Source organism: Ascaphus truei, chromosome 2 (genome assembly GCF_040206685.1).
Source record: "Ascaphus truei isolate aAscTru1 chromosome 2, aAscTru1.hap1, whole genome shotgun sequence".
NCBI classification, from domain to species: domain Eukaryota; kingdom Metazoa; phylum Chordata; class Amphibia; order Anura; family Ascaphidae; genus Ascaphus; species Ascaphus truei.
The window spans coordinates 248814668-248886756 of NC_134484.1; positions in this window are offsets into that span (position 1 = coordinate 248814668).

Consider the following 72089-nt stretch of genomic DNA (forward strand, 5'->3'; position numbering starts at 1 on the left):
ATATATATCAACTGTAAATATTCCTGTATGTTCATTTGCATGTCTTAGACAGGTCTGCAACCCTGTCTTTCACCATTATCACCCAGCACACAGCACTTCCACTGCAGCAAGGGATTCTTGGAAATGACATGCAAATGAGCATAAAGCTTTGCATCTTACCCCAGCCTTTGCTTAAAAGCTGTGTTTAAAGCAGCATACATTGGCTTAAGGGTTGCTCTGTAATAGGAACTTGAGATAAAAGGTGGCACTGTGTGCTCATTTGCATGTCATTTCCCAGTATCCCTTGCTGCAGTGGAAGTGCTGTGTGCTGGGTGATAATGGTGAAAGACAGGGTTGCAGACCTGTCTAAGACATGCAAATGAACATACTGGAATATTTACAGTTGCTATATGCTTTACTGTGGAGGGTTTTTGTCACTTTTTTTTACCCACCATAACCTTAATAAGTGGTGTGTGTGTGTGTCTGTCACACACACACACACACACACACACACACACACACACACACACACACACACACACACACACACACACACACACACACACACACACACACACACACACACACACACACACACACACACACACACACACACACACACACACACACACACTATTTTTGTTATGGGTATGACATTATATATATTGTTCATAACATTTTGTACTCCAATGCTATTCAACTTTGGAGCTGTACCAGTACTGCACAATGGGCTTCCTTATTTCGCTGGGGAAGTTATTTGAGGGTATGTAGAGAAGCAGTACCGAACCAACTTGTTAACCATGAGTAGCTGATTATACCACAATTAATAGACCTTTCTGTTATAATACATTAATTGTCTGAACATTATTTAAAGAAAGGGACAAAAGAAAACTTGTGGGTTATAACAAGTGCTGAAAGCACCCTTTGTTTCTCTTTAGCCCTTTGTGGTACACCGCAGAAAGAATTCTTAGAATTTTTGATACCAATTTTGCAACATTGTGAACTAGCATAAAAACACCTAGTAAAATTAATCTTTGTTCCTGCTGGCTATTTTGAAGAAACTTTAATGAAATAGGGTGTGTTTCGGTGTGGGAGGTGAACAATGGTCAGACAGATGCATGCCGGAAGATAAATATATAAACTGCCACAGTTAATAACTTCTTGTTTATAGTACCCTTTAACCAGTTTTGAGTTTCTACAGTCAATCGGTTTCTGAATATGCATTGTAACTTATGTACTCTGTGCATATATTTCAGTCACATACAGTATATTGATTATTTTCCTCAATGAAGTGTATCTTTTTGTGAAATGGAAAGAGCCTGTTTTACAGGAATGGAGGCATCCTATTAGGCAGGGGTGCTCAACTCAAGCCCCCCAACAGGTCAGGTTTGCAGATATCTGTGCTTCAACACACGTGGCTCAATCAGTCCTTGCATCAGTCTTCGACTGAGCCTCTGATTTAGTCACCTGTGCTAAAGCTGTATCCTGAAAACCTGACCTGTTGTGATGACTGGAGTTGAGCAGCCCTGCTATAAGGAATATAGAAAATTAAGGCCTACTCTTTTTGATAGAAATAATTAGTGGCACGTGGTTTTCATTTTCCCTGCTTACGATTCCATGAAGCACTGTTAGCAACCTTATGAAATTGACCTATATTTAGTAGAATTATATTGAATATTTTTTTTAGGGTCATATATTGTATTGAACTGAATCAGAATTTAGTGCTGCCAGGAGTAATTACGTTTGCATGGACCTCTTTTTTAGATGTAATATTGATGATTAATTATTGAATATGCATTCAATATAAAATAACCTATCACAAAAATATGTGAAAGATTTATTCGTGGCACCCAAGATTTCAAAATAGAATGATTTTGGGAGCAATTACCTCCCTGAAAAAAATGCTAGTAGCTGTTTCATTTTAACTTTGAACTTTTTATGCCCACATAGTTTCACTGAGGTGGTTTGATATCTTGGACCCCAATACCTGGGAATCTGTATTCAATGTCATGTTGTACAGTATTTAATTACGTGTTGATGCTAAGAGTGAAATTCTAAACATTGGTCTCTACCAATATAGTTTGTGCCCATTCTCCTTTGTTGTGTAAGTGAGCTACCGTATTTGAGGAGTGTTTATTTTGGGGGGTGTAACTGCATGATACAAAATCCTGTTCTGTGTCTAAGGCTATTTAATCCATGTGGTCTGTGTCACATAAATCCACCACTTCTAAGGTGACATAAATATAGTTGCATATAATACATTTGCATCAAATGTATTCAACTGTACTGACAAGTTTTTGTTTTATTTTTAATATAGGTGCAAGCAGGCAATTAAGAAAGATTTTCATTTTTTAAGTAAGTATAGCCCTGCCTGGTTCTGGCTAACAGTCTGCCCTACCTGACATGCAAGTTCTGGTAAGTGCAGGCTTTGTCAGGCCCAATCTTGGGGTTTCCCCATATGAGCAGTGTCCTTGAGTGACAGGGGTAGAGGTGGGACAAGGCTTGTGTTCTGCCCAATTATGGGCTCAGACCTTGGACCTTCCCCCTTTGTATTAGGGAACCTGCAACCCTAAATTGAGTTAGTTGTCTCACCCTCTGGGGTGAGACTATATTCTCAGTCCCATCACAGGGTTGTGGAAAAGCAAAGGGCTGATGGAAAGGCCTCAAGCCTCAGAGCTGACCCAGGAACCATCCAGAGGTCTGGGACTCGAGTGAAGTCTATATCCGGTTTAGATATATATAATGTCTGCGGAGTTTCTGAATAAATAATGTTCCTCTATAAATAATGCAACTACACTCTGGCCTGAGTCTGCAGTCTAGCAGGGGGAGTATGAGACAGTTCTTCCACAGGGACTGCCTCCAGCACTCCTGTAGTCTGCGGCAGATGGAGGCACTGACATCCAGAGAAGGAACTATCTATTTACCTCAAAAGCCTATCCTGTTTCCCCAACAACATCAGCGGAACCTCAGACCTCTTGTGAGCCAGCAGGTAACTAGCACCACTAAACACCTGGCAGCAGGGAGATATCCCATAGTTTGGGGGACTGACCGCTACATTAGATAAAAATAATAACTGCAAAAAGTGCAATGACAACTAATCACTTAATATACAATGAAAAACAAAGAATAATTCCTGTGCTCCTACCAATTGTGATAAAATATATTAGTGACATTTTTACACTTAGAACGTAAGTCTGTGTAACAAAGGAGTCATTTGGTTGCATCTTTTGATCAAAATATGATTCAAGTCTGACAACCTCGTCAAGGTAGATTCCATTTAGCAGGTACCTACACTGAATATTTGCAATTTCTTATTGTCCTGTAGACTTAATTTTGTAAACTATGTGAAAGTGCCCTGAAGGGGTTAAATAAATAAAGCATATGCGTATTTGTTATTTAGTGCAATTAAAAGCTGGCCAAGCCAGTATCAGAATTCCCTTATTATAAAGATAAACGGTGGGTGCAACAATACCCTAGTGTAAAATATTAATACCTGTACTTACACATACATGTATCTCTTTTTTCTATACTTAATATACAATGCAAGGTACAATCGGCAACTCTAATGCCACTTGTGCAGTGATCAGAGTTATGAAACGTTTAAGAGTTCAGGCATATCAAATATTAAAAAAATCAGAGATTATGATTACCTGTGAAAACTAGAAATTAGTCATTTAAATGCACACTTTGCCCACAATTGATTTGATTAATAGGAGAAATCTTAGAAGTAGAACTGCAAATAAATATTTTGCAGATTATCGGAATATTGATGTTGATCCCAGGGTTCTTTGAGGTTTTGAAAACGATGAATATTTGGTTAGCGAAGATTGCGGAGACATTGTTTAGCCTGATGTGTAACAATTGTTATCTTCATGTTGTTTATGTAGCCCCTAATTTGAAACTGCCTAGTATTGTTCCATAATGGGCTCATTTTCCCCCAATGGTTTAAGTAATTTTGGTGTCACCTACTGTATGCTCCTCCCATATTTTATATAATTAAAGAGATGGGATGTATCCTGTTTATAGAAAGTATAAATAGCTCCACCCTTTCTTCCTTGCTAGTTTTTTTTGTAGTTTTTAGTTTTAGTTCTGCGGTTCTTCAGTTCTTTTTACGTTAATGTTACTGAAGATCTCATTCCATCCATCTGAGGGGTTTATTCTATAGTCACAATAGTGGACAAAAACATCCAAATTGACTGCTCCGACGGATAAAGAATTTACCCTTAACAGAGATCTTGACAAAATTAGAGAATGAAGCAAAGCTCAGTATCTTAACTTTAGGACCTTGGGAAAACAGAGGATAAAAACCTAGGGTGAGCAACAAGGTTCCTGTGTGGGTCAATTCTCTGGGACACCTTGCCCACTGTTTAATCTCTCTCACAAGCTTAGAGCCCTCTCTCTGGTAGAGTACCTGGGGAAATCACCTGATGGAGAAGTTAAATCGTATTTCTGAAAGTGATTTGTGTGTATAGGACCTCGGTCCTGACACCGTGATGCGTCCCGTGACACATTGGGTGATGCCCTTCATGCGGGTGCTGTGCGCAAGTACTGCAGTACCTCTGTCAGGACCGAACCTAGGCGCTGCCCAGCGCCATGTCCCGTGACGCACTGGAGGACGCTCCTGTCTCCACTACACACCGGCATCGCATGACTAGGAACACTCAATGGGGTTAATGCTATCAGCAATTACTCCACACCTGCGGTGCACTCCGCCCCTGCTTACCAGTGGACAGAATATGTCTATTTATTCATGACTCATAGCCTGTAGTAACCCTCCCATTGGTTATCTGTTCCTTATATGCTCAGCCAGCCCTGAGGCAAACTGGCTGAGTATAAACTTCTGTTTATGTTACGAAGTGATTCCCTCAAGCATCCTGCTGCCCTGCTGCTGCCCTTTGCATTCTGCCTTGATCTCTTTTAACTTCAGACCTCAGCTTGTACCCGGACCGCTGCCTTCTCTGACCCTTGACCATAGCTTGCTTTTGGACTCCCATCTACTCTACTCTTGGAACCCGTCTACGCACAACGATCATCCGACTTCTCCAATCCTAGACCACGGCGAGTATTATGACCATTTTGACCTCTCCTACCCTGACCCGGCTACACGACTCCTACTCCGGACGCGGGCTTGCAGTTGTAGGTTGGTGTATACCAACATCCCCATCTCAGCCTCACGGTCCCATCCTGTTTGTTGTGTGCACTCATTACAGTATGCTCAGCCCCACAAACATGGACCCCGCTGAAGTGGATCGAGTCCTGAACATGCACTCTGACATAACAAAATGGAGAAATGTATGTATGTATGTATGTATGTCTTTATTTATATAGCGCCATTAGTGTACATAGCGCTTCACAGTAGTAATACACGTGACAATCATATCAATAACAAATAATACAAATAACAGATTATGGGAATAAGTGCTTCAGTCATAAAGTAAAATTTCGGAAGAGGAGTCACTGCTCCGAGGAGCTTACAATCTAATTGGTGGGGAGAATGTACAAAGACAGTAGGAGGGCATTCAGGTAAGTGAGTCTGCAGGGGACCAAGCTTTATGTATCGTGTATAGTATATGTATTATACGTGTCGTTTATAGTATTAGCCACAGTGCTACTCATATGTTTCTTTAAGCAAGTGTATCTTAAGGTGGGTCTTAAAGGTGGCTAGAGAGGGTGCTAGTCGGTATTGAGGGGAAGGGTATTCAAGAGGTGCGGGCATTCAGTGAGAAAGGTTTAAGGTGGGAGAGGGCTTTAGATACAAAGGGGGTAGAGAGAAGACATCCTTGAGAAAAACGCAAGAGTCTGGATGGTGCATGGCAAGAAATTAGGGCTGAGATGTAAGTAGGAGCAGAAGAGTGTAAAGCTTTAAAAGTTAGGAGGAAAATTGAGTGCAAGATGCGAGATTTGATAGAAGCCAGGAGAGTGATTTCAGCAGGGGAGATGCTGAGACTGATTTAGGAAAGAGTAGAGTGATTCTGGCAGCAGCGTTTAGTATAGATTGTAGGGGAGACAGGTGAGAGGCAGGAAGGCCAGACTGCAAGAGGTTACAGTAATTGAGACGGCAGAGAATGAGGGCCTGAGTCAAAGTTTAAGCAGTCGAGTAACAGATGAAAGGGCGTATCTTTGTTATATGGTAGAGGAAAAAGAGACAGGTTTTATATATGTTTTGTATGTGAGGGGCGAATGTGAGAGAGGAGTCGAGTGTGACCCCTAGTCAGCATTGCTTCGGCTACTGGGTGAATGATGGTACTTCCAACAGTAATGTGGAAGGCGGTAGTAGGGCCAGGTTTGGGAGGAAGTATAAGGAGCTCTGTTTTTGCCATGTTAAGCTTAAGTTTGCGGATGGCCATCCAGGATGATATTCCAGAGACACATTCAGAAACTTTGGTCTGTACAGCAGCTGTAAGGTCAGGGGTTGAATGTAAATTTCTTTGCGTCAGCATAGAGGTGATATTTAAACCCAAGAGATGTGATTAGGTCACCTAGAGAAAGTGTGTACAGAAAAAAGAGAAGTAAATATCTTGACCAGAATAGTAGGCGTATGGAGCTATTCCAACAGACAGTACACGCTATTACTGACCAGGCAAAGAGTACCCCTGTTGACTCTGTTCCCTCAGCTATGCCTGCTTTTGCAACCGTTCCTATGAACGCATCATCTGAAACCCGACTTCGTACACCCAATCACCCAATCACTACAGCGGCGAACCGCTCGGTTGTCGCGGGTTTCTTAAGCAATGTTCTATACAGTTTGAATTGATGCCCTCCTGTTTTGTGTCCAGTGATCTAAGGTTGCCTATACAATCTCCCTGCTAATTGATGACGCCTTGCTTCACCCATCTGGGAACAAAGGCCGGATCTCACGTGCGACATAGCCTGCTTCACCAAAGAGTTCTGCAAAGTATTCGACACACCCAGATGCAAGGTAACAGCTGCTTCATCTCTCTTTCATATTACCCAAGGCAGTCGGCCCATGTCCTGGTACGCAGTTGAATTTCAGACCATAGCCGCTGAAACCGTCTGGAACGATGAGGCATTGGGGCGGCAGCATTCTTGCAAGGTCTGTCCGAGAACCTTAAGGACAAACTTGCTGCACAGGAATGCCCCATGGAACTGGAAGAGCTCATTGGCCTATGCATCCGAGTGGATCTAAGATTACAGGAAAGAAGGGCCGAACGAAATTGACACAAGCAAGGTATGCAGTCTCCCCGCAGCCACTACACAGAGGTTCTACACAGAACTTAACTTAAATCCCTCTTCAGGATCTGGAAGAACCCATGCAGCTCAGAGGCAACAACTGTCACCCTGTGAGAAACAACGCAGACGTAATGCCTTTATTACGGTAAGGTTGGACACCAGGTAATTGCTTCCCCCAAAAGTCAGGGAACACCAATGTGACGATAGCCTCCACAGGTGCATTAATATTACACAAAAATAACTGGGTCTGAACTGAAACGATTCTTAGATATAATAAAGTGAGTTTATTCCTTAGGATAGGTGAACACATGAATAATACAGTAACAGACAAGAAGAATACTTACTTAGGGGTTGGGGAATGAGAAGTTGGATGTAGCATTTCTCTTCAGCAATCAGGTAATCATTCAGGTGATATCAGGTAACCATACCAGCAAACGAAGACTAACCCGAAGACTAACCAAGGATATATGGGGAACAGCAGTTTATATACCTTTTGTCCCTCTATCCTTAACCTTAAGTACCCGTGATTGGTTTCCCATTATCTCCAGCCAATCTTGGATGGGGGAACATCTTTTAGGACAGGCCCCCCTGCTAGCTGGCACATGCGCAGTAGAACTCTGGGGTCTCATTTCTGTAGCCCCCCACAGGCAAATGGAATGCCAGCCAGTCTACCCATCTGGATCTCTAGCAAGATAACCTTTGTTGGAAGGTGATAACTGGGACACTTGGAGACTGCTCTGGTTTGAGCCTCCTCCTCCCTTAAATCATCAGGGAGGGTGACAAGGCCCTTTGAGCAATACTTAAATCCTAGACATTGGGGCACCTCTTGGGCCATCTGCTATCCTGGTGGACAAAGGAATTTCCTCTGAGTCTTTGTCCATACCTTGGGACACAGTATCAAACATAAAACATAAACATATTAAAATATCTGGTTCTATTGGGTCTAGCAGAACCAAACTTCCCAGTTCTCATGGCCGGAACTGGGACACCATATGATCCAAAAAGCGACTTGCTATGACCAAAGGAACCGGAGTTACACAAATGCACATTAAATCATTTTTCATTTTAATACCAAAATCTCCGCTATAAAAGAAATCTCAGCTTTTCACTAAATCCCCATTGAAAACAACGGGCTTCTCCGCCCTAGACTTTCAATGGTAAATTGCCGCCATTGAGGTCAATGGGGTTTCTCCGCCATTGAAGTCTATGGGAAAAGTCCCGAACATTCAAGGGGGTCCATACTCCGTCGGGTTGGTCCAGGAGGGTCAAGGATGGTTCTGCAGTGATGCCGGAGCAGTGACTGCAGATACCCCAAACCTTGATCCGCTGGGCCCTCCGGAACCGGAGATATGGAGTACCAAAATACAGCATTTCACACTTAGTCATTTTTCTGAGCCGTTTCTGCCGCCGCCGGCAAAGCCTATGGCGCGACCCGTTCTTCTGGGTTCGACCCTTATCGGGGGTCCAGGATTTGGGGACCTGGTTGTGGTCGAGTGGGGGGACGCCTAGGGACTAGGGGCAAAAAGAATTTTATTCCTAGGGGCCCTAGAACTGTTTATTCCCACGCCACTTGACGTTGACCTTGACTTGTAAGTGATCAAAGCTCTCCTATTGAAAATGTATCCGCTTTGCTGTTTGCGGTCTGGATGGCAGCCAACTTGTTCTTCGAAAGTTACCTCGAGGAACCTCCATTGAAGTCGATGGGCCCATTGACTTTCAATGGGAAACCGCCGCTCTCCCTCTCGGACGCCACCTGCTGGTCTTTACAGGAAACAGGACTAAAACAACAAGATTCTCCATTAGAATGCATGGAGCCCTAATGGCGGCCAATGGGGACCTGCAAAGTGGTGCCTGAAAAGGCGGGAAAACTTCACAAAGAGCTATAATCATTAAAGGACTATTAATAACCCTTGTGCTCCCGAATGGATTCCAGTGTGTATGTGATGCAGACACGGATTAAACCAGACATTACAATGGAACAGGGGAACAGGGGAATACACATGCACATGTCATTACAGGGGTTAAATTACTGTTCTGGGTCTTAGCCCAGTAAACCCTTTGACTCCCGGGTGAGGTCAGGGAATGGCCAAATGGGGTGTAACCCCTTTAATCCCGGGCCACCCCCTTTCTCCCTCTACAACCAATTCCTCAGTGAGAACTGGGAGGATCACACTGGGAACATTATCTTCTTCTGCTCCCAAGATGCCGACCAGGCTTTTGATACCTATCACCCTAACTGGTGACACCTTGAAGGCCACCACTTAGGCCTTTCTGGATTCTGGGTCAGGTGGGAATTTCATGGACCAGGGGTTCGCAGAAAAAATAAAATCCCTTTGGAACGTAAAAGTCATCTGGTAGGGCTAGAGGCTATTGAAGGTCGACCCTTACATCCCGCCTTTATTTCTCTTCATACTGTCCCTTTTCATTTGCAGACAGGAGAAGTTCATACCGAAAGGATCCGATTTGATGTCATTCATTCTCCTACCATCAATGTCATCCTGGGACTCCCATGGCTTCAATTGCATAAACCTCGGATCGACTGGACAGAAGAGCAGCCTTTCCAATGAAGTACTTACTGCTTACAGAACTGCTCTGTGCAGTCCAAAGGCCTATGTAGGGTTTCGGTACCTGAATAGGTGACTTCTCGTCTGCCAAAAATCTACTCTGAATTTCAAAACGTATTCAACCAGGCCCAGTCCAAAGAGCTGCCACCTCACCGGTCATTCGACTGTCCCATCGATCTATTACCCAGTTCAGTGCCTCTGCGAGGATGTTCTTACCCATTGTCAACTCCAGAGACCAAGGCCATGAAGGACTACATCCAAGAGAACCTGCAGAGGGGCTTCATCTGGAAGTCCTCGTCTCCTGCAGGTGCGTGGTTCTTCTTTGTGAGGAAAAAAGATGGATGTCTCAGACCATGTATTGTTTATCGGGGACTTAATAAAATAATGGGAAAGAACCGCTAACATTTACCTCTCATCACTGAACTCTTTGACACACTACAGGGTTCCACCATTGGACTTCCGAGGAGCCTACAATCTTGTATGAATCCGACAGGGGGATGAGTGGAAAACCGTGTTTAACACCCGGGACGGACATTACGAATACCTCGTCATGCCTTTCGGACTTTGTAATGCTCACGCGGTATTCCAGGACTTTGTCAACGAGGTTTTCAGGGATCTCCTGGACTAATACGTCATTGTCTATCTAGGTGATATTCTAATCTTCTCCAAAACCACACATGAATATGCGGGTCATGTCAAACAGGTACTCCAATGATTGCTGGAGAATCACTTATTCGCGAAATTGGAGAAGTGTCACTTTCATCAGACTACGATGTCCTTTCTTGGTTACATCATCTCCGATACATGCCTTACCATGGACCCAGCCAAAGTGAAAGCCACATTGGATTGGCCTCGCCCTACGACCCTGAAGGCCATATAACGGTTCTTAGGCTTTGCAAATTACTACCGAAGGTTCATACAGAACTTTTCATCCGTAGTAGCGCCCATTACGGCGTTGATGCAGAAAGGAGCTGACCTGGTGCTATGGTCTCCTGCAGCCCTTCAAGCATCCGAGGAGCTTATAACAGCCTTTGTGAGCTCTGTGCTCGTGCATCCTAATCCAGGACTACCCTTCACGCTCGAGGTGGATGCTTCAGATGTTGGGGCCGGAGCAGTATTGTCCCAAAGGAAAACTCCACAAGCCAAATGACACCACTGTTTGTCCTTTTTTTTAAAATTCTCACCTGCCAAACAGAATTAGAATTATGACGTGGGTAATCGTGAACTGTTGGCCATCAAACTGGCTTTGGAGGAATGGAGGCATTTGCTCGAGGGCACTGAAAACCCTGTTACTATACTAACGGATCAAAAAAACCTCCTATACATTGAATGCGCTCGTCGCTTGGGGTCGCGACAAGCTCGATGGTCACTTTTCTTTTCTTGCTTTAATTTCATTATCTCATATCTACAAGGTTCTTAAAACATGAAGGCAGACGCCCTCTCCTGTCAATTTCTCGTAGAAGAAAGGGCTGAGGACCGAGAGGAAACCATACTTCATGTATCATTGTGTCAGATTGAGGCTCCCAATTCATCTCTAAATTTCGGCTGGCCTTTTTGCAAACAACTAGGGATCTCTCTTCACTTTTCTTCCGGCTATCACCCTCAGACTAATGGTCAGATGGAGCGGACAAATTAATCCGTTGCTTCATTTCCGATACCCAGGACAACTGGTTAGATCTCTTGCCATGGGCCGAATTCTCTCATAACAATCTACGTAATTAGTTGACTCAGTACTCACCATTCTTTACCAACTTCGTCTTCCATCCATCAACTCTTCCTATTGCAGGACCAGGATCCGGGGTTCCAGCAGCGGATAATAGGATTCTGCATCTTCCAGTGTCATGGAGAAAGATTCAGGAGAATCTCAGAAAGGCAGCCTCTATGCAGAAGAAGCAGGCCGACCGGCATTGCCGTAAAGTACCAATCTACAATCCGGGGCAAAAGGTATGTCAGTCCACTAAAAATATCAGACTGCAGGTTCCCACAGCTAAATTGGCACCTGGATATATCGGCCCATTCCTGTCATTGAGAAAGTCAATTCGGTGGCCTACCAGCTATGGTTGCCAGCTTCCATGAAAAATCCCTTCAGTCTTCCATACTTCACTTCTTAAACCTTTCGTACAGGATTCTCAGTCTCCTGCTTTGGAGTCTCCTCCTGAACCTCCCTTGGTTGAGGGACGACAATAATTCGAAGTACAGACTGTTCTGGATTACAAGAGGGAAACAACAATACCTGGTCCATTGGAGGGGCTTCAGCCCCGAGGAGCGGTCGGGGATTCCCAGGGACAAACTACATGCTCCTAGGCCTTTCATCAAAGGTTTCCCTCCAAGCCATCCCTCGGACGCCCGAAGGTCACCCCTAAACAGGGGATTACTGTGAGGATTGGACCTTGTCCCGCCCCCATGATGTGTCCCGTGATGCATTGGGTGATGCCCCTTGACCTCGGCTTGCTTTTGGACTCCCACCTTCTCAACTCCTGGACCCCGGCTACGCACAACGACCATCCGACTTCTCCAATCTTAGACCACGGCGAGTATTATGACCATTCTGACCTCTCCTACCCTGATCCGGCTACATGACTACTACTCTGCACTCCGGACGCGATCTCACGGTTGTAGGTCGGTGTAAACCAACATCCCCACCTCAGCCTCGCGGTCCCATCCTGTTTGTGGTGAGCACTCGTTACATGATTCTTATTGTACAGACTGTTCAATAAGGTGTTTTATAAAAGTCCCTGGCACCTTGATTCCTAAACCCTTTCCCACTTGCCGCCCTGCCTCTGGAAGAAACTGAGGTTGAAGCATCCTGCCTCTGAGAGAATACCCAGTGACAATTGTTCTACACAATTCCTACAAAGTATGGACCCTGGGCCGGGAGGGGGTTACATTCATATGTAGCCCTTGTACCCCCCCAAGTGAGATTGGGGTGGGTCTGCTTCTCCAGCTACTTTCTAGGTATAGTGCTGTACCTGTTGGTAAACAGGAGGGCTGAGTGCTCCGCGATGTTGTGGGGAGAAACAGGATCACAGATTACCTTGGTTCTTGCTTGGTGCAGCGCCTCCAGTCAGTGGATCCACTGTAATGGCAGGGAATAACTCATACTGACACCTCTTCTTCTTTTGGGCAGACAGTAAACCACACTGCTTTGTATTTTCTTGGTCTTTATTTCATGCAGATCGTATTACAGAGCCATTACAACCTTCCCTTCAAGCTGTGCCCTGACTCAGGCTTTAGACCCATTTTAGGCCTATTGAACCTCTCCTCACATCTCCTTGTTTGATGGGGGCAGATGTTCCTCATTCCACAGAGGGAGGAGAGAGAATGACAAGGACCCCCTACAATTTGGGAAAGTGCCAGTATTTATATCCTTTGGGGAGTGGCTGTAATACTGACTCATAACAAGCAAGATCTGGATACTGATAGGCCCTCACATCCAGTTTGTGGTCCAATAAGTACCCACCCCTTCATGTTAGCACTCTCTGGCTGTTGCTAAGGCCCACCCTTGGATACTTATCCAAGTCTGCAAAAACACACAGGCCTTATGAAGGAATTATCCCATCCACTGCACTTAACAGGGCTTACAGTCATAGGGCCCAGGAAAAAAAATAGCGTCTGGGAGGCTAGGCTATACATACAAATTTCACATAAACACATTCTCTGGGATTTTATTAAAACTAGAAGGGAGGCTTACAGTTGTAATTTAGAAAACTGCTTTGCCATATAAAATAATCTCAAAAATGTCTAAAGAGTTTTTAAAGCAAACCAAAACATGTACACATCGCTACTTCTATAAACCTAAACATATACAGATGGTTATTAAGCTGATACAGAAGCACATTTAAATCTCACATTTAAACTTGGCTTGTGTTAAAAAAAAAAAAAAAAGTATGCTATTTGGAACCTACAGAAAAGTCATACAGGGCTAAATGTAAATATTTGCAAGCAATAGTGAGGAATGGGATATATTCAATATATAATTTCTGAGTTTAAAAAAAAACCCAGTGCAAATAGCGTTTTCTTATTTCTAGTATGTGTAAACAATATGTGCACCTTCGGTCATGGTTAACTGGCATCTATAAGGCATAAAAGATCTGACTATAGTTGCCCACCAAGTCACTCAGCTGCACACTCTGCTGCTGTTTGCTCCCAGGGTCACACCAGATGCACTTCTTAAAAAACATGATGTTTTTATTAAAAGAGAGGAGCTTGAACAAGTCACGTGGTCTAGGCTGCTCTCATTACCCATTGTCTGGGGCACACACCTCATAAAAATTCTGGAGAATTAGGAATCAAGTCTGAGGAACACAGTGATAACTATGTGGTTAATTCTAGAATTTGACATCTTTTTTTTACGGAAGGGTTCCTGTCCACAAAAGGAAACACGTGCTTCTCTTCTTGCATGGGCAAAACCTGTGGTACTATATTGTTGTCACAAAGGAGTGCTACTGAGCATGGCAATATATATTTAAAACCAGAGACAGAACATAAAATACAGACAGAGCTCAGTGCACATCCAGTGAAAATTCATACACGGTACAGTGCCTAAATATATATGTATAAATATCTATTAAATAAAATGGTCTTTTAGTTTAACATTTTTGGCCAAAATTGTTGTAAGCCCCTGAGCCACTGCACGGCAGACCACAATTTCAGGGGTCCCTAACACTAATATAAATTCTTAATAACCTGTGTAATACAGGAAGAATGATTTATGATAAATCTGTCAATATTAGTTGCAAAGTTCTAAGTCTGATTGAAGCTTTTATTAACCTGTACATTACCAGGAAAAGCACTCTGTATTAGAGTTGTCACAACCACACTGCAAGCAAGCAAGTTCCCCTGTGTGGGAGATGCTGTGCAGTGACCTTTTAACCATTTAAATGTGGGAGGGGGTAAGCTTCAATTAGGTAGGAGGTTGCCACCCTCCAATCAGCCAAGACTAGCTGAACAAGAACTGTAAAACTTACTGGACACCTAACAAGCTCCTATTGAACCCCCAAAATAACCACAACATACATATAAGCAGTGGTCGACAAATCACCAAAAAATCTACTCGCCACACAAAAAAATCTACTCGCCACCTAGTACCAAACGTGTGCTGCTTGGGCCAATAGGAGCTCACCACGATGTTAAATCCACTCGCCCGGGGCGAGCAAATGTATAGGTTTGTCGAACACTGCATATAAGCATATGAGTGTCACAAAGGAGTGCTACTGAGCATGGCAATATATATTTAAAACCAGAGACAGAACATAAAACACAGACAGAGCTCAGTGCACATCCAGTGAAAATTCATACACGGTACAGTGCCTAAATATATTGAAGCTTACCCCCTCCCACATGGAATTTTCACTGGATGTGCACTGAGCTCTGTCTGTGTTTTATGTTGTGTCTCTGGTTTTAAATAGGTACTATATTGTTGCCATGATAAGTTACTATAAGTCCATGAGTTCTGGTACATTCAGAGAGACAGAATTACTTTCTCTCTATTTATATAACCCTTTCCTTGAATGTTCCAATGAATGCTAAAAGCCTCCAGCCTTTGGAACTTTACACAGTTTCTCAAGCCAAAATGCAACTTTTACACTGTATCAATCTTTAACTGTTAACAGAAGATACATTTACTAGACCAACTCCCATGTTACCCAGAAACTAGCGTTGCTTGCATATTTTTGACCCATTGTGTTCCACAATACTTTAAATATGCTTTTCCTATGCACACATATATAGTAGCAGATACTGGTATATCCTACCTTGACAACTAAGCTGTACTACTCAAGTTCTCTAAGAATCAGCCCCACAAAGCCCACAAGAGCCCCTAGAAATATTACAGAAAAATTACAGCTTTTCATTTACAGGCCAACCACTCTAGAAATTATTGACCTTTTACTAATACTGACACACTCTAATTATGCTTATCCTATGGAACCATTCATCAACTACTATCTAATTCTGCCTATGTGCCATATTTATGCCAAGGATATTTGTTCTAAACACTCCTACAGTTACACTCAGTAATTGTTCTTTTCAATATATACTGTACTGTAGTAAACCACAGAAGAAGTCATATCATGAAAAGCGTTGGGCTTTTTGATTGTTTGAGATCACTGTATCAACTCTAAGCTATACTTCGTGAGGATCCTGATACGCATGAAAGAGGCAGGGGATTCCTGATCGTGGGTAAGAGAGCGGACAGGGGAGACCAGTACACGTGTGTACCCGCATGTCGAGCAGCTGTTCCGGGAGGAGGGTTGAAGTGCGCCCAGAGTCACTTCTTGCTTTTTTACCAGCAGGGAAAGTGTGAGTTGTTCCTTTCCCCTGTGTTGTTTGGTACCATAAGTAAAATTGTAATGCGCTATACCCTATGCATTTGTATCTTCTTCTACATATGAGGTCAACAAGGAGCCCATGAACCAGAGGATTCCGGCCTATGGAGTAACAGTATTATGTGTCTTCAGTGCTAAAAAATTTCACTGGGCTTATTTGCACATTTTATTATATATTTTAGTCACTTTGCTCCACGAACACCTGTTGGTTTAGTTTGGTTAGAATTGTGGTTTGGGGAAACCGCTGGTGTTTAGGCAGCAGTTTGATTACATCACTATATCGCATATGTGTTGCGCTTTATTCTTTGTTTCACTGTACTGTATTAAAGAAATACTAGGAAAAGGTTATATTTGAGTAGGCATCGACTTAATATGTACTGATGGCTAATGTCATTTTAATCATTGCAGTTGCCAAATTCTGCACAAGGTCTTTTTCTTTTTACTGGGTTTGGACAGATCCAATGTGGTCAATCTACCTCCAAATGGAGGTAATTGAGAATTTTAATCAAGTAGTATTAGGACCTCCTAATGGCCATGTCTTGATGCGGCTTGCAGGAATGTAACGCTTTGGCCAAAGGCTTTAACTAAATGATAATTTTTTTAAGATAATACTGTATATAGGCATTTCACTGTGGATTTGTAGGTATGGTAATATATTTTCCCAGCAAATATAAATGTCGGTATCCCATCTCAGTAATAGAGAGGAGTACACGCACTCAATGATATGGTGCACGAGAAGGATACTTAACTGCCAGTGCGCTGTGACCAGGGAGGTCCACAGATTCCAAGGTACACATATACAGAGAGGGGAATCAGGCACGTGGTCTTATGCATTCAAATTAATTGTGCCAAAGATTCCAACGTTTCGGCAGCGTATAACTGCCTTTTCAAGGAAAGGGCCCTCTCCTTGAAAAAGGCAGTTACACGCTGCCGGAACGTTGGAATCTTTGGCACAATTAATTTGAATGCATAAGACTGTGTGCCTGATTCCCCTCTCTGTATAGGTATCCCATCTCAAACATTCCAATTTGTAAGACGATCAGTTCAGATTAGAAACAAAGGGGGAGCTTACTGAAATTTGGCTTGCGGTTTTTTTTTTTTTTCAAATTCTCACCAGATAATCTATTTTTCAAAAGTAGTAGACCTACTGTAAAGGCAAAATCATTAAAAAGTACATATATTTACTATTTAACTTTGTTTTATTTTGTTGTTCTTAATTTTTTTTACAATGGTTATTTTATATGAACAGGGGATTCTAGTAAATTAGTAAATGTTTGAAAATGTGAAAAACTGCTGATTTAGTGGTGAAAAATATGCCCATCTCTACAGACTAGTTGATAGGGACTCTTAAAATAAAAAAAATAAAAAAATACAGCCCAACATAAAGATGTCTGTCAGGTAACAGCGATCACTACTGGCACTCAAAAATCTAGAAGACAAGTGAACAGGATCCTGAAAAGGACTCACCCAGCTGGGATTGCACCTTGGTTCTCAGACCACAAGGGATTCCCACACTCAGACGACAAAACCAAGGTTAGTATGCCTCCACCTGGCATAGCCAATGAGGACACCGAAGGCCTCCACCATCTAAATATGAGTCAGCACAGGGTATGTCTGTTATCAGGACCGCTCAAGATCTGGGACTAACTCAAAAATACACAGTGGTTTCTAGGGGGAAAAAAGCAAAACCTAAAACATATACATGCAATAGGTGGAGTGCACAAAGCCTCTAAGTCAATACTAATAGCATGCAGCGAGAGAGCTATTAAAGCAATATGCTAAATAAATCAGGCTTAGTGAAAGAAAAAATAATAGCATACAGACAAGAACAGTAAACGGTAAATAAAAGAGGAAGTACAACATATTTATTAGGATGGCAAAAAAAAGGACATAAAGTCCATCCACGGGGCAACAGAAGCAAATCACAGTCATAGAGTATAACATCCAATAAATCCCATGTAGACTGGATAATAATAATCTTGATCCTGGGTATATAAATCCTTATATAGCTGCTCCAATATATTGAATAGGAGTACTGACTTAGGGTGTTATCAGAACCTTTGGCTCATGAGTAAGTGGCCGCCAACCTAACCGGCTTAAAACTTAAAGTGGGATTTATAGGGTACTGGGGCGACACAAATACCAAAGGTAGAGTGTCCCCTTTTAACAAACCACAATCAGATAAGGCAACAGAGCATATAGGCAACACAGTCAATATACAGCAGGACAATACCACAGTACACTCACTGTTATCAGAAGTGGAAGTGAACCACAGGAACTCCGTCAATGCGTGCATCCAACTTGATAGAAGATCAACAGCAAAAGGAAACCTCTGGGGAGGAAAGTGGAACACTGCGCTGGGATAAAGTACAGGAACCGGCACACCAATAGTTAAAAACTAATTTATTGAGCGACTAGGTGAGACAACAACAATAGAACAACCACCCACTCTGACGCGTTTCGGGCTAGGCCCTTTGTCAAAGTGTATAACCCCAACTACAGAAATACCAACTTAAATACACAGTTTACGTAATTGATGGCGTCCGTAGCCGGAAGTGACGCATGCGGAACCAGCCGAGAGTCTCGCGAGACTACCAGTAAAACCGAAGTCTCAAGGAGGCAAACCGAGTAGACCCCACAGCGCCACTTGGCTTGGAGGATGCACTAATAAGATCATACAATAAATAACACACACAGATATTCAGCAACGCGGCAGTCACCTATAATAACATAGACAAGAATGACACTCGTCTAATCATTCAAATAAAGGTGACCATACCCTCACATGATATGCAAGAAAAAAACTAAGGAAGGTAGGGGAAGAAAGCCAGAACTGAATATACACACAATAACCATAATAATAAACATATATCTAATTAAGAGATTAAAAAATAAAAGAAAACGGGGGAAAATTAGTGGTTGATAGAGAGATGTAAACCTGATGATATAGATATAATCAAAAAATGTATTAACTATTAACTGAAAACACATCCTCCAGGTCTCTCCATATGTCCACATCTCTCTATATAACCAACATAGGAGTATATACCCCATAAATACCGTCCTGAGATCAATATAAAATGTTATATAACATAAGTTCACTCAATATAAGTTATCTCATAAGTATACTATATATTATAAACCTAATACAAATTTATCATGACTAAATATCAGTGATCTATATGACCTAGAGATACAAAACATTATACACATAGTATATATGTAGTGAAAAAATGAATAAACAAACAATCAATACATGTCATCAAAAACCAGAAGGAAACATTAATACAGTCAGCAAGGAATGAACACCATTGTCACTGAGACAAAAAATGTTTAAGTTCCCAATCGGTGTTCATCCCTCGGTGAGACAGTGATCCCAAGGAACGTATCCAGAACATCTCTCTGCGATTAAGAATATTCTCCCTATAGAGAATAGAGATGTTCTGAATACATTCCTTGGGATCACTGTCTCCGCGAGGGATGAACACCGATTGGGAACTTAAACATTTTTCGTCTCAGTGACAATGGTGTTCATCCCTCGCTGACTGTATTAATGTTTCCTTCTGGTTTTTGATGACGTATTGATTGTTTGTTTATTCATTTTGTCACTACATATATACTATGTGTATAATGTTTTGTATCTCTAGGTCATATAGATCACTGATATTTAGTCATGATAAATTTGTATTAGGTTTATAATATATAGTATACTTATGAAATAACTTATATTGAGTGAACTTATGTTGTATAACATTTTATATTGATCGCAGGACGGTACTTATGGGGTATATACCCTATGTTGGTTATATAGAGAGATGTATATATACATGAGGATGTGTTTTCAATTAATGGTTAATACATTTTTTTTATTAAATCTCTATCTGCAGGTTTACATCTCTCTATCAACCACTAATTTTTACCCTTTTACTTTTCTTTTTTTAATCTCTTCATTAGATACTGTATATGTTTATTATTATGGTTATTGTGTGTATATTCAGTTCTGGCTTTCTTTCCCTACCTTCCCTAGTTTTTTTCTTGCATATCATGTGAGGGTATTGTCACCTTTATTTGAATGATTAGACGAGTGTCATTCATGTCTATGTTATTATAGGCGACTGTCGCGTTGCTGAATATCTGTGTGTGTTATTTATTGTATGATCTTATTAGTGCATCCTCCAAGCCAAGTGGCGCTGTGGGGTCTACTCGGTTTGCCTCCTTGAGACTTCGGTTTTACTGGTAGTCTCGCGAGACTCTCGGCTGGTTCCGCATACGTCACTTCCGGCTACGGACGCCATCAATTAGGTAAACTGTGTATTTAAGTTGATTTTTCTGTAGTTGGGGTTATACTCTTTGACAAAGGGCCTAGCCCGAAACGCGTCAGAGTGGGTGGTTGCTCTATTGTTGGTGTCTCACCTAGTCGCTCAATAAATTAGTTTTTAACTATTGGTGTGCCGGTTCCTATACTTTATCTCAGCGCAGTGCTCCACTTTCCTCCCCAGAGGTTTCCTTTTGATATTTATGAGGATGCTGGTAAGCTACCTCCAGGCAAAGGTTGCACATCTGTGGAGTCCTGAATGGAAAGTCTTTGGAGCAGGGTAAAAAGCTCAGTGGTTGCATTGTTCAGTTTCAGGGAGTATAGCTTTAAATGTGGCAATCATGGTATTGCTGACCTTTTTCTAATTGAGTCTACTGAAAGCAGACCCACACCAGGAAAATTATCCCTTTGTTGTGAAGATTTTTGAACTCCAGGTTCAGTCAATCCGGTGCTTTGGATTAGAAACTGGTGGATCCAATGAGGCCAGGATTTAAAAACCAGTGTGAACAGGCCCCCATTCAAATCAAAAGCCCCCCTGGCGTACAATGAGCACAGTCAGAGCTGCATGGTACACCCAAATAGACACTCGCCCATTGAGGTGACCAGGTATTGACAGTTAAAGGGTCTGAGCACCCAGTATCTGATGACAAACTGGATTTCTCTGACATATTGAGTGCCTGCATGGATCCCAGTGCTCTTGTCCATTACTGCAATAGAGATACAGTGACTGCAATGGATAAGATTGCTTCTGTTTGAATAAGCTGTGTATCAGACCTTCCTTCCGAAGGTTATCGAGAAAGTGATGTAAAGCAACTGGAAAGACGTTTCTCAAGCCATGAAATAAATTACCCATTTCAGTCAGGATTCAGAAGACGGCATAGTACTGAAACAGCTATGGTTTGTGTGCTAAATGATCTCCTGATAGCAAGATACAGAGGTGACTGTTCGATCTTAGTACTCCTTGACCTGTCTGCAGCATTTGATACTGTGGACCATGGGGTTTTAATAGTTTGCCTTAAAGGATGTCTGTGGACTGGGTAGCACAGTTCTCACGTCGTTCAAGTATTTTCTCTCTGGCAGGTTTCAGAGGGTATTTTCAGGATTATACTCCTCTGCACCAGTGGCCCTGTCATGTAGAGTATAATGATGCTCGTCTCAGAACAGGAAATGTAACCGCATGGCTAAGGTAGGGGTATATATTCACCACCAGAGCCAAGGGACACAGTCCTGTTAGAGTTAATATACCCAGCTTGCAGGCATCTGATCAAGGCATGCGGCAAAGGTGCATAGTAGGGGTCACAGACAGAGAGGTCAGCAACAACGAATCCGCAGGCAAGAGGTCAGGATACACAGAGTAACATAACTAGGACTATGAATGCAATCTCCAGAAAAAAACAGGACTGGAGCGCAAAACCAACCACAGCCATAAATATTCCTCACATGGAGTTCCACATAGTTCTATCTTATTTTCTATGTTGTTTATAGTGTCCATGCTGCCAATGGGTAACATAATGAGATAGCATGGCCTGGGTTATCACTGCTATGCAGATGACACTCAACTCTACCTGTCCTTTGCACCAGATACTAAGAACCCATTAAAAGTTTTCAATAGCTGTTTATCTGAGCTCCTAGAGTGGATGAGTGCTCTCATACACTCATGCAAATGGCAGGGGAAACTAAGATAATAGAAGGAGAGAGGTGGGTAGGCTATAATCTTTGTAACATAACTTGAGTGGTCATGTTACAAACACTACAATAGAAAATAAGAAGGACAAAAAGGGAGTAACGAGATACAATACTCTGGAAAAGATAACAACGCGGGAAAGTTACAATACAATATAATGTACACAGTCTGGCGATCAGAGTTGCTGGGCTGAGATATTTACACTAATTATGTCCATGACTTTTATCATTATACTTTTACTAGCAAATTGGTTGAATAATTGAAACTATATGATATATGTTTTATTTAAATGTGAAATTCTTTAGAGCAAAAATATTTTTATGTGCGACTACTCTATGCTGGCCTATTATATGACATAGATATAAAAATAAAATATTGTATCTGCTAGAGTATGTGTATGTAAGGGACATATATTTTCCCATATAATAAACTAGGCCCATCAAACTCAGAATATGTTGGGGGCCAATTTTTAAATCCAACTGCAAGAGTCAGGCCGCATCAACAGAGTTGCTGAAGGAAAAAAATAAAGTAGCCTATGTCCTAGCTGACTCGTATTGTCACTAACCTATGTGAACACTTTTCTTGAGCTTTCCTTATTAAACATATGAAAACTGGTATCTCTCTCTTCCCATTCCCTCTCACTCTAACCCCATGCTCTCTCTCTCTCTCTCTCTCTCTCTCTCTCTCTCTCTCTCTCTCTCTCTCTCTCTCTCTCTCTCCCCAACCACTCTCTTTCCCCCCCCATCTCCTCTCTTTCTTTCTTCCTCTCATTTTCTCTGTCTCTTCCACCGTCGCCTCTCACTCTCTCACCCCATCCCTTCTTTCTGAGGCAGGAGTGCAATCGCTGAAGTGGGTGGGCGGTGATTGATGGGTAATTGAGTGGACAGGAGAGTGTGACTGATGGGGCAACCAGGCAGCAGGGTCATTGATGGGGCGATTGGGTTGGTGATAGGGTGATTGGTAGGGTGATAAGACGGGTGGAAGGGTATTTGATGGTGCAATTGGGCATGTGGGAGGTTGATTGATGGGGTGATCAGGCAGATGGGATGGTGATTAATGGGGTAATCTGGCATATGGGGGGGTGATTGATGGGGTGGGCAGTTATTGATGGCGTGGACAAGTGGGTTTTTCGATGGGTTGATCAGGTGGGTGATTGGTGGGGTGATTGGATTTGGCAAAGCTATGGCGCTGAAAGGCGGGTGATTGATAGGATGATGGGGAGTGTGGGTGATTGGTGGGGCAGGTGAGTGATGGGTGATAATGGGGTGATAGGGTGGGCGATTGATGGGGCAAGTGATTGATGGGGTTATAAGGAGGTGATTGATGAAGCGGACAAGGGATTGATGGGACAGGAGGGCAATTGATGTGGTGAGCAGTTGATCGATGAAGCATGCAGGTGATTGACAGGATGGGATGTATGATTGATGGGGCAATCAGTGGGTGATTGATGGGGCGGGCAGGTGGTCAGACTCACCTCATGCTCAATGCTTGCCGTGTTCCCACACAGCATGTGACCCCGTATAATACACGACATCCTGCTAAACAGGTCTCATGGCAAAAATGTTGTGGAACGCATTTTTGACAGGACGGTTACAAACCACAAGACTTTCTTTCATATTTTCTAAACCAAAGATTTGAGCACATTTGTTGTTGCCTTTATTAAACATTGCTGCCTTTTTCACACTAATCATTATTATAGTTCATACATTCTTATTAAGAAAAGTGTCTGTGTGATCAGCTTGGATTTCAAGCTAATTTTCCAAAAATAAAGATAGATTTGATTTACAGTTTTTGATTACTTTTCCTCTCTCAGCATAAAGATATACAGTATCTGTGGCATGACCTTTTACAAAAGCTTTGCTTTCCAAAAATAACAACTCAAGTATTTAACCTGTAATTTGTCAACTCCTCAGGATCTGACATTCTTCTTCCCACAACACATTACTAACAGATCTCACTATCTATTTTTTTTATATCCCATATGTATAATAGAAACATTCTTCCACTTGATTAATGAAAGGTTTAAACAAAGGTCAAAAATTAAGTCATATTCAAGCAGCACATGTAGCTAATTTACAGACAACTGGTGGAAAATTAAAATGTAAAAGTCTGTAATCTAACACCACTTTCAGTATATCCTATACATTTAACTTTAAAAGCACCAAGTCACACTGTCCAAACTTGTTCCAATTACATCACCTTTAGGAACCCTCCCACCTGCAGTAAATTTGAATCCACCCTTGTCATGTCGTGTGCATCTTGTATAAGATTTATACATTGATACAGTGCCTCATACATCTTAGAGGTGCTCTTATTGGGAGTGATATTATGGTAGCATACATTGCCCGGTTTCACTAGGTCAAATCCCTGGAGGTCAGTAGAAGAGGTTTATGACCTCTCATTAAGTTATCTCACTCTAAAGCATTTTCTGCCCTCCACTGACTTGCCTTCTCTGCACCTTACTGCAAATAAATAATTACAGGTAGAAAGTAAGGTGATGTGTGATGGAAAATTACATGTAGTAGAAACAAGTGTGAAACACCCCCTCTCTATTTTTAGCATTTCTGCATGGGGGGCTACATAGGTCATCGGGGAGATATTGAAACACTACTTGAAAGATACATCTATTTAAACTACCAAATTCATCTTTGATTTAGTTATATTATTACTTTGAAAAAGTTGTACACAATATCAACACAGTTTGACACTGATAAAATATATTCTAAAAATATAGGTGAGTTTAAAAGCACTGTAAATATTTTTTTACTTACCCGTTTTTCATGTGTTAAATAAAATTTGTTTTTCTGTATTAGTGGGAGGCTAATTAAGCACTCCATTAAGTATAAATATCATTTATTATCTTGGGACAACTGTGTCTATTTAAAATTAATCAAATTGGAACCTTGAGTACAAGATGAGGGCTCTTGTACTGTATGACTCTCTAATATCACACTTTGTGGTGTCTTTCTATGGTATATATCCCTTTGCACCAGATTACTGGGTAACTTACCTACTATAGTGCTCCGGTTGAGCGGACGGTCAAAGACAGTTGAGGTATTGAGTTTAAAAGCAGTAAATGTAAGTATTTGTTTTATTTCTGGTAAACAATTAACCTGATTAAACATTATTTTTATTGATTATTTAAATTCTGAAATTAGCTTGTCCATTAAAACTGTGAAGGTTTTGCAATTGATGTACAGTATTTGATTAAGTTGTTGCAGACCTAAGTTTACATGTCGAGTGACAATGTATAAACTTAGATAATGGGTGTAGAATTCATAGACTAGTTGTATTGTTAATTGGGCCTGTCCTGTAATGAGGTTATTGATGGAAGATAAGTGCATTAATATAGAAATCTCTGAGCACTACCTCACAATGCAAGGTCAATTATGACATGTTTTCATCACAATATATCAAAAGATATACTTTTCTGATACGTTAGTTATTTATTTCCCTGAATCTTACTTTAATTACAACTGTCCTGTTAATAATATGTCTGACATTGATTGTTCACTTACAACCTTGAATCCACAAAAAAAAAACATTCTTATGCAGTGGACTGTAAAGTATGACAAATGAATATTTTAAATATTAACACAACTACAAGGTGATTTACAACAGTTTGTGCTAATCTGCATATATATTTGAAATATGGTTAGACAGTTGGTAAATAACATCTATCTGCTTCCACAGACCATCATTATTTCCTTCCAAAATGGATAGCTCAGAGCTTTGAATGCTCATGTTCAAATATATAAATTTCTGTAAAAATGTGCTAAACTAATAAAGCACCTAGTGTACGTCTCTCTGTAACCGCAACTACTAGAAATGTACAAATGCTGGCAAATTTAGTTAGCACATTTTCTTGTTTGTTTTACGGGAATTATGACATTTTTTGCGATATTTTTACAAAAACTGTAATTGATCAAAAATTAGACAATTTTGTGAAAATCTGGTTAAAATAGCATGTGGGATGTTGCATATTTTGGTCACCTAACCTAGAAAATTATTTTCGTAAAGATGTGCCCTTTTTTCACCATTTTATTTACGAACTTAAGCAACTTTTTTAAACATCCTTAGAGGCACACAGTATAAAATTATCTTAATTTTTTTTAATGATCTCTATTCCACTTATCTTAATATTACAGATGTATTACACCTACTGCTCTAGTACTTTTGTTTATGCATTAGTTTCCATATTCTTCTTTAATTGGGTATTGTGATTAGTGAGTTTTTTCCAGAGCCTGGACACTTCTTCCGATAATGCTTTTTCCAGTCTTAGTGGATTTGAATCAAGGAACAATAAGTAGTGTGATCTGAGTAGCGTGGTTGGCTGATATGGAGTAATATGTTCCGAGATTTATGTTGGTTCTATGTCATCTATAGCCTTATCGATTGTAGAGAAGACTTTGAAATCAACTCAAATAGGCAGTCTCTAAAACACTTATCAGTTACCCTTTTGTTATAAATGTAAAAGAAACAAGCCTTAATCAATGTGGCTAAATAAACAGCTAAGGGAAGAAATGGAAAGGAAGAGACTGGCATATAGATTCTTAGTCAAAAGGGACAGAGGCATCATATCAGAATTATAAGGAATGTAAGAATAGTTGTAAAAGGGCAACCTTCCATAGGTCTTCTCCCCTAAGAATAATTTTTAGCCTTTGATTAAACAGAGTTCATAGATGCAAGACTTGACTCTGACTTGCTCTTCCTTTGTGAGATTACTATCAATGGTGATACCCAGGATTTTCCTTATTTTAGAGTGCTGTAGAGTGGTCTTGAATTTGGATGTTTCTAAGGTTCTTCATATTATCAACTTGGTTCTGGCATCTTGTGATGATAGTCTTCATCGTTTCCATGTTTAGTTTCATGCAACTGTCATCCATCCATAGTCTTATATTTGAAATACAAGCTTCAATAACAGCTGAGTGAGATGAAATACCTATATAGCTGGGTGCCATCAGCATACTGCTTGCAATGATGCGACCAAGTTGATCTCTCTCTCTCTCGGAAAAAAATAGCATGGAACGAATAAAGCCTTCAGGTTCTCCACATGTAATGTGTATTGTGTACTACAAGATTTCTTCTTTGGGCAAGCCAGTCAAGAGCTTGGTCAGATATCCCTACAACTGTTTCCAGCCAGTGTAATAGGAGTAACAGGTGTAATATAACGTTATGGTCAACAATGTCTAAATCATCCAAAAGGTCTATCAGGAAGGAAATCCTCTGTCCATAGATGTCAGCAATATAACTATCAAACTTATAATGGCAGTTTTGTAGATGTGAATTTCTCTGAAGCCTGACCGATTTTTGCCCCAAATTAAAAAAAAATCTAGGTGTGCTTGTAGTTGAGATCTATTACCTTTCAAAGTATTTTGAAGATAAATGTTCGGTGGCAAACTAGTCTGCACTTTTTCGTTCTGGGGTATTTTTTGTTTAATTTTTCAGATTGTGTTGGACTAAGGTAGATTTAAGATTGCCCGGGAACTTTCTCTGATCTAATGAATGGTTGACAGTGCTGAAGATGGTGCTGCAGAGTTGCCCTCTGAGTCTTTCAGAAGCCAGGATGGCCAGGAGTCCAGGTCCCATGTTGTTAGTCTCAGATTGTTGATGATGTCATCTAGTTCTCTGTGGGAGATGTTAGAGAATCCAGGGAATCTCATGTTGCCAGGTGTGCAATCCAAGCTTGAATTATTTCTATTAATCAACTTCAAACTCTCTCTGATATTCTGGATCTTTGAGTGGAAATGTTGAATTAATTGTTCAAAAAGCTCCTTTGTCAGTTCCGGTTCAATGCTGATTCAGCTAGAATTGGTCAGAGGGCCTATTATCATAAAAATGTATTTAGAGTATAATCTGCAGCTCCTATCTTTGTTTTCATGTAGGCTTTCTTGGTAAGTATGGTCTTCTTGGTATACAACCTTAGGTGGGTTTTGTACTTTTTGAATGCTTTGGAAATGTAAACTTTTTACCTGGTGCAAGTTTCTTATTTTTGCATTTGAGTGCTAATAGATCAGCGAGAACCATGTGTCCTCTTTCTCTTGATGTTGCTTGGTTTTAAGGGAGACATTGTGTTCTAACTCAGTTGTTGTAGGATTGAGGAAGTGAGAAAAACTCAGAATTTGTTTCTAGGGTGGAGGTGGTGTCTGTGAGGGTGATGTCCAGCAGTTTACATTGTTTCTACATTCCCTGCATTTTTTGTTGTTGTTAGTTGTGTTTGAATTTAAGACTAAGAAGCTTCAATGATGGTGTGGTTAAGACCGCTTCCATTTACTTGTCAAGTACTATTTGTAAAAATTAGATTTTTTATTCCCTGTATGAAAAGCGTCCCCAAAGGAAACACGTTTTGATCCCATGATCAGTAGGACACTTGTGGTTCATTTTATTCTTATCTTCGACAAAGCTGAGAGAGCCAAAAGTTAAAACCTCAATGGCATTTAGATCCACCATTTGAAGCATTTTATTGTGGCCTTCTGAACCAATGATTGAGATTAACACTGCAATAACCATAACATCTTATAGTTTGCCCACTTTTTCTTTATTAGATGATAAAACAAACATACATATGTACATATATATATATATATTAAAAAAAGCAGTGTCTTTTCGCGCTGCTGCTGGTGCACGTCATGCTCTATTAGCGAATCACAGTGAGGCTGCAATTACTTTGTATTTTGCGCAGAAGGGAAAGGCTTTTTACGGGAGCTAAATGTTGTTAAAGTTACATTATTGTCAAGGCATTTATAACCACGGTGCATTCATATCTGATTTCCATTATACTGAGTTACATATATATATATATTCATCTAGCTATTCGTTTTCATTTGTTAGTAGGAATATGTTTAAACTGCTTACAAATAGGCTCTAGTGCTTTATGATTGTCATGTATAATGTTGTCCAGCAATGAAACAGGGTTAAATTTGGAAAATTGAAAGTACCCGCCCACCATCCGTACTGGCCAATCACAACAGTAAAGGTGATACAAAGGACACCCCTTTTGACCATTGAATTCAACCCCTGACGAAGTCCTTAGTGACGAAACGCGTAGGGCATTTCCCAAAGAGGCGAGTTTGTTGCTGACATTACTGAACGAACGGAGAGAGTACCTTGGAGCTGTTGCTATTTTGCTTGGGACTGCTGTCGCTTCCGGTTTTGCAGTTGCCTGCTGGTGAGCAGTGAGAGCTGTGGGAGGTGTATCTGGAGGGAGTCTCTGACCGTGTTGCTGATTATTACATCATCTGGCTGTGGTGGCTCCAGTGCACCTTGCTGAACCAACGGAACCACCAGAGGTGGCACCAACGGGACAGGCTGATACATTCCCTTCACAGCTTCAAGGCGATTGAGTATATCTCATAAATGCTATTATTTTTTACTCTGTGAGTGCGCTTTTTATATTTCACAATCCCATAAATACTGTTTTATACTTTATTACACTAGGAGTGCGCCTGTTTTTTCTTCTTGTTTTCTGCATATATATATATATATAAAAGTATACATTACCGCATAGCAGCAAAAAGGGAGACAGCACTCAGGTGAATAAAAATAAATGTATTAAATACAGCACATAACTCCAACGTTTCGATCCCACAGGGGGATCTTCCTCAGGGTGGTGCAACAGACACAGGACAGTGAGTGACTTATATACCCCAACACCCAAGTGACATAAACATCTCCACATCATCAGAAAGCATCATCATCGGGCGACAAAACAGCTGTGCATAATACAATTTAATTAGATCATGCTCCAACTCCATGTCTGTACTCCTATTGGGGAATCCAAGTCACATGATCAAACCCAAGCTGTCAGTGTCATTGCATGTAAACAAACTGATGCTGCATCAGCAGGCCCGGTTTTCAAGGCAACAACATGTGTGCTCAACTCTTTAAAGGCAGCAGACACCAGTGGTTGTCATGTGTACTGCACGTGTATAGATACACCACTGCAAATGTGTATGTGCTGTAGCAGTGATGAATTTACTTCTAAACAGCACCTAAGAATAACAGATACTGGCATGCGTATATCAGTAGAATCCTATGACAGATAGAACCCGCTGTAATCCCAGTCGGGTAACCCATAATAAACCTGTCGGCGTCACAGTATGGGCTTGTACAACGGGCATACAACGAAAGGTGTATGCCCGTTGTACAAGCCCATACTCTAACCAGGGGAGGAAATAGACACAGGCTTTTGCTCCAGCTTGAGGCGAGGATGATTCACAGACTGGATTCTATGGCCCCCAAAGGCCTGAATGAGGACATAAACTTGGGTTGTTTTTTGTAATTTTTTGTAATTATTACTGTTCAACATCAACTGTATGTATACATGGATCAGCGTAGTTCAAAATGATTAGTTTAAAAGGCATTTATTATACAGTATATTTTACTACAGCTTGTATATTCTTGTCGTTCAGCTTCTTCCATTGATTTTATTTTCCCCTCCCGGTTCTCTTCACTTTACCCTCACTGTATATTGGGTGTTCTTTATTCCACATTTTTGCAGGTCCGTATATTGTATATTTATGTAGTTCTACAGACAGCATGTTCCTTTATTTGATCGCACTTTGTGCCTTTAGCAGTACTGGTATACTAGGGGTTAACTAGCAACCTATGTATATCCATGCAGCATGTGACGCCGACAGGTTTATTATGGGTTACCCGACTGGGATTACAGCGGGTTCTATCTGTCATAGGATTCTACTGATATACGCATGCCAGTATCTGTTATTCTTAGGTGCTGTTTAGAAGTAAATTCATCACTGCTACAGCACATACACATTTGCAGTGGTGTATCTATACACGTGCAGTACACATGACAACCACTGGTGTCTGCTGCCTTTAAAGAGTTGAGCACACATGTTGTTGCCTTGAAAACCGGGCCTGCTGATGCAGCATCAGTTTGTTTACATGCAATGACACTGACAGCTTGGGTTTGATCATGTGACTTGGATTCCCCAATAGGAGTACAGACATGGAGTTGGAGCATGATCTAATTAAATTGTATTATGCACAGCTGTTTTGTCGCCCGATGATGATGCTTTCTGATGATGTGGAGATGTTTATGTCACTTGGGTGTTGGGGTATATAAGTCACTCACTGTCCTGTGTCTGGTGCACCACCCTGAGGAAGATCCTCCTGTGGGATCGAAACGTTGGAGTTATGTGCTGTATTTAATACATTTATTTTCATTCACCTGAGTGCTGTCTCCCTTTTTGCTGCTATGCGGTAATGTATACTTTTATTATTTATATGGGACATGCACCTATTCATTATTGAATTTCTATTGGAGTGCCAGTGATTTTTTATCACATATATATATATATATATATATATATATATATATATATATATATATATATATATATATATATATATTTATATATATATATATATAATGCAAACCAAAATATATTTGTTGCTGAAAAATAATGCATGTCATTGTATTTATGTTTCATTGCTAGCTGTTGTCTTGTGTAGCTTTCTGTGTTCATCATTTCTTGGTTTAGAAAGAGAACAGTAATAACGAGACCACATACAGTACATGCATGAAGTTCCCAAAATAACTGCCTGCCAAAATTGTATACTTTGTTTTTATAACAATCTATTTTGCACATATCCACCAATTTACCTGGCCTTAAGGTACTTTATTTTTGTATTGCTTTATTTCTGCTTTTACCTGTCTGAGAATGTAAGTTACTCTTCTACAAAAACAGATATGCCAAGCTTGCATTCACAACCATTTTATATTTTTGCTATTTTGAAAAAAAAAAAAAAAACATATTTTGTTCCATAGAATTGGCTTCATCTTTAAATAAACAGAAGAAAAAGAAAATGTGATCATTGTACACTAATAAGTTGTCTTTCCAAAAATGTTGCATAATGATTGACTGTGGGGAATAAATATGTTCGAATGTGTGGATCTCCATGCTTCTGTTCAGTAAAAATAGAGGCATTCCATTCGTTGTACACAAATATACACTTCAAAATAAGCAGTGCCATTTTCTTTCATCTTTTAACTATATCATAGAATCTCGGATTAAAAAAAACTGAATCATTTTAAATCAGTTAAATTGGACTAATGGGAAACTGTGACCTATCTTTTTTGCCAAATGGTGATGCTGATTCCCTGAAGGTAATGTCACCTAAGTTGTCAATAAGCAATGGCATTTTCATAAATAAAACATGCAGTATTAAAATAAATGTTAATACATTGACATAAAGGGGTAGATAATGCCAAATATGTGTTTGTCTATACTTTATTTGTCAGTGTGTGTGTGTGTGTGTGTGTGTGTGTGTGTGTGTGTGTGTGTGTGTGTGTGTGTGTATATATATATAAATATATATATAAATATATATATATATATATATATATATATATATATATATATATATATATATATATATATATATATATATATATATATATATATATAAAATCAAAAAATAAATAGATGATACCGTTCTGTGGCTATCGAAATGCTTTTAATAAAAGCATTTCGTTAACCACAGAACGGTATCATCTATTTATTTTTTGATTATTGAAGCTCGGCTAACATGGTACTGATATATATATATATATATATATATATATATATATATATATATATATATATATATATATATATATATAGAAACCCTGTCTTCCCATAAGAAAAGGCACAAAAGCAGCAACACTCAGATAAAGCAAAAAGACATGTATTAGCAGTTACAAAACAGCACACTATAAACCCAACGTTTCGGTCCTAGGCAGGACCTTCCTCAGGGGGTGCTACCAGACAATGACACCCAGAGAACATATATACCCCATAGTTCACCATGTGAGGACAATTAGAGGCAGCTAATTGTACAATCCTGGAGCTCCACGAGTGCAATCAGTGTATGAGGTAGTACGGCGGCCATCTTGGAAATCAGGAGACAGAGCAATGTATGCTATCTCACATGGGCAGATGAGTACAGGCTCCCCCGGTGGACAAAAAAATCCTAGCGTCCAATGTTGCTAGGAAACGCATGTGTGGCGTCATAAAGTCCTGGGAAGTCAGCTCAAAGTAAAGTTGCGCATGTGCAAGGCTCTGTGACAGCACCAGAGTGTCACGCCGATCTGGTACCCCATTCAGTGTCAATTGCATCAGTGTGGCAGCTCCCTAAAGAAAATGACAGTGAAGGAACAAGTGAATCAACACATAAGGGGAATAAAAACAATTTCCAGAGTTGAGGGTGACTGTTTAGATGGCAAGGGGAGGGAGGGCAAGGGGAGGGAAGGATAACAAGGGAAAGGAGGAGGTAGAGCAAAAACATGCATATAAATTAGGCAATTGTAAATGGCATACTGGTTAAATATTAATATTCAGTACTGCACCATTGGGGAACAATAATGCAAAGTCCCGGCAATGGAAACCTAATTATGAGCTTCTATGGATTAATAAAGAGAAAAGGACACAGAACAATAATTCAAAAGATGCAATCACAAAAAACATCCTAATTTGAAATCTTCATTTAGTCCTCGCGGAGCCATTGTGTTCAGTTCAAAAATCATGCGAGTTTCAAGTTGTAACAGCAATTTGCCCCTGTCTCCTCCACGGGGGCCAGCATGTGCTTGCATGATGGGCATGCATCGTAGCGTTGCCAAGCTATGCTTGTGATCTTTAAAATGTCTCGCTACCGGTTGCAGTTTGAGATCCTCATTATTCGTACTGTCAAGTAATGCCTTCCTGATGGAGGAGCGGTGCAAGCTCATACGCTCCTTCAACATACGTGTGGTTTTACCAATATAATACAGGTCACATGGACACCGGATGATGTATACAACGAATTTACTCTCACAGTTCATGTAATCCTTTATTTTAATGGCTTTTCCACTGTGTGGATGGACAAAGCTTTTCCCCAATATCATGTGTTGACAGTTTATACAGCCATGACATTTGTGTACACCGGGAGTTTTGGAGAGCCAATTCGTAGGGCTGGCATACTTGGATACCGGATCTGCCTGTGTCAATAGGTCACCTATGTTTCGGCCCCTGCGGTAACAGAATAATGGTGGTTTGGTGAAGGTTTTCCCAATTCTTTTGTCGTTTTCCAAGATGTGCCAGTGTTTCGTGATACTTCTACGAATAGTACATGATGAAGTACTAAAAGTGGTATTAATCCCAAAACGATCTGAAGTGCTGGTTTGGATGGTTGGTTTGAGGAGTTGATCACGGGAAAACCTTCTTGCCTTGGCTAAGGCCTCTTTGACCTCTTTGTGGTTATAACCTCTTGCAAGGAACCTGTGTGTCATACACTGTAGCGCTTCCTCACACTCGTCACTCCTACTGGTGATCCTCAAGACCCTAAGAAATTGAGAATACGGCAACCCCTTCTTCAGAGCGTCAGGGTGGTGACTACTGGCCAGAAGTAGGGTATTTCTGTCCGTTGCTTTATGATGAATCTTCGTCAGCAGCCGGGTAGGTCCCTTGTAAACAACAGTGTCAAGAAAAACGATCTGCTCATTGCTGTAGTTGAGGGTAAATCTTATGTTTGACGGAATAGAATTCAGGTATTCCAAAAATTGCAACAGGTCTGCTTCAGAGCCATCCCATATCAGGAACAGATCGTCAATATATCTCATATATGTCCTGATATTATTAGCATATGGGGAATCATACAGGATATGGGTTTGTTCATATTGGGACATAAACAGATTGGCATATGATGGGGCCATGTTAGACCCCATCGCTGTGCCCATACATTGTAGAAATAATTTTTTCTCGAATTTGAAAAAATTCTTATGGAGCACAATGTCTATAAGCAGAAGTAAAAATTCTATTGGCGGACCAGTATAGCCAATGAATTTGTCTAGATGATCCTTTACTGCTTCCATACCCTCAGCATGCCCAATATTCGTATAAAGGCTCGAAACGTCCAATGTGACCAGGAGGCAGTTAGTAAGGTCAAAATCCAAGGCGTCCAATTTATTGATAAAGTCAGTGGTGTCTTTTATATAGCTTGCGTACTGACCACAATCGGCTGTAGATGAAAGTCAATATACTGAGAGAGGGGATGACATAGGGAGCCCATCGCCGCAATGATGGGTCTCCCTGGTGGAGAGGTCAAAGATTTATGCACTTTGGGTAAAATGTAAAATGTAAAATGTATATCACTGGAGTGATCGGGAATTCCTGTGTTAAGAATTTCCCTGTTTCCTCCGATATCCACCTATTGTTAATGCCTTCCTTCCCCTTGCCCTCCCTCCCCTTGCCATCTAAACAGTCACCCTCTACTCTGGAAATTGTTTTTATTCCCCTTATGTGTTGATTCACTTGTTCCTTCACTGTCATTTTCTTTAGGGAGCTGCCACACTGATGCAATTGACACTGAATGGGGTACCAGATCGGCGTGACACTCTGGTGCTGTCACAGAGCCTTGCACATGCGCAACTTTACTTTGAGCTGACTTCCCAGGACTTTATGACGCCACACATGCGTTTCCTAGCAACATTGGACGCTAGGATTTTTTTGTCCACCGGGGGAGCCTGTACTCATCTGCCCATGTGAGATAGCATACATTGCTCTGTCTCCTGATTTCCAAGATGGCCGCCGTACTACCTCATACACTGATTGCACTCGTGGAGCTCCAGGATTGTACAATTAGCTGCCTCTAATTGTCCTCACATGGTGAACTATGGGGTATATATGTTCTCTGGGTGTCATTGTCTGGTAGCACCCCCTGAGGAAGGTCCTGCCTAGGACCGAAACGTTGGGTTTATAGTGTGCTGTTTTGTAACTGCTAATACATGTCTTTTTGCTTTATCTGAGTGTTGCTGCTTTTGTGCCTTTTCTTATGGGAAGACAGGGTTTCTATATTGATTTCTATGGAGCACGCACCTTGACTTTACATTTGTTGCTTGGAGTGCTAGCTGCTGCTTTTTGTTGTGCATATATATATGAGCTGAGCACCCTGATTTGTGTTTTGCTCACTGAGTTGTGGTGCAGTCTGACTCAGTGACTATATTGTGGTTCTTACTGCTTAATATATTTCTAGATAGATATCATAGAGATTGTATGTTATGGAAGAATTTCCAGATGTGGGGGGTCTGTTTTCATCTATATCAGATACTTTGTGTTATAGCGAGACTGATATTTCTAGGATCAGGTATACAGATTCGATAGAGGAAATTTTTGGCACAGAAAAAGTTTCTGATATTTTGAATGATTTGCTTAAACTGAGCAAGAGGGAAGTTGATTTTTTCCTTCATGGTGCAACCCTCTCTCACTATCACCGTGAGAAACTGTTACCAAGAGGGTTCCGCATTAAGAATCAGCCAACTATTGGACGTTCTGATCCAGAATTTTGTAAACGCTGGATCAGTATTCTCAATAAATGTTCATTGGATCTGATAATATTGGTCATTGAACAATCTACTAAAGAATTGAACCGCATTAGAGCTGAGATTGCCACCATTAAAACAAAAAATGATCGTGCCCTGACCGCTGACAAAGAGGTTAATTGGACTGACAAACTACAAGTAGCAGTCGACGCCTATAGAGAAAGCCTCATCACATACAAACGTGAGAAACTGAAACAAGTTACCACAGACTATAAGGAACGGCACGTCTATAAATGGTTGTTGGGCATCAGTGAGACGATTCCAGGGAGACCAGGCCAAAGACGGAAGAACACAAGGGGAAGACGCGCAGGCACCACGGGGAGTGCGTACAACACTAGTGATACTGATCACTCGGACAACCAAGATACTGCTCGCACGGATCCTTTTTTAGGACAAGGGGGTGTAATACATCAGAAACCCCCACCCCACGACCCAGACGCTGGCTAAAGACCCGCAGGGGCGGCGGCCGCAGCAACAAGATTTCTTCCAAGGCAATCAAAGGACAGAGGGGTCCAGAAGGCCAAGAAGTGAAGGACGTAGTGTATAACATCTCATCCTACATGTTAACACCATCGGAAAAGAGTGTCCTTGAAAAGGGCTTATCATTTGTGCCAACACATACACTGGACCCATTTGACTGGGAGGTAGATCTATACAGGCTCAATAGACGCCTTCGCTTGAAGGACTTCTTCTGCAGATATCAGCGAGACGACTCTACGCTTAATGAAGAAAATCGGACAACACAACCTTTCAAACAGGTGAGCTCTTTTGACCCCCAGGTTCATAATCCCAACATCATGACATTCATTAGTCTGGTGGAAGCGGATACCAGGGATGCTGTTAAAAATCAAAAAAGAAGCTTTTTTAACCTCACCAAAGAGGAGCACCTTGCAATCAAGTCACTTAAGGATAATACAGCAATCATTATCAAGTCAGCGGACAAAGGGGGGGGCATAGTTGTGATGGACTATGAACAATATAGAGCAGAAATAATGCGGCAACTTAATGTATGCTTGCATTACAAAGCACTGAAAGGTGATCCCACCCACATTTATAAAAAAGAGATTGATACCATTATACAACTTGGCATTAACAATAGGTGGATATCGGAGGAAACAGGGAAATTCTTAACACAGGAATTCCCGATCACTCCAGTGATATACATTTTACCCAAAGTGCATAAATCTTTGACCTCTCCACCAGGGAGACCCATCATTGCGGCGATGGGCTCCCTATGTCACCCCCTCTCTCAGTATATTGACTTTCATCTACAGCCGATTGTGGTCAGTACGCCAAGCTATATAAAAGACACCACTGACTTTATCAATAAATTGGACGCCTTGGATTTTGACCTTACTAACTGCCTCCTGGTCACATTGGACGTTTCGAGCCTTTATACGAATATTGGGCATGCTGAGGGTATGGAAGCAGTAAAGGATCATCTAGACAAATTCATTGGCTATACTGGTCCGCCAATAGAATTTTTACTTCTGCTTATAGACATTGTGCTCCATAAGAATTTTTTCAAATTCGAGAAAAAATTATTTCTACAATGTATGGGCACAGCGATGGGGTCTAACATGGCCCCATCATATGCCAATCTGTTTATGTCCCAATATGAACAAACCCATATCCTGTATGATTCCCCATATGCTAATAATATCAGGACATATATGAGATATATTGACGATCTGTTCCTGATATGGGATGGCTCTGAAGCAGACCTGTTGCAATTTTTGGAATACCTGAATTCTATTCCGTCAAACATAAGATTTACCCTCAACTACAGCAATGAGCAGATCGTTTTTCTTGACACTGTTGTTTACAAGGGACCTACCCGGCTGCTGACGAAGATTCATCATAAAGCAACGGACAGAAATACCCTACTTCTGGCCAGTAGTCACCACCCTGACGCTCTGAAGAAGGGGTTGCCGTATTCTCAATTTCTTAGGGTCTTGAGGATCACCAGTAGGAGTGACGAGTGTGAGGAAGCGCTACAGTGTATGACACACAGGTTCCTTGCAAGAGGTTATAACCACAAAGAGGTCAAAGAGGCCTTAGCCAAGGCAAGAAGGTTTTCCCGTGATCAACTCCTCAAACCAACCATCCAAACCAGCACTTCAGATCGTTTTGGGATTAATACCACTTTTAGTACTTCATCATGTACTATTCGTAGAAGTATCACGAAACACTGGCACATCTTGGAAAACGACAAAAGAATTGGGAAAACCTTCACCAAACCACCATTATTCTGTTACCGCAGGGGCCGAAACATAGGTGACCTATTGACACAGGCAGATCCGGTATCCAAGTATGCCAGCCCTACGAATTGGCTCTCCAAAACTCCCGGTGTACACAAATGTCATGGCTGTATAAACTGTCAACACATGATATTGGGGAAAAGCTTTGTCCATCCACACAATGGAAAAGCCATTAAAATAAAGGATTACATGAACTGTGAGAGTAAATTCGTTGTATACATCATCCGGTGTCCATGTGACCTGTATTATATTGGTAAAACCACACGTATGTTGAAGGAGCGTATGAGCTTGCACCGCTCCTCCATCAGGAAGGCATTACTTGACAGTACGAATAATGAGGATCTCAAACTGCAACCGGTAGCGAGACATTTTAAAGATCACAAGCATAGCTTGGCAACGCTACGATGCATGCCCATCATGCAAGCACATGCTGGCCCCTGTGGAGGAGACAGGGGCAAATTGCTGTTACAACTTGAAACTCGCATGATTTTTGAACTGAACACAATGGCTCCGCGAGGACTAAATGAAGATTTCAAATTAGGATGTTTTTTGTGATTGCATCTTTTGAATTATTGTTCTGTGTCCTTTTCTCTTCATTAATGCATAGAAGCTCATAATTAGGTTTCCATTGCCGGGACTTTGCATTAATGTTCCCCAATGGTGCAGTACTGAATATTAATATTTAACCAGTATGCCATTTACAATTGCCTAATTTATATGCATGTTTTTGCTCTACCTCCTCCTTTCCCTTGTTATCCTTCCCTCCCCTTGCCCTCCCTCCCCTTGCCATCTAAACAGTCACCCTCAACTCTGGAAATTGTTTTTATTCCCCTTATGTGTTGATTCACTTGTTCCTTCACTGTCATTTTCTTTAGGGAGCTGCCACACTGATGCAATTGACACTGAATGGGGTACCAGATCGGCGTGACACTCTGGTGCTGTCACAGAGCCTTGCACATGCGCAACTTTACTTTGAGCTGACTTCCCAGGACTTTATGACGCCACACATGCGTTTCCTAGCAACATTGGACGCTAGGATTTTTTTGTCCACCGGGGGAGCCTGTACTCATCTGCCCATGTGAGATAGCATGCATTGCTCTGTCTCCTGATTTCCAAGATGGCCGCCGTACTACCTCATACACTGATTGCACTCGTGGAGCTCCAGGATTGTACAATTAGCTGCCTCTAATTGTCCTCACATGGTGAACTATGGGGTATATATGTTCTCTGGGTGTCATTGTCTGGTAGCACCCCCCTGAGGAAGGTCCTGCCTAGGACCGAAACGCTGGGTTTATAGTGTGCTGTTTTGTAACTGCTAATACATGTCTTTTTGCTTTATCTGAGTGTTGCTGCTTTTGTGCCTTTTCTTATGGGAAGACAGGGTTTCTATATTGATTTCTATGGAGCATGCACCTTGACTTTACATTTGTTGCTTGGAGTGCTGGCTGCTGCTTTTTGTTATATATATATATATATATATATATATATTATACTTAGTTAAGTTATGGTGCGTAAAAACAGTGACAAAAACCGTCCACAGCAAAGCATATAGCAAATATAGCGTATACCGTACAGGAATATTTGATATATATATATATATATATATATATATATATATATCAAATATGATATTTGAAGCGCAATGAAGGAAATGACAAAATAACAGTATTTTCATTGTCTATATGCATACAGTAAATTCATCTATCTAAATGTTATAAAATGTTACATATATATATATATATATATATATATATATATATATATATATATATATATATATATATATATGTTACATTTTATAACATTTAGATAGATGAATTTACTGTATGCATATAGACAATGAAAATACTGTTATTTTGTTATTTCCTTCATTGCGCTTCAAATATCATATACACAGATACAAACAATTTTTTCAATAAGAGATCTCGCAGTTTACAAAAACATGAATTACAATTATTTTCTCAGGGAAAATTCAAATATAGTAGATTATTACTAAGGATTTTAAAAAAGAACCTGATTTGCAAATAAAATAAGATGATATGTAACATCAAACGCAATACAAGGGGGGAGTAATAGTGCAGTTGTACAGTGTATTGTATATGTTGTATATGTTCGAATATATTGCCTTTATACTCATATTTATTTTATATTTTACTATAACAACAGATGTGCAAAACTTGGGTGCACATTTGCAAAACTGGTAAACATTGGACAAAGAGGGAATATTTTATACAAATATCAAGTCTTTGCAATAATAATTTTTTAGCAAGACCCAAAAGCTTATACAGTGCTTACAATTCACCCACAAATATAGCTAGATTGAACAATTTGTAATCACATTTTTGGTGACTGAGGCATGAGAAGATAAAGTCAATAGCCACAAGTATCTGACACTGGGCACTGGGTTCTTATTCAAGATTTTGTAAAGTTGCTTCTCTTGTACGGGAGAAGATTTCATTCCATTTCATTTGAATGTAATTTCATATGTATGTCTTTATTTGTATAGCTAGACAGAGCATGAGACATTTACTCAATATCAAGGGTAATAGAGGTGGGGTACTTAGCTGCCGGTGCGCTAGTTCTGGGGTCTCTCTGACATCATCACGTGGGCGTCAGCGTCGTGGTTATGCGACTGAACAGGGAGGGGTGAGTATCAGGGGGGTGATATATATTTTCACTATTTTCTAGTGTTTGGTAGCCTTCACCTTGAGAAAGGCAGTATTAGACTGCCGAAACGTTGGTCTTTATGGCATATTAAACCTCCTTTTGATTAAAACTGTGTGCCTGCTTCTTCTTTGTACTTTTATTTGTATAGCGCCATTAATGTACATAGCGCTTTACAGTAGTAATACACGTGAAAATCATATAAATAGCAAATAATACAAATAACAGATCATGGGAATAAGTGTTTCAGACTGTGAGGATTCGCCATCCTGGCGTGCAAAGACGTCTCCTCACCTCTCGGGTCCTTCTGCAGCAGACACTCAAGTTGCGCAATCTCCTGGTCCTGTGACGCGTGCGCGTGCGGATTCTGCGCTGCCTGTTCATGCTGCCACGGACCCTAATCCCGCCCCTCGCTCTGTCACACATCGTGGACGCTCCTCCAGCTTCCCTGCAGATGCGTAGGTCAGGCCATGCCCCTCGACCTCCGTGATGCGCGCGGCTTGGCGCACGACAGGTCCCAACTCCTCTGCTCCCAGGAATCGGCGTGGGAGTGACGCGCTACTCAGACTACGCTCCCTGGCCTCCATGATGCGCGCAGGACGGCGCGCAAGCACTTCTACACTCAACCCTGATTAGGCTGTTTCATACGGCACACCTGTGTGCACCAGCAGCAAATATTCTAACACATCCTGTTTCTGCCCTGGCTGGCTATTGGAGGCTCCTCTTATTTATACCTTCAGTCTGCAGTCAGTCATCGCTGAGCATAGTCGTTGTGACACCGTGCCTTGCCATATCTAGTTCCTGAACCTTGCCTTACCTTGCTTGCTGTTTCACCTCTCGTTGCCTGACCTGATAGTACCTTGGACTCCGCTTCTCTCTACTCCTGATCCGGCTTGTCTGACTACTCTCCTGGCTCCAGTCCTGGCCTTGGCTAAGTACTCCTATGATCCGACTATCTCCAATCCTGAACCTGGCTATGCACACCGACGATCCGCAACTCTCCACTCCTGAACCTGGCAAGTACCATTACTATTCTACTATCCGTAATCCTGACCTGGCATGAACGACTACTCTACACTCTAGGCGCACCCATGTGGCTGTGGGTCAGCGTTATTCAATTCCCTGCCTCAGCACCGCGGTCGCGCCTTGTTTGTGGTAAGCTACGCGTTACACAGACATTAAAGTAACATTTAGAAATAGGAGTTCCTACTACGAGGAGCTTTCAGTCTAATTGGTAGGTAGGAAGAACATACAGAGACAGTAGGAGGGCACTCTGGTAAGTGCATCTGCAGGGGGCCAAGCTTTATGTATCATGTGTATAGTAATAGCCACAGTGTTTCTCATATGCTTCTTTAAGCAAGTGTGTCTTAATGCGGGTCTTAAAGGTGGCTAGAGAGGGTGCTAGCTGAGTATTGAGGAGAAGGGCATTCCAGAGGTGTGGGGCAGTCAGTGAGAAAGGTTTAAGGCGGGAGAGGGCTTTAGATACAAAGGGGTAGAGAGAAGACATCCTTGAGCAGAACGCAAGAGTCGGGCAGGTGCATAGCGAGAAATTAGGGCTGAAATGTAAGGGGGCAGAAGAGTGTAAAGCTTTAAAAGTGAGGAGGAGAATTGAGTGTGAGATGGTGGGGTTTGATAGGAATCCAGGAGATGGATTTCAGCAGCGGAGATACTGAGACAGATTTAGGGAAGAGTAGAGTGATTCTGGCAGCAGCGTTTAGGATAGATTGTAGGGGAGACAGGTGAGAGGCAGGAAGGCTGGACAGCAGGAGGTTGCAGTAATCGAGACGGGAGAGAATGAGGGCCTGAGTCAGAGTTTTAGCAGTCGAGTAACAGAGGAAAGAGCGTATCTTTGTAATATTGCGGTGGAAAAAGCGACAGGTTTTAGATATGTTTTGAATGTGAGAGGATAATGTGAGAGAGGAGTCGAGTGTGACCCTTTGGCTGCTTGGGCTACTGGGTGAATGACAGTACTGCCAACAGTAATGTGGAAGGCGGTAGTAGGGCCAGGTTTGGGAGGAAGTATGAGGAGCTCTTGAATGGCTTTGAACTCTCCTCCAGCACTGGCAAAGGAACTGGAAGCATCTTAATGGCATATAAATAGTCTCTAATATGTTTTATACAAATGTCGCTTCAAACATTGTGACATTGACACTGTTTCATTCTTCTTCACAGAAGTACCTAAAATATCATTAACAAAGCACACCTTCTGTACATTAAAGCAGAAACACAGGAGTTTTGTTTTAAATTGTATTTATTATTTATTTTTTATTAAAGGATTGAAGCACGGGGTCCCTGGAGCTGAACTGTGTTATTTTCAGCTCCGCGGACCCCCTGCATTAAGCGATACTTACCTCTATATGGGGTGCCTGTATCTGCACCAGAGAAACTGTGTCTAACATACAGTAATGGTGACGTTTAAAATTCATACGTCACGCGGGCCAATAGGAAGCTGTGACGTCATCCGGTGCGGCTTTCTATTGGCCTGCGTGATCAGGATACTTACACTGAAAAAAATATAATGGCAGCACCTACAGAGGTATCTCTGGAAGCAGGGGGTCCCCAGAGCTAAAATTAGCTTTGGAAACCCACTGCTTCAATCCTATAATAAAACAAATGAAAAAATGAAACCTGTATTGCTGCTTTAATTGTACAGTATGTGACATGTTTGAAAATTATGTGTTTTTTGGAGTTATTGTATACTTTGTGTTTTAGATGAGAGGATTTTCACTTGTGCACTGCTAGATTAAGTTATTTTGGTTGGTTGTATATCTGTATTCCCAGAGTTTATGAAGGTGATGTTAAAATATTTTATTTGGGTTATTGTTCATTATACTGTTCTTACTACTTTAGGGATTTTTTAAAATTTGAAGTATAATCCACTGGCCTACAAAGGGGTTATAAATGTACACGTTAACAATTTAACAACATTTAAGTGGAATGACTTCTCTGAAACCTTATTTCATTGTATCTTCTGTCTCACATTCAAGAGTTCCAGAGATCGTGACTCAGTTTATTTAAACGCAATTCATACAATTCATAAATGCATAACTGCCTCTCATATAATTCATCTGCCTCCAAAATGAACATCATAGCAATTATAATGGGATCACATTGGAAACATTATTTTGATTACAGAAGTGAGAGAAAATCTACCTCTCAAACTATCACATTCAAGCTAATGGGATTTTTTTGGCGAATCGCACTAGGAGTATATTGAATTACCCTTTAAGTCTATCTAAAATATGCTACATTATTTATTACTAGTTTGCACAGTTGTTGAACAGTACTTGATTTATTTTCACTTTAGGCCTAATAAATGTAATCCAACAGGATTTTTAATACCAATGTAAAAATAAAATGTAAAATGTCGGTTCAATCTGGAGAAATATGGCAACCAAACTAGGGCAGGTTTGCTGCAAACATGTCTACTTCTTTCAAGAACCTGCCTTGTGGTCCATCAAGTTTGCATTAAACTGTGTTGGGATGTATCCATGTACTATCAGCCATTTTAAAAAGTGTTATATGGATTGTAATGTAAGTGCATACTAGGGAAAAGGCTCTTAAATAGCTACCAGTGAGTCATAGCTACCTAGATGTATGACCCAATAATATGAGGATCAGAGCAAGGCCCCGCCCCATCACCAATGACATGCGCCTGCCACAACCTGCGCTCAGGCACCATGCTGCTGGAAGGGCAGATACCACAAGGACCATTCCCTGTCTGCCCCGTGACGCATCCCACGACGTCACAGGTGATGCACTCCAGGTCCCGCCTCTGTGACAACAGGGGCAGCGCACAGCGCACGCGGAATACATGCAGAAGCCGCACGGAACCAGACACACAAGGTGTAAACGGATCACTTATTCCACAGCTTATTCAGGCTCCGCCCCTGCCTCACTACTACTGAAGATGCACACTCCCTGCAGCCTTTCCATTGGCTCTCTATCCTTTATATGCTCAGCCAGCCCTTGCAAATTGACTGAGCATAAACTTTTCTCATGTGTGCTTACCTACTTGCTACCTGTTGCCTTGCCTTATTGCTCCTTGTATTTTTGGCCACAGCTCCCTACTCCCGGACTCCCAACTTCTCTGACCCCCTGGACAACGGCTACAAACTCGACTATTCCTCTCTCTCTCTACCCCTAGGCTCTGACACTGCATCAACGACTATCCAATCTCTCCTCGACCACAGCAAGTACCTAAACCACTCTCATCTCTCCTACCCTGACCTGGCTACATGACAACCACTCTGCACTCCGGACATGCCTGCTCGGTTGTAGGTCGGTGGCTATCAATATCCTCACCTTGGCCTCGCGGTCCCGCCCTGTTTGTGGTGAGCACTCGCGACAAATAAATAGCGATCAGTTGAGAAACAGGGCACCACAGATTTCTGCAAAATAATTATTTATTATGCCAGCTAGACTTGAGAAAGGCAGCATGGTCTGCCGAAACGTTGTAACTTGGCTCAATAAATAATTATTTTGCAGAAATCCGTCACGAAGGAGCTAATAGTTATTAATTGTTCATTCCAACATATTGAACTTTTATTGAGGTAATGAATGTATGTGATCCATCTGTTTTCAATAGAAGAAGTTCCACAGAAATGAAACGTTAAAATCAAAATAAATATATTAGCATGTCAAATAAAACAAAACTGAGCAGAGAAGTTACATGATTAATGTCTGTACAGGTTAAAGCACCCTGGCCCAGATCCACAAAAGGATGTATGCTTTTTTACTTTTATGGTGCTCATAATTTTGAAGACCTACTGTATCTAAACAATAGAAATTCTATTATCGAAACATTATTGCTAAGGATAAGGTATTTCTTCAACAATTCATATTAGCTGATATATGGTCCATTGTGCACATTTACGGTTGATCTATAGCACTTGTACATATGTTGTATACCCTTTTCTAATGAATATTGTATTTGTGTTTTTTGGCAGAGTCCTAGCTGGAGCGGCATCCAGGCCAGATTTCTGTGCAGCCCAAGTTGAAAGCCAGTTGCTGCAATTAAGCACCTTTAAAACACAGATGGAACAGAGCTTCAGAGAGTGGGGGAAAAGTGTTCCCTACCACTCCCAGGGTCAGGATGACTCTGTTTGAAGGTATCCCTGTGAAGGAAGACCTGGTTTGAAGATATCCCAGTGAAGGAAGACCCAGTTTAAGGCTACAGCTGCCTGCGCTGCATGTGCGCCTGGCGATGCGTGCAGCCGAATTCCCCGGTCTGCAGTGAGATGCAAGTGCAAAGATAAGGGTGCGGCCATGACATCATCCAGCAGGTTTGCCTTCATTGGCTGAACCACCAGGGGGCGTGGCTTAGCACTGCATCGCCCATGTCCATCTCAATTTTCAAGTCTAGAAGAAAAACTTGATGCGCAGCACGGCGGCCCCCTCGCAGCTTGCCCAACCCCATTGAGAGGCGGCTCTTGTTCCCGCAGCGCCTGCCATAGCGAGCGCTGCAGTAGCCAGTGGGGACCAAGCCTAAGGTATCCCTGTGAAGGAAAACCTTGTTTGAAGGAAGAACTGGTCTTAATGTATCCTTGTGAAGGGAGATCTGGTTTGAAGGTATCCCTGTGAAGGAAGACCTGGATTGAAGGTATCCCTGTGAAGGAAGACTCGGTTTCAAGATGCCCCTGTGCTTGGAGAAGGAGCCTCACTGCTGACACTGCAGACTAGGAGGAAGCAGTTTGCAAAGAAGCCTGCAAATCAGAGTCAAGCAAACTGAGACATTTTTAAAAGTAAGGGAGCTTTATGCTGTTTGAACCCCAGCTCCAAGGTAGAAGATCTTGGGTGTTAGATCAGTTAAAACACTGGCCTGATGACTATCATGCAGTCTATAAGTTAGGTTTTTACTTTTTTTTGTGTGTTCAATTAAAGGTCCAATGCCCTATTTTCTGTCAATAGAGCCCACTATAGTGAATAAATGTGAGGAAATGCTCTATACCCAGTCTTCACTGATTCCTTTGCTCCTGAGAGCGGTTAAGAGCACAGACAAGGACAGCATCTTTGTCACAGTTTTTACAAGTAGAATGGGACTGCTTGCTTTTGAAAAGGCAGATGGGGATGTATTTGAGATTTAAGAAAAATCCCCCAATTCAGTGAATGTGTAGATCACATCACCAAAGTCTTTGGTTTAACTAGTTGGTGAAGCCTTGTATTTTACAGTGATAGCGCTTAATAAATACTTGCAAATCCCTCCTCAACATTTAGAGTCTTATAGAAATTCGCTTCACTTTGCAAGTCCTTTAACATCAGGTTAACTGTTTCTGTCCCACAAACAAGCATAAATACACACACACATTTACTCAAGACACTAATTTCACTGCTCAATGGATCATGGCTAAAACCTACAGGACATGTAATTATGTTGACATCATGTTTTTTTTTTTGTAAATCTATAATTTTTTATTCTAGTGCATAATTCCAGAATGCAGCTTAAATCATAGAGCCCAGAATATGTCAAGTGATCCTACACTTGCAGGAGTAAAACAGTAAGTAATGAAAAAGCTATGATTGCTTTTCTGTCCCTCCAAATGACAGTTATCACCTCAATGACATGCTTCGGGCGGGCCCATCTAGACATGACACTCTAAGGGATAACGTCATCTAACAGGGTAGTTACAAAAATCAATACAAAACCCATTTCAAAGATATTCTGTATAAGAATCCTGGTGTAACGTTCATTTATTGAATAGGCCTGGGGAAAAAAAGCAACAACTTTTTGATATATATTCTTTACCTCCTAAGTAAAGGAATCTTGTCGGTAAGCAATAATTGTATTTTCAATCTATTACTTAGACTTACGAAAGCTCAGTCGAAATCTAATATGTGGAAGACAGCAATAACTCAATTACGAAGCATAAACAGGGCCATCATGCATCTATAAAGACAAGGAAACAAAGACTGGCAATTTTGTTAGAAAACCAAAGGACACATGGGGGATTCTTTGTCATATACAGTATACATGTATAAAAAGATGACAGTGTTGACCGGCCTTTCATGTTAAGTAGAAAAAAAATTGAAAGTAAAAATGTAAATGTTTAAAGTAGTATTAAACTTCATGACAGGCACTTAAAGTATTCTTTTCATGCAAGGTCGAACAGTTCCGATATAATGATACATTAATCTAGTAAGAAAGGTTAATTGGAGTAGATGGGTAATTAGATGGGAACAGTTTGGTGCATGTGTTGTGACAGTGAACATTCACTTCTAGTAATGATTGTCCCACATGTAAAATCTTTATTTTGCATGCTCTGTCAGATATTAGCAATGTCCTGCAAAAGTAATCGAAGATACAGTTAAATTATACAATGAAAGCACCAACATGTCCTTGAATAAGCCGGAGTAACATAATGACTGAATACAATACATATGATTGTCTTATCGGCACTATAAGAGTCTATATGCAATTTTATATGAGAAACATATGCTTTATGTTACATGTAGGTAAATATGGTAATGACGACACATTGATATACCACTGAGTAGAAAGCTTGAGGTTATAATTTAGTTTGGAAAAATTTGCATAGCTAATCTCGCAGTTTAATGAATAGGTCCCTAAAAATGTGGAGGAAACTCTTTGTTGTAGATTCACTTAAGATTGATTAAATGAAAAAATGATCTTAAACAATATTTACCACAAATTGTATTTATCGATCTATTCACTAAAGCCATAGCAATTGTCCGGATGTTTGGAGAGCGCATTATAATTAGAGGAAGAATGGTCCTAGCATTGAACCTGTCACAACCAGCTGCATGAAAAGGAAACCTGCTTACTTGGAAAGTGGAGAGGTGTGAGCTTAAACCCAGGGAGGGAGGAGCCACTGACCTCCAAAACCGCTGAGACCAGCTGGACAAAGTTAATTCCAAGTAAGCAGGTTTTCTTTTCATGCAGCTGGTTGTGACAGATTCAATGCAATGATCATTCTTCCTGTAATTATAGAGGTTAAATAAGAATTTTAATCAGTTAGTGTTAGGACCTGCGAATTTGGTCATGACTTGATGTGGCTCGCAGGCTTAAATGCTTTGGCCAAAGGCTTAACTAAATGACCCTTTTTCAAAAGATATATAGGTATTTCACTGTGTATTTTTGTCACATTGGATATTGCACTTGACTTCTTTGTTTCTTTTTGTACACATTTAGCCACGCCCAGTAGCACTCCTTTTGACACTTTTTATATATATATATATATATATATACACATATATATATATATATATATATATATATATATATGTGTATATATATATATATATTTATATACAGTGTTCGACAAACCTATACATTTGCTCGCCCCGGGCGAGTGGATTTAACCCCCGGGCGAGTATATATTGGCCCAAGCAGCACACGTTTGGTACTAGGTGGCGAGTAGATTTTTTTGTGTGGCGAGTAGATTTTTTGGTGATTTGTCAACCACTTTTTATATATATATATATATATATATGTATGTATGTATGTATGTATGTATGTATGTATGTATATATGGGAAAAAAGAAAAAGACTGCGCCTAAATTCATGATTCATTCCCCCTGAAGAAGTCAGAGAAAGTCTGAGGAAACGTTTAGGGATGGTATTATTGCACATGATTTAGTGCTCATTTGACTTTTATTAGCAGCCAAAAGGTTTGAGCAGGCCAAACTTTGCTCCGGTACACTGGGATTCTTTCATTAGAGGGAACCTGCACCACAGGACTGTGGTTGACGGAGGAATTTGAAACCTGTTACACCACTGATGAGGAGTGACAATATCTATTCCCAGCGTAAGAGCGCAGACGCGGCGGCACCTCGAGACTACTCCTGTATATGAGTATAAACTTATACAATGCTGTTTTATATCGTACTCTTGTGAGTTTTGAATTGTCTTCACACATGTTTTATTAAATATTTATACGTTATCACACGAAGATCGGCGCTTTTTTCTTCTCTTTTTTCATATATATATATATATATATATATATATATATATATATATATATATATATATATAGTGGTCATTTTGGGGGTTTCTTAGATCTTGCTGGGTATCTGGGTGTTTTCTGTTCACCAGACAACAGAAACATTTAAGGTTTTATAGGGTGGGAGTCATACAGTTATTAGAGATGATCACATTTACCACCGACACTCGAATTCACTGCGAATGTGGAATTTCTTCACAGCATGGATATTCACAGATTGATTTTAAAAAGTGACTTTCAACTACCTTTGTTTGAGTGACACCGCACATTTCATTGTGAATGTTGTGACATTCGATTCACCAAGAACTTCCAGACCCTAAAAAATGGGGAGGGGGGGAGGAGACAGAGAAACTATCCTATTTTATGGAAGACCCAAGTGATAAATATATATCCCCTCAAACACATCTTCAAACAACAGGAGTTCAGCTCATTTCAAATGAATGGGAGCAAAATGTTCTCCAGCACTGGGGAGATGAATTTGTAGGATATTATATGGACCTATATTGTTAAAGATAATGATTGTGTTCTATCAGATACAAATACACCATCTAGAAGAAATATATCTATGAAGAAGTGTGTGAATAATTTTCTGAGAGTATATAACACCCCTCTATACTGTACCTTTCACAAGCGCGCTGTAATCTAAGGATTTATGTTGGTCCACTGTTTCTGTATGTTCTGCAATATTAGCCTTATTAGCTTAAAATGTGGAAGGTGTACAGTATTAGGGTTCAGTATATTACACACGTGTAGGTGTAGCTGGAGACGGCGGGGCCTAGGTTTGCGTGGCAACAAAATGGCCACGGGAGAGGGGTGCAACCACTCCGCCTGTGCTGCCGCTGATGGAGCTGCTGGGGTTGCCAGAGCTCGCGGACCTGCTAGCTTACCTGCCTCTTCCCCGGAGTCCCACTTGTTGAAGGTGATCCAGGTCACGTGAGCCCCGAGGAAGCGTGCCGGCTCGTGGGACCTGATCCGGAGGAGGGGGAGACTAGTAGAAAGTGCTGCCTGGAGCACACAAAGTTAAGTAAGTTTAGCCGTTTTGTCATAAAGGAGCCATCTGACCCCCCATGCACCACCTTCCCTCTCGGGGAGCTGTTAGGCAGCAGACACATACCTCTCACTCCCCCGAAGCCCCCGTCAGTCACCCACCCAGTCAGAAACACAGACATTCATTTAGAAATATGTAACATAAAAACGTCACCACTTCATACAGATGTGTCAGACTTACTGTTTTCGGTCCCGTGATTGTGTGCGACCGCCGGACCGCAGTGCAGTCGCACTCAATCATGGCCGAGAAAACAGAAAGTGGCATGCATATTTTGGTGTGTTAGTCCACAGCACCAAAAACAGTCTGGACACATCTACCTGTACCTAACCTATAATGTATTATCTTAAGAGCAGGTAGGAAGGGTATTGTCAACTGCCCAAATCTAGGAACACTAGCACATTTCACTTCTTGACATCTCATTTGCTCTTTGTGCTTCACTCCTATTTCCCATTATTTCATTCTGATTTCACCCCATTCTCTCCACGGCTCCAGTCTCTTGTCATCTATATTTAATTTAAGCCTATTCTTACTCCCATTTTTGATTGGTCATGAGGTATTTGCAGATATTTATTGTCATGCCAAAGTTGACTCCAGGGCTTCCTATATGTTTCTTCAGAAAACAAAACACAGGAGCGTAACCACATTGGAAAGATATAAATGGCAAGGACAGTGTAATACTTTCAAAACCAATTCAGATACAAGTTTCTTCTAGATTCTACCCACTCACATGTACTTCCTATATGTTAGCCTCAAGGGATGCTTCTAATTATTAAGATTTGGAGACATACTGTACAGATCTATTACCTATATAGTATAAGTCACAACATTTGTTTTTTTGGACCTGCTGTATGTTTCAATGTATTTACATGCTACAGTATATACAAATAGATATTTATAAAATGTCTAAAATGGGAGAGAGCAGTATTTTGTCTCCTTTACTGCCACAACATTTACTCCAAAGCCAGGCTGAGCTTTGTAACAGAACTCAGTCTCAGCTGTCATATGTGAAGTCACAAACAATGGTCAATCTTTCAGGAACATAAACTTTTAGGAAGATTCATGTCTCAAGTAATGCACAAATCTGCACACCAGTATGCAAGAGGCAAAGAGCAATGATTACAAATCTAACCCTCCGATTAAGCAAATTAACATCCATTTGGGTGTGTTTACCTGTAACTGAGCTTAATGACTCTATGGTTAAGAATTTTATTTAATTTTCCATGATAAAGAAAGTAACAAACGTGTCAATGGTCACTGGTCTTTAACCCAGATAGAGTGTTGTAATTACTATAAATTAAACTGAGAAAAAAATGTAATCACAGGACAATTCAGTAAAAATAAAATAACAAATACACAATCTTATAATGAACTTATAATATTAACCTTAGTTCAATAATTCATGTACAGTATAATAAATGGAATGATATTACTGTCATATGAGGAAGCTAGAAATAAATTCTGATTCACATTAATCATGATTGAAAACTAAAATACCTATTAGCAGAAACTAAAATAAAGATAAGAAACCATTTCAAAATTAACAAAACGGTAGAAATTAAGTCAAAAATAATGACTCACATATAATACTTTATTGAGCCTATCTTGAACTAAAGTAACCAATTTAAAATCCAGAAAAACTCTCTCATGCAAAATTAGTTATTAGATGCTTTGATAGGATGTGTTGAAAGCCCAATATTTAATATAATTAACCAAACATACTCAGCACTCATTGCCTTCATTACAAAATATACTATGTCTACCTTTTTCTTTACACAGCTCACATTTAACGATGCCCCATCACTTCCCTCTCATCTATGGGCCAATATTGGAGACCATACAGTAATTGTGCAGGTTAGAGCTTTTGTGTGAACATTTAGCTCTACTTTTCAAATTTCACATGTCAAGTGACCAGGGAATATTTGCAGTTATTCCTTATAATTCATTTAGACATATGGGATATACTGAAATGAACTGATATTTGCTTCTAACCCTTTGCCTAACCTTACTTCATGATACTACTAGAGTCTTATTCAGCGTATTATCTAAAAGCTGGTATAATACAAAATCAAATCAATGCAAAGCAATCAACTTTTTTATAGCTTTCCTGCCTTTTGGAAACATCTATTTCTTGATTTGAAAAATATTACATTACTGTCAGAAATCTTCTGCCTGTGGTAAGTTCCCAGAAATGCTTTACTCATAGGTTCCAATAAGTTTGTCAATGTTTATGATTTTTATTTGTATAATAGGTAATCTGCTGAATATCTTCTACTATCATTAATATAAATAACAAAGATGAAGCTACTGTAAATGTTAAATATGGAATATATATTTATTATCATTAATGAATTATTTTTTTTGGGGGGGGGTAATGTTCCCCTCAATGTCTGAATACATTACCTAGATTAAATAGATTTATAGTAGTATAGTTACTAATAGAAAGCATTTTGTTTGTTGCAGCTTTAATGCACTTATCGTTATTGTTTTTCATGCAGAATTGTGTATTGTGGATAAATCGAGCAGAATTCCAAAATGCACTATGGGGCCTATTCTAGAAGCTGTGATGCTGGTTTGACAAGGCAATAAGTTGCAGAATAAAACATGTATTGTTTCCTTATTCTGTAACATAAATTACATCTACTGCTTTGCATTTATTAAAACGGGACATTCTGTGGGGTCAAACAGTCAATCAAAGTAGATTATACTTTGGTTTGGAGTGTCATTAACATAGTTGTGATATCACACATCACACACACACAATATTACAGTAGATGTCGATTTACAGTGCTGTGAGTGAGGGATAGACAAACTGAGTTAGGACTCTTAGAGTTAGGATTTTTTGTTAGTGATTTGTTTTCGAGTTCTGATTTAAGTGGTCTTTTGTTCTTATCTTTTGCTTTATACTTTATTGTGAGATTTCTTGTAGTGTGTTTTTTACTGTTTTTAATTGGTTTTTTTTCGCAACTGTTGTCTGTGTGTGTTTGTGGAGTAGATGGAGGAGGGGAAGACTGGGAGTGGGATTTAGAGAAGTATGCATGAGAGAAGTGGAAGAGAGAAGTGGAGTGATAATCACAAATCCTCTTTAGTGGTCAGACACACCTGAGCTGGAGGAGCAGACAGGTAAATCTCCTGAGTTGGCACAACCGGGCATGTCGCCAAGACCAGAGCATTCATCTCACCTTTTGGTTTAGAAGTGGTGGAACAACATATGGTGGAAGAAGAGGACATGTTGTTTGCCAAAAACATAAGGAATACCACCGGGAGTTTATGAAACTTAAAAAAGGTGTTGCAGAGAATTTGAAAAAGATGAAAAGTCACCTGATGGAAATCAAAGCTGCTCTTCATTTAATTGTTGACAATCAAAAAAGTAGCTGACAGCACAGGAGAGACAGAATTCAGCAAGCGAGAAAATAGCAGCAACATTAACAAAGATGTGCCGCATATTAAAAAATGTCATTGCAGTAATGATGGGCCCAGCTCCATGCAGGCAAGAAACCGCAAAGCCTTCAGAATCTTTCAAAATGCCAATGCAGGACACAACATGTCCATCAACGTCAAGACGGGGCAAACAAACCTAAAGAGTGCCACCATCACCACCCAAAACAAGTAAATAAAAAATATGTATTTATACACTGTAAATAACAAAAATGAAGTAAATATTTCTGAAACGAAATTGAGTTTGTATTATATCTATCGAACATAACTTTTTTTTTAGAAAAACTATGTTCAACAACATGAAGTGCTTCCTATTTTTTTTTATAATACAATAGTTAATTAGGCATATTAACCGAGTAAGTCCATGCTCCGCAGAGCTGAAAAATCCTGTGTTGCTTGTAATGATGTGATTCTGTATCTATTGAGGCTATTTAATGAGCCTTGAGGTGGGGAGAAAAATCTGAGAGTTCTTTAAAGCAGTTTTGCCTTTTTGAGTTAACAGAGCTACTAAAATTCCAGTGAATTTGAGCCATGTATGTCATATTGCTTGGATTTGCAGAGAAATTGTGTCTAAAGAAGCCTTTCTCGCGCAGTTTGGATGTGTGAATACGGTGACCAGCATATTCGAGTAAAAAGGCCTCTTTCCACATGGACATGCACTTCTTGCTGCTAAAATAAGCAACTCTATTACCATATATTTATATACATTCAGTTAAAAAGCTAGGAACATTTGTTTGCTTCAATAAAAGGAGGTGAATAATGCATTATATTACAAATGCTAAATTATGTTTAGCATACTTTCTCTATATTGTGTACTCTGTACCCTGTAATATGCACAGTTTAAGATGGAAGGCTTATGGACATATCCTCAAAGGAGTACTAACTAGATAACATTACCATGTCTACTTTTGTGTCATGTAGAATGGTGGGTAGAAGGCAAATGAGCAGCAAGATAACCACTTCCTCCACTCAAGCTGAATTATTTGTCCTATAACATGTTCCTAGTGTAGCCCTCTTTCCTGTGGCTCTAGAGTGACTACTGGTACTGTACACACCTGCTGGCTCAGCGAGATCTGGACCTCCGCTAACTGGGAGCCTGGTGCAATAATAATACTTTTGGCAGCGCCTCCACTTACCCAGGATCCCCAATGTGTGAGATTCCCCTAGGCAAGAACAATAGTAACACACTTCAGTTTGGTAACCGTTTACTGATACGCATAAGTAGAACCTTATCTTATAACTATAAGTAATAACACACATATGATATAGCATTGAAATGCAATAACGTCTACCAGTGGCTCGGCCACTCTCCTATAGAGAAATGTCACTCCCCGTCACCGCGTGCACCCCACACCATGTCCACTATTATATATATATATATATATATATATATATATATATATATATATATGCGCAGTTCTCTGGTCACTCAACCCAGTGTCCCCAAAGAGTCCTCCCCAAAGGCGGGATCAGTGCCTGTTGGTACCGGTGTTGGTGCACTTATAAAATACCTTCCGGTCACTGCGGTGACCGGCAACAAACTTCGAAAAGGATCCGCAGATCCAGAGATCCAGCGCAGTCTCCCACGAGTGGATGATGTCCAGCAGCTTGGGCCCAAACGACTGTCACCACCGCAGCTCCGTGACACTGTGTCCCTATCTGTCTATGCAGTAAATGAATAGTTGTCGCTACATATATAGGGCGTCCCTGCAGCACCACAAGCTTATAGTGACTCAGGGTATACACTGGGGCCTGAGGGGGAATCTGGCCTATGCAGGTGGGTCACTGACCCCCTGCACACACACATACAACCTCTCCCCTTGCTCCTCTGGTGCCCTCTGGCTAGCGTGGTCTCTCCCCCACGCTTCCCTTTCCTGCCTGTCAGCAATTCCTACAATCCTATTCGCTCCCTGGCGTCAGGTGACTTCGCTGAGGCTCCTGGGGGTTGTAGTTTACTGCAACGCCTCTCTGTGATTTGCCAGCCGTTCGCGCGCTTTGCACTGCGCATGCGCAAACTCTCTCGGCTCTGACAGTTACACCTACTATTGCGCAACAACATGGCGGCGCCCTGTGCTGCCGGGCCGCCGCGGAACATACGAACACTCCCTCAAGAGGCACCCTGCAGCGGAGGTAGACAAGCAAACCAGGACATCCCTACACTAGATACAAATTAAATTAAACACCACAATCCTCACTTCCTCTCCCCTTATGTTTCTGACATTCCTTATTCATGGGCCTGGGGATGAACAGATCTCTGATCAGAGACTTCATGCAGAGCAGTTCTTAAGGCTGAAAGTAAGGTGAATGTGCTGTGATGGGAGGGGGTAACCAGGCTCTATAATAAAGGTCAAGCCCATTTTGGTTACACCTGCTCTGTGTATAAGGGTGCAAGAGAGTTAGCTCTTTGGCCCCGTAACATTGTATTACTGCATTATACTTTTGTGTTTTTCCCTTTCCAGGCATGCCTTAAGCAGGGATTGCTAGGGTACGAGTTTCAAGGGGAGGTTTGTGGAGGAACCGTTGAAAGAATGTGCCTAGGAGGTTGGGGTCCTGAGTTGCCATGCCTGATTCTCGGATACATGTAGCACCTTGTCCCGGCAATACCTCCTCTTGAAAATATAAGCGTGACTCACCACTAGGGTACCCTGCTTCAGCACAGCTCAGAAAGGAGAAAGAGGCACTGGGATAAATATGTATTCCTGTAGCTGAGGGAATCCCTTGGTTACGGGGGGTACCCCAGCTAGTTCCAAGGTGACCCACAAGCAGTATAGGGTTTGTGGGTGCCGAAATGTATATAAGGTTGGGGGGGGGGGGTCTCTGAGAGTCCAAACTGAGTCACAGGGAAAGTGTGTGGGGAAATAAGGCAGGCAGAAATAAAGAGACTTTTTGCCTTTTCTGTTCCCTGTACCATAGAGACTCCAAGTTTGAGAGTCTAAGTCTTAGCTAGGGGTTTGTGGTGAAAAGCAAGTCATTTTGATTGTAGGAGTTCTGGGAACAAAGTTACAGGTGGCCCTATAATTCTCCCGGGCTTACTCACACTATTTTCGGGTACCCGGGGTGAGTTGCACTGGGGCCATACAGTGTCTCACAGACTCCTAGTTTTCAAACCCCAAGACCCTCACCTGAAGTCCCAAATAGCTGAAGGGGTTCCTCGAAACTCAGTGTTTATTAAAATGTATTTAAGTGTGTTTTACATTCGGAACCGATGTCCAAACAGGCAGCCCGTGCAAACCCATAGGCGCCAGTAAGTCTGTTGGACATCGGAGTTCAAAGCAGCCAGAGGATGCCCAGAGGTATGAACAGCATTTGGTTAGCAGGAAAAGGTGGAGTACTAGGTGAGGAGATCAATGGCAGTCCTCCAGGGTGCCGCTTGTTCTGCCAGACCTAATGGAGCCAGCCCAGTAGGTGGCATTGGGATGGCTGGTGGGTATGTGGCAGGCCTGTGCATGGCCCTTCGCTGTTTCGAATTTCCTGCTGACACAGCTTTTCCAGCTGGCTCAGCTCCGATTGGTTGCTTGGGAAAGTTCCAACATGCTGATTGGCTGTCCGCACTGCTTCTATTTTATGAATGAAGCAGAGAATACTAAAGAAGCCCTGAGCCAATCAGATGGTGTGTTCCCCTTGAGTCTGAGCTGAAAGAGCGTGGGCGAGCTTTTAAAAAATGCTTTGTTTGTAATAGCAAAGCAACCGGCTTTGATTTCAAGCCTGAAAAGCATGCCCGCCAGAGACTAAGTCCTGACTTTTGTGCCCAAGTTCTTCAAAACGAACGCAGCGGAGACACAGCTGGGATTTTATGCCTATTTGTGTTCACTCATGGTCAGGAGGGACCAAGTTCTCAGAAGAGAACGTAGCGGAGGCGTATGGAATTTTATTCATCTGTATTTTGTGTTTCATTGTGTGTAAGTGAATTTATGCCGAATAAATTACAATTTATTTTTCTACCTTGTTTTGCTCAATTAATGATCCTGGTAAAAAGGTATAAATAACCTGGTCTAACATGATATGTGGTCAATGCTATTCCAATACAGCTTGGGTGCTACATATGTCTTCTATGTTCAGTACTAATTTAGCTCCACATAGTTCACAATAATGCTGCATTTGAACTACAGTAATGCTAATAAATTCTTACATGTAACTTTTCAGCACATTTCTAATGAGCTGTCCTGGTGATTAATTATTTTGTGTAAAGTGTAGATTTAAAAGAATTAAGATGTTCAACTGCTGTCCACACCAAGGTCTCTATTCAACATGCTGAAACAGTCTTCCCCATGCTGGAGAATATTTGACTCAATTTGTTTAAATGGACCTAATTTCTTCTGCAGCATGGGGAGTCCAGCTTGCCAACATTCTACTGACTAAGTACTTACAGGGACTTTCCATAGATAAGAAACACAGCAAGCACCCATCACTAAACATGCTATTTAGTCCTTCCTTACTAGAGTCTAGACATAAAAATGGACAAGAAAAGTGAGCCAATATGTAAGAAAAATAGTAAATACAAATATGTATGGGTCCTTATTTGTTTTTTTTTAAAATCCAACATCTGTCCTGAACCATATTTTTTTAATAAAAAATACTGTATTTGTAGTTTTTCCATTTATTATTCCTTAATTCCTCCAGTGATAGCATGCCTGAAATATTTAGCAAAAGGTGTGTGGCTAAGGGATTACTTTCTCCTCTTTCCAACCAACGTTAACCTTAAGTGTCATCCCATAGATCAGTGTTTTCCAAATCTCTCCTCATAACCCAAGGCAGCGCTAGGTTTTGGGAATAACCAATGCACTTGCATCCAGGTGAATGCACTTTTTGCCTTTTAATAGAATGTTAGGTGGTTGCCTCAGAAACCTGATGTGGCATTGGGTTTGGAAAACACCACCATATATCATCATAAATTGGGATTGCAATAATAAAAGCACTCAATCACATGTATCGCTATTTTGCCACACTGCATCTCCTCTCTTTGGGCTAGAACGCAGAGCTCTGTTAAATCAGGGCTCATAACTACAGATGGGAAACATTTTTGGTGCAATTTGAATCCACCATGGATTGGACAGTTTCTTTCATCAGCGATCAGCCTCTAAAAGGCAAATTTGTTTGTTTGTTTCCTATTACTTAAAATCCATCAAACAGAATTCAAATCTGTCAACAAAATTATTATGGGTGAAGGAGTATACAAATATTAATGTAAAGATGTTCCACGGATTTGGGTTTAAGATTAATCCGTTGACGGATTCTTTAAAATCTGGCGGCCGAATCCCAACATGGGATTTTGAAGAATCTGGTGGTTTTAAGATGAAGATATCCAACTGCAAATTTCTTTCTGTGGATCGGATAAGGCCAGGAAAAGCCACTGAAAGTAATAAGACCAGTCACCCATCTCTGTTTATAAGGTTATGTTTCCTAAAACAGGAATGGATGTTATGTTCCCTGAGTTAGTATGGGGTCCTGAGAGTTTATTATATGCAAATACAAAGTCTGAACTACTATCTCATTAGCACAGGGCTAAATGTCACATCATTGCAGCATTATAATCCAAAAACGTGAACTTAAGTAAGTCTTAGTGTTACACCAATTCAGAACCTGAAATAGGTCATAAGCTCAAATTTAAAAAAAGAGGAAAGGTAATTAAGGCTGTAAAATAAGGCTGTTAGGTTAATGCCTGTTAAGGACATAAACAACAAAACAGGTAGCGCTAACCGCAATGTGTGTGGTGTAGTAACTATTACCTTATATATTAATTAAAACTAATATTTTAAAAAAATTTATAGGCGCCCACGGAACTATTCCCTGTCCATAATGCCTGTTAAGGGACTTACCAGAGCTTTGTATCTCTGGGTCACAGAACTTTTTTGTCTGTCTCCTCTGCCTTTTCGCAATGTGACTATCTTTTCTCTGTCATTGTCTCCTGCCTCTGTCCCCCTATGCTCTTTCTCACTGAACTGTCTTTCTTCTCTGTCACTGTCCCTTTACCTACTTTCCCATCTATCAGCTGTATGACCAAGGAGGAGCGAGCTTCCCCCCCTCTCCTATTACCCCTCTACATAAAACATACAAATAACGAGAGGACACATTTATGGAGGTAAAAGGGCGCAGCTTATTTATTAAACACAAATGGGGATAGCGTACAACCTATCCACGCCAGAATGCTCAGAGCTTGGCAACGCAACGGGGGCACCCGGAAGTACCCCCTCGCTTCAAACCCCCCGGTTACCAGCCCCGAGCCACTTCTGGCGGGACAAGCACCTACCCCCCCCCCCCCCAACTGCCGCCACCAACGGGCCTGGTTAACCCCCTTAAATCAGACCAGTACCGCCATACCCCTTATGACCTCTTCCAATCCTTCCTGTAAATCATTATTAAACATGTCCACCCCAACATCTGACAACTGTACCCCATCATCCCTAAACCAGCCACCCAATTTAAAACTGAACTGCGGGTGACGAATGACCCAACCCCCACATTGAACCAAGAAATTCCCCACCTTCCTGTTTAACCTCTTCCGCGTCTTGTTAACTCTCCCCGGGATACGCGCACCCCTCCAAACCAACCTGCATATTATCTCGGACCAAACTAATTGCACCCCTGGCCAAAACGTTAACATACGCGCCAAATCTTGCTTAATCTGCTGGAATAAATCAATCGACCGCAATTTTGCCACATCATTACCCCCAACATGAATAATGATGATGTCCGGTGCCCTCCTACCCCTGGCCCTAGAAATTAGCAGCGGAAAAAGCCATCCCCACCGCATCCCTCTCATCCCCCACCACGTTACCTCCACCTGCTCCATACTCAAACCTAAATTCTTTCCGTAGGGGCACAAATTCGCCCTCTTCCCAGCCCAGTGTACCATTGAGTCCCCCACGATCCAAATTAAAACGGAATCTGAAGAGGCAAAGAAATGGAGGGAAAAAAGAAAACAAACAGCAGGGTGTCTACTCTAGCGTAACATCCTTCCCTACCAAATCCGGCCTGATGTATGTCCGGTAACTGTCTGACTTCAGCCCTACGCGTGCTGCCTCCGTCGCTGCCCCAATGCGAAAAGAATGCGTTCCATACTGCCCCCCTTCTAACCCTTGCTGCTTGAGACACATCCGAAAGACCCTCAAATATTGAAACATTGACAATGCCCCCCCGTTCTTGTGCACTAACAGTGGACCCCCTTGTTCTGGCCTACCGACCAAATAATCTTCCAACGCTTTTACTGGGCACACCGCACTTCCAGGTAAGCCCTTCAACAAGATCCACGCTCCCTTTCCTTTCTGATCCGTTTTAGACCTCCGTACCAGCAACCTCACCAAACCTTGTCCTAAACTCACGTCAGCCAGCTGCAAGCCACCCCCTCCCTTCTTGGATACACAAACCAATTCACCTGCTCGCAGAGCTGCAAAAAATGCTAAGATGAATGTGGCCTTAAATAGTACTGCCTCAAAACTGGAAGAGCATACCACGTCTGTGGCCCACAACAAACCCTCCAAAATTGCCGGCGTCACTGGTCTTCTGCCATCCCTGCTAGTTATCCCTTTTACCAATCCTGCTAGCACCCTCCTTACCACAAAGCTCTTGGACACATCATCCCTGCTATTCAGCCAAAGGAAGAACGATATACCCGCCATCCTTCTTCCTATGGATCCGCCAGCTAACCCCCTGTCCCTCAAACTCATCATGTGACCCAGCAAATTGTCTACCTCCGAGATCTTTCCTCCCGCCATCCTTTCCGCCTCCCGAAATTCTCGCCAAGCAGCTACATAAGCACCCCATGTACCCGGGGCGAGTAAGCCTTGACTAATTCAGTCACACCGCCATCACCAGTTCCCACAAGACTGCTGGGCACCGTCCACCCTGGGTCTCCGCCCCCGGTGCCAACCTCCGAAACAGCTCCATCTGAAAACGTGATAATGCATCAGCAATGTTGTTCTCCACCCCAGGAACGTGCCTAGCCTTGAATCCTATATTAAGCTGTAAACACCGTAACACGAAATGCCTCAAAATAACCAACACTGGTGGGGACCGTGAACCAAAATTATTCACAGCCTCCACCACACCCAGGTTGTCGGACCAAAACGTAACCTCCCTGTTAGCAAACTTGTCCCCCCAAAGATGTACAGCCACTAGTAACGGGAAAAGTTCCAAAAATGTCAGATTCCTGATAAGCTGAGTCCCTCGCCAATCCTCTGGCCATTCCTCCGCACACCAAGCTCCATTAAAATATGCACCAAACCCTACTGACTCAGCCACATCCGTAAATAGCTGCAGCTCATCGTTCCGCGCTGGACGCCCCCTCCACAACGTTCTCCCATTGTAAATCTCCAAGAATTCGAGCCACACCGCCAAATCCTTCCGGATTTCAGTTGTGACCCGAATGAAATGGTTGGGACGCTTTACCCCCGCTGTAGCTGCTGACAAGCGAATGGAAAACACCCTCCCCACGGACATAATGCGAGCTGCAAACACCAGATGGCCCAGCAAAACCTGAAACTGTCTTAATGAGTCCTTCCTAAGAAGCATGAAATCCTTGATCATACTCTCCAAAACAACTAACTTCTCAGGAGGTAACCTATATTCCCTGTTCACTGAATCAATTACTATGCCCAGAAAACTGAGAGTGGTTGTGGGTGCCACTGTTTGTACATTCGCCAAAGGAACCCCAAATTCGCGCGCCATGGCTGAAAATTGAAAAAGCCACCTTGCGCACAAATCAGACCATTGTGGACCAACGAAAAGGAAATCATCCAAATAATGTATGATCCCTGCTGCCTGCACCCTTTTGCGGATCACCCACTACAAAAATGTGCTGAATGTTTCAAAATGAAAACAAGACAATGAAAAACCCATAGGTAAACAGAGGTCAACAAAATAACGCCCTTCCAACATACAGCCCAATAAATGAAAACAATCTGGATGTACCGGCAAGAGTCTGAAAGCTGACTTAACGTCAACCTTCGCCATCAATGCCCCCTGCCCCATCCGTCCCACCAAAGCCGCCGCCTGATCAAAAGTGGCTTAAATCCCTATCTATCCCATCATTAACTGACGACCCTTTCGGGTAAGACAGATGTTGAATTAACCTGAAAGCCCCCGCCTACTTTTTCGGAACCACCCCCAACGGTGACACCCTAAGTTTTGCCAGGGGCGGGGAAACGAAAGGACCCGCCATTCTGCCCAACTCAATCTCTTTATCAATTTTTTCTTTTGCCACATCCCCATTCAACCTGACCGACTTCAAATTCCTCTCCCCCCCCGATCCCTCCTGATAATCAAATGGGATCCTGAATCCTTCCCTAAACCCCTCTCGTAATAAGCTAGCTGCCCATCTATTGGGGTATTTTTCCAGCCAAGGCGCCATTGCCTCTGCTGAAACTCGCGTTCCTGCCTTCCTGAACAGCCTGCTGTCCTGCTCCCTTGAAACCCTTACTGTCTCTCTTAAAGCACTTTGATTTGGGATGCTGACCCCACACCCAGCGCAAGTGTGCTGGAATCAACAATTCTCAAATCTGCATTTTGACTCGTTGTAACCCCAACATACACCCGACTGCTTCCCACCTGCACGCCCCGTCCCTGATGTGCGCACCTGAAAATGCTCCCGCCAGACCCCTTTGAGGCTATTTGACCCGCGAAAGGACAAGCCCCCTCCCCCCGAAATGTGCTCCAAGTACAAATCCACATCCTTACAATTCCATGAAACCACACCCTTATTGGCTTCCATACTCTGCCTAAACTCCACATCATAGGCCCACCATCCCATACCCCCGTGTTTCTGAAAGGCTTTTCTAATCGTATCCTGATACTTAAACAGCGCCGAGCATAACTGCGGATTCTTTTCCCCCGCAACGTCCGCCAAAATCCCGAATGCCTGCGGCTAATTACTGAACGTGCGTGGAAAAAGCCGCTTTTCCACATCCTCCTTCTTAGCCTCCCCCTTCTTTTTGGATTTAGCTACCGCTTCATTGTACCCCGGAAGCAATGACAAAATCTCAACGTAATCACCCGCCCAAATTTTTTCTTTTACTTCCTTTGACAAATGCACGCCTAAGGAACGCGATATAGTCGTACATGAGTCCCCATAAGCCGCATCCGGCAGCCTTTTTAAACCTGCCAATGGCCTTCCAAGCCCTGTCCCCTGCCCAGCACCTGAATTCACCACCGGATGCTCACCTAACAAACTAACTACTGCCGCTAAATCAGCTCCTTGTCCTGCCACCTGCACCGGCAATGCTGTGGCTGATGCCAACGCATCTTGAATAACTTTCGGCACTGTGCTAGGGGTACAACCCTCAGTGCTCTCCACACCCAACGACACCTGAGCCACCTCTCCACCCACTGTTCCGCGGTTGCTCCCCCCGTCAATCACTGAATCTGACCCCCCTGCCATTCGCTTGACTTGCATGCCCCCACTGCTTGCGTTGTCATCGGCAATAAAGCTAATTGAACGCCCTTAACCACCGCACTAATCATTCTTGCCTCAGCATCGCCCGCTAACCCCAAATCCAACACCTGTGGCCCAGGGGAGCTAACGATGCCTGGCAAAGTAACACCCTTATTTCTCAAACAAGCAACTCTTTTACGCTTACCCTTTGATGCCCCAGTCCCCGGCGGTGATTTGAACCGCCTGTCATGACCTGCCCCAAGACCCTTGTCCTCCAAGCCTCTGACAGCAAGTTCAACCCGAGGCCCGGACCGCTTGCGAGCCGTGGACGACGTACCAGCGCCACGAAGCGAGGTCGACCGCATCCCGGCCGTTCCAGATTTACCTGTAAATGAGGAAGCAAATGTTAATCCCCCAATTGGGCTAACCTTTGTTCCTGAATAAACTGCAAAAGACAATTTTTTTTTATTTTTTTTTAAGGACCAATCCTCAACCTTACATTCACCTTCTAGGCTGGGACCAAAACCCCCAACCTTTTTTTTATACACTGACCAACCATCCTTTGCTAGCCTGCCTATCACCAGTAACCGGCGAACGCGAGCATGTCTGACCCCTCCCAACCGCCCCCCCCCCCCCACCCCCCTTTTTTTTTGGGGGGGGGGGGGGGAGAGGGGAACCCTTAGCCACCTACTGCTCGCCTCCCTCCAGGCTCATCCCAAAAATCCCCCAGCCTTTAACCAAATAGGCTGTGATTTCAAAAACTCCACCATAACATACCCTTCTGCACCACCAACGCTTCTCGTGCTCCGTTACTAGGACCCCCTTCATCACTTGATGATGGCCACGCCTCAGCGCAGGTAGCATGGGAACCGCCCTGTCCTCTCGTGTTTTCACGACTGCCCAAAACTCCTTGGTCACTCACAGCTTTCAGCAAAAGTGCACACATCTGCTTCTGAAACCATCCTTCCTCATGGTTGTGCGCCTCCGCCAAAAGCTGCATGGTGCTGACCTGAAATGACATCGCTACTAGCGCTGTATCTTAGCCAATAGCTTGTCAAACACTGGTTTACTTTGACCACCTACTGTAAATCCTGCAAGCAAACTACTCTTGAACTCTTGCCTGCGTTAGTGTGGTTCCATCTCCTGCAGAGGCTCCAGTCTGACTTCCAGGACAGTTGTTCTAAGGGTCATTTTTAATCAGCTTTGCTGTAAGTAGGTTTTTAATTTTACCCCACCTGATGATTCAGCTTTATTAGCGTCTCTGGTCCAATGGACATTTGTTTATTGTTATATTTTAGTTAATTGCATTAAATTTGTAATTTATCCTTTTGCCCATCTTTTCAGTGATTTTTTAGATTTTTGTCTTGCTATTTGAGTTACACTGTGATCTTTTTCTTTTGACTTTTTTTTTATTTGTCTTATATGTTTGTGTGTCTTTCTGTGAGGCTTCATTGAAGATTCTACTCAGGATTGCCTGCCACTCGTATAAGACTATACTACTGGTTGGATTTATTTATATATTTTACTGGAGGCGCCGGTTATTTGTATTCCTTGTCTGTATTGGTCTGTGTATACCATATTTTTCCTAGGCAGCCCCAACTTTAAGTTTAAAGTTTATTGTAATCACCTCTGTCATTTATATTGTCACAGTTTCATACTATAGCATTAGCGCTGATTCACTGCTCTTTACCTTTATCCTTTTAGACAATGGAGATACTCATTCTAAATTTATATACTCATATAGTATATTATATTTTAATAAAGCTGTTTCTCAAAATAAACCTTTAGTGTTTATTTAATACAAAGGAAGGGTATGGAGTTATATGTATTTTCTATTTCTTTTTATATTTATTGTATGCAGAAAGGAATGTGGTATATTTTCTTTACACGTCAATCATTGCTAAAAGTGAATCCTTTTTGTTTTTAAAATAAATTTGAGCTAGGCAATATTCAGACAGCTCTGCCTCGATTTAACGAGTCTATATTTTTTTTCAACTTTCTTTACAGAACTTTGTTGAAAAGAATTTCAGACATACTAAGCACACTGGTGCCCATATATCTCCAGAAGAACATTTGTGTCATTTCAACTAATAAAAAAGGCTCAAGTCACATCTGTACCACTGTATTTCTGAACAAGGTATGCTTGTTCTGCCAAGGATATACCTGTAATTCAAGGTAATCAGCACAGTACATTACAGAGGAAATTTTAAACCAACAAGCCTTACAAGCAGAATAGCAATCAGAAGATTTAATGCATTTCTGATGTACATTTAAGGAATTGACACTGGGCCACAGATGTACACGTGTTGTGTTTTATATTGCTGAGATATGGCTTGTGAGAACCTATTATAGCATATCATCACCAACAACTAGTAGGCTAGGGAAAGGAAAAATTCCATCACACATTACTTGTGCAGATGCATTAGAGAAACAAATTGCACTCGGAATTGAAAAGTCACAGGCTTATTCTGTCTTAATAAATTCCTGCCAAAAGGCTAAGTGCAAGGCTACAGATACTTCCCAAATGTTGTTACTGTATTATCATCTTTGACATCTCAAGGGCTGTTCATGGTATCATCCAGATATCTCTTCAGAGTTCTCACAATAAATCTGTTCTTTTTATCCTATGCTGTGTTATATAAAATCCTTTAAACTCTAGTTGGTTTATGCAAAAGATAAAACTCATTCTTAGCTATATATATATATATATATATATATATATATATAGCTAAGAATGAGTTTTATCTTTTGCATAAACCAACTAGAGTTTAAAGGATTTTATATATATATACAGTATATGTATGTGTGTGTGTATATATATATATATATATATATATATATAATATGTATGTATGTATATGTATATATATATATATATAATATATATATATATATATATATATATATACTAGCTGAGAGACCCGGCGTTGCCCGTGAGTTAAATATCCCGCTATGAGGGGGGTGCGGGGGGGACAGTGGACAGGAGGGGGGGCAGTGGACAGGAGGGGGGGCAGTGGACAGGAGGGGGGGGACAGTGGACAGGAGGGGGGGACAGTGGACAGGAGGGGGGGGGACAGTGGACAGGAGAGGGGACAGTGGACAGGAGAGGGGACAGTGGACAGGATGGGGGGGACAGTGGACAAGAGGGGGGTGGACAGTGGACAGGAGGGGGGGACAGTGGACAGGAGGGGGGGGCAGTGGACAGGAGGGGGGTCCCCACCCTACAGTGTCTGACACACACACACAGTAACACACACACAGTGAGACACACACAGACACACACACCTCTCCTTCCAGGCGCCGCCATCTTAGGCACTCGGCGCCGCGAGGGAGGAAGGGGGTCCTTCCGGGCGCCGCCATCTTAGGTACTCTGCGCCGCGTGCCTGCCCACTGCCTGTCCCTCTGCCGGGGAGAGAGAGCTGAGCGCCGGGGAGGGAGAGAGAGCTGAGTGCCGGGGAGGGAGCGAGAGAGGTGTATGTGTGTGTGTGGCCGAGGGGGAAGAGAGTGGCAGTTGGATGACGTCAGACCCACCAATCTGATTGGCCAGAGGCTGAGGACCAATCAGATTCACCACAGATAGCACTAACCTTTCAATTTTATATATTAGAGATATATATATATATATTTTTTTCCATTTGAGATATATATATATATATATTTATATTTATATATATTTATTTATATATATATTGTGACAAACGCCCCTCTTTTGTAGCGCTGACGTCTGTCTGGGTTCTTCCCGACACAGACTTCTAGGGTTAATTATACAACAAACAGGAACATGCAAAGTATTACGTTGCTTAACTCAGGCTTCTGCCTGCTTTATTTTCATCCAAGTAAGGTACTGCAGCTTTAACATGTGTAGGTTAGAGGCACTCAGACATTTTCATTCAGCGGTTCACTTATATCAGTGTCATAGTATTTCCCACACTGTTATTTCAAGTAACAAGAAACAAAATTATATAAACAAAATCCTATCCCTTTCAGGGATCTAACTACACATCATAATCAACCTCTAACTGCTGCTGGGCCAACTAACCTGGTTCCCCAGCTTAAAACAATGCCCTCTCATTTATGTCACTAGAACAGAATAGGCTTTTAGAAACAGCAATACATATTTGTTTGTCTTATCTGTTCGTGGTGGGAACTCGGTCCCAAGTGTGCAGACAAATCCTCTGGTACTGTGATACTTGGAGGGGCCGTCCTCCCCGAACTGGATTCCGGGGAGCAGCGACACCCCCAGCCCCCAGGCTCTAAGGAGAGAGACTGAAATGCAAACCTCTCTGCTCTAAATACCTGTGCAAGTGATTAGAAGAGCAGGTGAGGGAGAACTAGACCCATTGTAATCTGTGGTCTGGATTTTCCATCCAGCAGCCTGAGTTAATGTGAAGCTGTGGAATGGATCATTTTTAACTATTCCTTCACTTTCTGACCTAAAACGGGGCAGAAAGCTGCCTAACATCTTTGGACTATGTCACAATATATATATATATATATATATATATATATATATATATATATATATATATATATATATATATATAAACAACAAGAAAAGTTTGTTTGATATATATATATATATATATATATATATATTTATATATTTATATATTTATTTTTTTCATTTGAGATATATATATATATATATATATGTGTGTGTGTGTGTGTATGTATGTATCGGTGCCGTGTTAGCCGAGCTTTAATAATCAAAAATGAATAGCCAATACCGTTCTGTGGTTAACGAAATGCTTTTACTTGTGTGAGCTTTCGAGATCTCTGATCTCTTCTTCAGGCATTGTGCATTGAATGAAGCAAGGTCTAACTTAAAAACAGTTCATATAAGAATGTTATCTGTCACTGAAACCTAACAACCCCCTGTGTAGTATGCGATTTATGACTTGAGATGTTAAATAGTCCCTGAATGTTAGTGATGTAAGAGTGTGTGTGTGTGTATGTGTGTAAATATAAATTTGTAGAGAGCCCACAGTGTGTTTAGTGATTTACAAAAGATGTATATGGAGTGGGAGTGTAGATCAATGGTGTGGGTAGGTGTGGAAATGTAAGAGGCTGTAGCACTACTAAAAGTGTGTGTAGATACTATGTGGTCCTTATTGGTATATAGGGATAGAATTACATAGAGTATTTGTACAGTATGTGTAAGAGACAGCTGTGTGTGCATATACAGTGGCGGCCGCCCTTAGTCTAAAGCGTCCGCCAACGCGGCTATTTTCAAACCGCGTGCAGACGCGGGCTTTTTTTTTCCCAGCGCCTTAGGCGTTTCCTTTGTTCAGCGCCATTAACGCTGATCGGGAGAAACGGCCGCGCGCTGCTGCAAGATGCGGCTAGCGCGCGGCCAATTTCGGCGCCAAAAATAAAAAGGCAAAGATAATTGTGGTTATGTATGTATGTATGACAATAAGTTTATGGAATGAAGGGTTTAAAAGTACACACTCACAAACATAGCTGGATATAAAGCATTTTTGAGTAAAACTCAGCCCGTTCAGACGCAGGAACCCAGTGAGAAGGACTTTGATGTATTGTCCGTGGTAAATCCTGCTGCAGTAGCCCCTCTGTGTCCTTGCAGGGACCAAAAACAACGAGGGACGCCGCCTTCTCCTTGCTCCGGCGTTACACAATGAGTGCACTGACCCAAATCTCGCGTGAGCTCGATGACGTCAGTGAGATGTTAGCCGGAGAGAGTTCACAAAGGAAAGCGGGCTGAGCGGCTGGACGGCTGGTAAAAATGCTAACAGCGCAGCAGAAATAAGCTGTAGCACATGAGTGACAGTATAAAATATACAAACTGGACAATAAGCTCCACAGCACTCTCTACGCGTTTCGTCTCGAACGAGACTTCATCAGGAGGGGGTACAATAGGTATTGGGCGCAGTAATATAGTACATTAGACCAATCAGAGCATAGAAGACAGAGGATTACTAATAGGATGCATGTGATCAATGTGAGGGTGAGATTAACCCCCATGTATGCCAAAATACACATTGATTAAAGCTAACAGTTGCAATCACAATGACCAAACATTACAATACATGTAGTAACAAGTGCTTTAACAGATGCAACAAATAAAGAATAATATATTCAGATAATAAAACAGTATACATGCTTATAAATAAAGCACAAGAATTTAGTAGGATGTCATAGGCAGATAACTTGCATAGTATAGAATAATATATAAAACAGATGCTAATAAAGGTTGACAATATATATATGATGTGGTGGGTTTTGGAGTTTGAGCTTACTGGGAATGTGTGTGTTAATTTAATTTCTAACTGGCAACCGTTGTTTGGAGGTTGGTGGCCCCTCCTCCCAGAGCTCACCCCTCCCCACCTTTTTAACTTGGGAAGTTCTTTCATTTTGCTGTATGAGAAGGCCCACTGAGGTTGTTTCCCCTCATCAGAGGTAACAGGAAAGTTTCACAGTTTAGTGTTAGAACCTGCAAATTTGGTTATACCTTGACCTTGGTATGCAGGCTTATGACGCTTTGGCCAAAGGGTTTAAATAAATAACCAAGAAAATACTATTATTGAAGTATTTGTACTTTATACTTATTACCATATACATTTTGCCAATTGGATGTAACATTGGGCCCCCTGTCTTTTGTTGTGTGTATATGTATATATATATATATATATATAAACAAGAACAATAGGCACTCCGTCGGGTAAATCAAGATGATGGGTGTAAATCCTGCAGAAAATAAGTAGGCAATACGATACCGTGTCACATCACCTTGAGAAAGGTCCCGCATGTAGGACCGAAACGTTGGTTATTATGTCTTAATAATACAAAGCTTTTTTGACCATCTATTGGAGTGCTGCCTCTTGATATTCGTCTCAAACACGGTATCGTATTGCCTATATATATATATATATATAGATATATATAGATAGATATAGATAGATATAGATAGATATAGATA